We start from the raw sequence: 72,089 nt of genomic DNA on the forward strand, positions 1-72,089 counted from the left end.
CTTGATATAGCAGCAGCTACAACGCACATTAATCCTGATAAGATAGTATGAAATGTTAAATGTTCTTGTTGGTAGTTTTGAGAGTCTATCCGAGTTTTTCTCCATTTAGAAGCCTGGTTGATGAACAGGTTTAGGTGCTGTTGATATGAGGTGGACTGGAGCTCTTTCCCATGACAGTAATTGAAGTTGTTGAAAATGATTATTAAACAAAACACCCATATTAGGAAATTATGCCCCTTATTTGCCCCCTTCATTGCAACAAGCCAGAGGTCCGGTGGACGAAGCTCATCTTTCAATTGTGTTTTTAAATAGCCCATTGTGCAAGCTTGATGACAAATGGGAAGGAAAAGTAGATAACAACTCTGGTGCAAAATGTATGAATAAGGGCTTGTTTTTTGGCTTTTTTGCTACTTTTAGCCAAGTCGTTTGCTACTTGGCACTTAGTCGGATGACATAGCCATTTAAGAGGTAAAGTTGTAAAGAACACAGCAATAAGATTTGCTTAAACTATTCTCTGTTTCACCCGCTGAGTAGTCCGCTTAGAGATCGCCTAGGCAGGCAGGCAGCTCAATTGATTTTTTGACAGTTTAGGTGAGTTGATTGGAACGCCTAAACCGATATTTAGAGCACTGACTACAAGTTAGTCGTTGAAATATATCTTTTTATTTTTTATATTATATTTTTATTTTATTTTCCGTTAATACAAGAGTACTCTTGCACTCAATGACAACATTTGTCTACGAATTTTTAGCAAGTACTGTATATGCTTAAGTGGTAAATTTGCTTTTGGCAGGTGCCAACTACCAAAATTGGTAAAATTTTTGGGTGATGACACCAAAGGTGTGGAGTTTTAATCCCGCGGCATCAATGAGTTACTGATCTTGTTTAAAACAGACTTGCCAATCATTTTTTTTTTTTTTTTTTGCTTTTGCAAATATCATATTTACGTACCAGCCATTCAATTGATCTAGTTCAACACGTTTCTCCTAGAGGCCGGAGATAATCATCTTATAACTAAACATCCAAGTGAAATATGCAACTGCCGGTTATGTGATTGTTTAAAAACAGCACACACTAGCTCGTCAATTATCACATTTTTTACAGAGTTTGGGCCTTTGGGGACCTCTTTGATTGATCATCATTTTCGCTACTCGATTGCAAATGAAATATCTTTTCCATCTATAAATTCAAGATGTGAGTATAGTATATGTACAGTAAAAAAAATGTACACAAGTTGAAAACGCTTTAGAAGGAAACACTTAATGCCAAATAGTTATGTGATTACATTGATTGAGGTATTCACAGAACAGAAGCATATCTCACTGTTACAAACATCATCCTAATACACGTTAGTTCAAATCTTTGATACCCGGCCAAAAGAGAAGAACTCCCAATTAAGCTTAATTACCAGGCTTCTCTTATCAGGATTAAAGAATACTATACAGAGCAAAAAAGAACTCAGGGTTGAAGACACCGATTATGAGAAGTTGGTTTTACATGAAAAAAATAGAGGAATTGTGGTTTTACCTTTTCATTGGTTTTGGGGATGATCGATGTAGAGAAAAAGGTTTTTTTTTTTAAAAAAACTTTCAGGTGTAATGCGCGTCCCGCCCTCATTTTTGTCTTGAAAAGGGCGCGCCCCGCGCTCATGTCTTGGTTGACCTCCAGGCGATTAAGCGCGCCCCTCCATTTCTTTTGCCTGGTATCGAGTGCGCCCTGCGCCCCACAGTATTGCAACAAGGATTCAACTGTTTCGGAAGTTTTTTCTAAAACAGTATAAAAACAGATTTTTTTTGTAGAAACATAACTTAACCAAAACCAAGAAAGAGAGAGATTATAAGTGAGCAACTCTTTCTGAGTTGAGTGTTCATTCTTTATGAGTGAATTGAGAGACTTGTAATCTGTTACTCCGGACATCTAGTAAAGCTTGAAACTCGCAGTGTGGACGTAGGCAAATTGCCGAACTACGATATATCTCGTCTTGTGGTTTATTCTTTTTTTACATTAATTGTTTTACTTTATATGCTTGTTTATTTGATATTGAGAAGTGTTGGGATTACTTTGGAGGGTGTTGAAGTCTTGTCTAGTGAGAAGGATTGATTCTTGTGTAGGATTGATCTATTTGTTGTGGGTAATACTGTTTTCGCATTGTACTATTCACAACAATTGGTATCAGAGTGTAGGTATACGATCTAGGATTTTGAGTTTAGTGCTCGAAATTTGTGTAGACAAAGTGTTCGATTAAATTCTGAAGTTTTTTTTTTTTTTTGGATTATTGTGTGTAACTTGAAAGATGACTCCCAAGATGTCAAACGCAAGATTTGAAGTAGAGAAATTTAATGGGAAGAATAACTTTAGGATTTGGCAAGTCCAAGTAAAGGACATCCTCATCCAATAAGGTTTGCACAAGGCTTTAAAGGAGATTAAATCTAAGATGGCGAGTATGAGTAATGATGATTGGGAAGAGTTCGATCTTCAGGCTTGTTCATCAATCCGGTTATGTCTTGCTAATGAGGTCATGTATAGTGTGATGGGAGAAAATACCGCTGCCGGTATTTGACTCAAACTAGAGTCTATGTATATGACCAAGAGCATGACAAACAAGATGTACCTTAAGAAGCGTTTTTATCGGTACATGATGGTGGATGATTCAACGATGCAAGAGCATGTTAGTGAGTTCCGTCAACGCCTAGCGGATTATTTGAATGTGGGCATGAAGATGAATGATGAGGATCAAGCGGCATGTTTAATATTCTCTTTGCCAGAAAGCTATGAGCATCTAATGACTACATTTATGAACAGAGAAGATGTTGATCTTGACGAAGTTCAGAGTGCTCTTCTTTCTTATGAGTTGATGAAAGCAGACACATGTAGAGAATAACATTGATGTAGGTCAAGGGCTAGTGGCAAGAGGAAGGTCGTATGAAAAGGCTTCTACAAGTAATGAGAAGTCTAGGTCCAAGTCAAAGAAGCCTTTGACACATGTGAAGTGCTACAATTGCGATGAAAATGGACTTTACGCAAGTAATTGTCCTCACTCGAAGAAAGAGAACAAGAGAGATGGTAAGAAGAAAGGTAAGGAAAAAATTGAGGCAAGTTATGCTTCAGGCTCTGAAGGGGACGAGTTGAGCCTCTGTGTGTCCACACAAGACTATATGGCCGAAAGGTGGATTCTTGATTCTGGATGTTCCTACCATATGTGCCCAAATAGAAAGTGGTTTACTTCTTATGAGAGCATTGATGGTGGTTCCGTTTTGATGGATAATGACGTTGCTTGTAAGACGGTAGGAATTGGAACTATACGGGTCAAGATGCATGATGGTATAGTGAGGACTTTAACTGAAGTGAGGCATGTTCCTGAGCTAAAGAAAAATCTTATTTCTCTTGGTATCTTGGATTCCAAAGGCCACAAGTTTATGGGCGAAGGTGGAGTCCTAAAGATTGTCAGTGGCTCTTTAACTGTTATGAAAGGTCAAAGACATGAAACCTTGTATACTTTTATGGGTAGTACGGTGATAGGCGATGTAGCAGTGGGTGCATATAGTGATGATTCTGAATCCACTAAGATGTGGCATATGCGACTAGGACATATGAGTGAAAAGGGTTTGTCTGAGTTGTGCAAGCGAGGGTTCTTGAAGGACTTGAAGAAGCCAAGTATGGGTTTCTGTGAGCATTGCATCTATGGGAAGTAGTGCAGAGTCAAGTTCAAGTCAAGCAAGCACGACAACAGGCATCCTTGACTATGTGCATATGGATGTTTGGGGACCCTCCAGAGTGGCTTTTAAGGGAGGTAACCACTATTATGTCTCATTCATTGATGATCATACCCGCTATATGTGTGGGTGTATATGATGAAAACGAAAGATGAAGTATTTGAGACATTTAAGAAGTGGAAGGCAAGGGTTGAGAATCGCACATATAGGAAGGTAAAGAAACTACGGTCTGACAATGGTATTGAGTATAACTATGGGCCTTTCCAAGAGTTTTGTGCGCAATATGGAATTGTCAGACACTGGACAGTCAGGGGCACGCCTCAGCAGAATGGAATGGCAGAGAGGATGAATAGAACCTTGCTTGAAAGTGCGAGATGTTTGTTGTCTAATGTCAGTCTAGGCAAAGAGTATTGGGCAGATGCAGTGTCCATGGCGTGTTACCTATATAATAGGTCACCAGTTCTAGCTATAGATTGCAAGACACCTTATGAGGTGTGGTCGTAGTAACCGGTGATTATAGTATTTTTGCGAAGTGTTTGGATCGACCTTACCACTATGTGAGGGTAGAGTAAGCTAGATCCTAGAGCTAAGAAAGCCATATTCTTTAGGCCCATAAAATGGGGTAAAAGGGATATAGATTGTGGTGTCTAGAAGACCACAAGTTCCCCGGGTTAGCGAGAGATGCTACCTTTGATGAGACTTCCGTGTTATCTTTCAAGAAGAAAAAAGATTTCGGGCGTAACGGTGAGTCTATAGAAGTTCAAGCCATCGAGCTTGAGTTGTTCGATGCAGCCAGATGATTTGGTTGGTTCATGATGAAGTACCAAATCGAGGAAACCGCGACGTTAAAAGGGAAGAAGAGCAAGAGCATCCGCGAACTTGTATCGGGTGACCCAGGCCAAAGAGACAAGTTAAAGAAGTGCACAAGTATGGGCACGAAGCCGTGAAACACTATGGTCGGTGGATTTAGTGGCATATGCACTGAATATCGAAGATGATGAGCCAGATAGTTTCAAGAAAGCTATTAGAGATGCTCATTACAGAGATTGGTTGGTTGCTATGCAAGAAGAGATGAAGTCTCTTGATAAAAATCACAAATGGGACCTAGTTTTATTGCTAAAGGGCAAAAGGACTATCGGCAGTAAATGGGTGTTCAGAAAGAAATATGTCATTCCTGAGTCCGACAGTACTAGGTACAAGGCAAAAGTAGTAGCAAAAGGTTTTTCACAGAAAGAAGGAGTCGACTACAATGAGGTGTTTTTCCCGGTAGTCAAACATACTTCCATTCGTGTGTTATTGAGTTTAGTTGCTCACTTCGACTTGGAGTTAGAGCAACTTGATGTTAAAACTGCTTTCTTGCATAGGGACTTGGAGGAACAGATCTATATGAGGCAACCTGAAGGGTTTGTTGTTACTGAGAAAGAAGATCATGTATGTAAATTAAATCGGTCACTGTATGAGTTAAAGCAATCGCCCAGGCAATGGTACAAGCGCTTTGACACATTCATGATGCAACATGAGTACACCCGAAGTAAGTATGACTGTTGTGTTTACTTTCGTAGGTTTCGTGGTAATGACTTCATTTATCTCCTACTTTATGTGGATGACATGCTTATTGGTTCCAAAAGCATGGTGGAGATAGACAAGTTGAAATCTCAACTTAGCTTTGATTTTGAGATGAAAGACTTAGGTGGAGCCAAGAAGATACTGGGCATGGAGATTGACAGAGATAGGAAGAAGCGACGGATAGTTGTATCTCAGAAGAAATACCTTCAAAAAGTAATTTCTCGATTTGGTATGGAGAATACAAAGTCGGTTTCTACACCTTTAGCTGGGCATTTTAGGCTTTCAGCTAAGTTCTCTCTTAGTTCGGTGGAGGAACAAAAGCATATGGCTAATGTTCCTTATGCAAGTGTCGTGGACAGTTTGATGTATGCTATGGTGTGCACACACCCAGACATTTCACAAGTAGTTAGTGTTGTAAGCAGGTATATGGCAAATTCTGGGAAGCAGTATTGGGAGGCAGTGAAATGGGTACTAAGGTACTTGAAGGGTACCTTGGATGTGGGATTAGTTTATGGTGGAGACACTTGTTATGTCAGTGAGTATGTGGATTCATATTATGCAGGTGATCTAGATAGACGGCGATCGACTACTGGTTATGTGTTTATGATGCATGGTGTACCGGTTAGTTGGAGGTCTATGCTACAGGCTACATTTGCTCTATCTACTACTGAGGCAGAGTATATGGCAGTGGCAGAGGCAATGAAAGAAGCACTATGGCTTCGAGGTCTTCTGGATGATATGGGTATTGAGCAGAAAAGTGATGCTTTGTATTGTGATAGTCAGAGTGCTATTCATTTGGCGAAGAACCAGGTTCATCATGCTCGGATCAAGCATATTGATGTATGTTATCACTTTATACGGGATGTCGTTGAGGATGGTGATGTAGCACTTGAGAAAGTGGACACCCATGACAATCCTGCTGATATGTTGACAAAGGTTGTCACCAGAGTTAAGTTCCAACACTATTTGAACTTGCTCCAAATCCTACATGCTTGAAATAGCCTTTTGTGGGCATGGCCCTTCTTGCGATTATTTGATCTGATTTCGCGAAGTCTTTCTTTTGGATGTGTTCTTTCGGTTTTATGTGTTAAAACCTCACCGAGATGGAGAATGTAGAGAAAAAAGTATTTTTTTTCTCTTTCACGTGTAAGGCGTGCCCCGCCCTCACTTTTGCCTTGACAAGGGCGCGCCCCGTGCTCATGCCTTGGTCAACCTCCAGGCGATTGAGCCCCGCCCTCTTTGCCTCGGTATCGAAGCGCCCCCATCGTATTACAACAAGGATTCGATTTGTTTCGAAGTTTTTATGAAACAAAGATAAAACAAGTTTTTTTCAGAAACCTAACTTAACCAAAACCAAGAAAGAGAGAGATTATAAGTGAGCAATTCTTTGTGAGTCGAGTATTCATTCTTTGTGAGTGAATTGAGAGACTTGTAGTCTATTACTCCGGGCATCTAGTAAAGCTTGGAACTCGCAGTGTGGATGTAGGCAAATTACCGAACCACGATATATCTCATCTTGTGGTTTGTTATTCTTTTACATTGTTTTACTTTATATGCTTGTTTATTTGATATTGAGAAGTGTTGGGATTACTTTGGAGGGTGTTGAAGTCTTGTCTAGTGAGAAGGATTGATCATTGTGTAGAATTGATCTATTTATTGTGGGTAACGTTGTTTCCGCATTGCACTATTCACAACAATCGATTATGGAATGTGGGTTTAAACTTTAGAGAAGAAGAATAGTGAACGATTTTTTTCTTAACCTCAAGTCCTCAACAGACCTACACGAGTATTTAGTTGAAGTGTCAAAAATGTCAAAACTCAAAATGCCGAACTCAATCAATTTTCCATTTAATCTAATGCAAGCTCACGTGTAGATGTATTCAATCAATCAAGTGTTTTGCATTGATTCTAATAGAAGCTCACGTGTAGATGCATTCAATCAATCAAGTGTTTTGCATTGATTCTAATGTAAGATCACAAGTGCATGCACTCAATCAATCAAGTGTTTTGCATTCATTATAATGGAAGCTCACTTGTAAATGCGTTCAATCAATCAAATGTTTTGCAATCATTCTAATGCAAGTTCACGTGTAGATGCATGCATTCAATCAATCAAGTGTTTTGTATTGATTCTAATGCAAGCTCACATATAGATGCATTCAATCAATCAAAGTAAGAAGACAAAAACGAGTGTGAAAAAATGCGTTCCCCTATCCATATTTCAAGAGGAACCATTATCACTGGTACACGAGTATGCTAACCGTGCTACGCATCGGTGTTTTTTCAAATCTTTAAACCTGTCGCTCTAACATCTCTCTGATAGTATGATTTTTTGAATTCTAGTTATAATCTAAAAAATAATATAAAAATATTAGGAGGGGTTGAATATAATTTGAGTGGCGTGAATGAGGTTTTCTAAATTATTTTAAATAATATGAAGCTAATTCTAATTTCAATAAAGTGAGAGAGTTTTTGGTAAATTGTTTAAAAAGGATGGAGCTTATTAGAATAATTAAGGGAGGTGGTTCTAAAATCATAAAATAGAGAGATTACAAATACACAGTTCGGTTAAGAAATTTTCCTCCTAAAGATCCGGCTATCATATAGTGTAGAGATCTCCGCAAACCAGAAATGTCAACGGGTCTCTTTAGTTTGTTATTCTTTGCCTCGCTCTTCTACACTGCTACTATACTTCAATCTCAGCACTGCCCAAAACCGTGTTGCTGAGTTATGTTTAGGAGGAAATTACACAACTAACAGCACATATGAAGCTAATCTCAGCATCCTAATTTCTTCTATGTCCAATAATAGCACTAGTCCAAATAATACAAGACTTTTTACCAACACCGTAAGAAGTAATTCAGATGTAATTTATGGGCTTTTCCAATGCAAACTTATTTATTCCTCTAAAGTCTGCAAGAAGTGTGTGAAAACTGCAACTGAAGAGGGGTCACAATTCGGTGCCCGTTCAGGAAAGAATAAGTTATTTATTACTGTGAGTGTTGGCTGCACTTTTTTTTTTTTGCTAAAATGAGCAGATTGTATTGATATGTTGAAATATACATTACAACAAGAGCAACAGTGCTGAATTCTGTGACAAATAAATATCAAACATCATCCAACAAACTGGGGTCTTGTCAAAGGCCCAAATATGGTCAGAAGATGATAATGAGATTCTAAGTAAATGGAGAATACGTGCAAGACATATTAGACATTAGGCGGTAAGACAATACACTTGGGAATTGCCTGAATGCGACACCCATCAAAATTAATTGTGATGGAGCAGCAAAAAGTAACCCAGGAAATGCTGGGCTTGGAGTTGTTTATAGAAATAGTAGTGGTGACTTTATGTCGGTAATGTGGAAGAAGTCGGGAATCAACACCAACTACTTAGCTGAATGTCTGGCCATACTTGAAGGTATAGAATGTGCAGTACAAAGGGGGTGGTGCAGAATATGGGTTGAATCTGACTCGGAAGCCACCATAGCTGCATTTGGAACTGAGAACCTACCATGGTACTTGCGGAACATATGGAACGTTTGCAAGAGAAAACTTTTGAACCTGAAAATCACATCATATCTACATGGAGGGAAGTGAACTTCTCAGCTGATCAAGCGGCAAACCATACAATAACCATGACTGACAATAGGACCTTTGTACATGAAGGCAAATTCATGTGGTTGTCCAAGTGGGAGGTCCCTATATAGTCTGAATTACCTTAGATTTGCACACTAGAGTGGGAATTGATGTCTCAAGTCTCCCTAGTTTCCATTGTACTGCATCTTTTTCCCTTGTACAAAATCTTGCTCACTTAAAAAAAAAAAAAAAGAAAAAGAAAAAAAAAAGAAGCGATGGACAACTTCTGTGATGCTAACAAACTTGGCCAAGGTGGCTTTGGCTCTGTCTACAAAGTCTTGAATTGATTATTAGAATTGAATTGGATATAGAACTTTTTCTATTAGATCTACTTGTTTAAGGTCTGCCTCTTTACTATGAAATTTGTGATAGTAAAAAGTTTCCACAGGGTAGGCTTTTGTATGGGAGAGAGAGAGCTCTGAAGAGACTCTCAAGAAACTCTGGCCAAGGTGTAACAAAATTTAAGAATGAGGCTCTATTAGTTGTCAAACTCCAACATCGGAATCTTGTAAAGTTTTTGGGTTTTCGCTTGGAAAAGAATGAAAAACGTCTCGTATACGAATTTGTGCCAAATGCAAGCCTCCACCATTTTATTTTTGGTTTGGCTCGAAACTTCCTCATAAACCATTTCAACTTATTTTCTTTGCAAAACACGCTGATGATATAGTTCAAGAAGTAGTGCTTTACTCTACCTTAGGCCGAGTCCAATGGTTTTGGACTCTCTGCATCTCAATCCCTAAAAAAACATTGTTTTGCAGATACAGAGTAGAAAAATTGGTCACCACTCACCCGTTCATACATAACCATATTATGCCAGTTCATGTGGCCTAATTTGGATGTTTACAACTTGAGCCAATTCAAGTAGTGTACAATGTATTCTCTATTCCTCAAAATCACTTTGTATATATAGGATAGGGGGTAATATCCTGATATTTCCGCCGGTTTTCACTCCACTTTTGGACTCAGCCTTAGAGAAGAGTCATCAGGTTGCTTTTTTCCTATCTTAGCAGCTGACGCCCTAGCAATTCTCCTAGCATAAAGATATACTAGGGGTTTTTTGACTTAACCACCCAAAACTATATAGCATTTTGACTAAATCTCCAATTTTTAAAATAATTTGAGTCCCCCTGTCAATTCCAGCATAGAGATAAATTGAGTCATTGAAGATTAGTTTAGAGAAAACGAAAGCAGTTAGCTTTGTTTTAGAGAAAACTGGGCCTAGATTGGAAGTGAGTAGTCTGAGATTGCCGTCGTTGAAAGCTTCGGCTCGTCCAATTCGAGCTCAGAAAAAGGCATAGATTATTAGAAGTGAGTAGTCTGAGATTGCCGCGGTTTTGAAGGTTTTTAATGTTGTTCATGGCTTGAAAAGTCTTTATTGTCGGATTCGAGATCAGATCTGTCTGGTTATCTTTCTTGTGGACTTCTAAGTGCTGCACTGGAAAAATTGGAAAGTGAGTTTTGGCGGCTCCTTGTAGAACACAGTGTGCCTGTCCCCATGTCTTCCTCGTTTGGTGATGAAGCCTTAATTGCTCTATCATGGTAGTACCTGTTGAACATTTATTCCTCAAATTAAAGTGACCCCATCAAATTATTGAAGCTGTTGGAGATGAAGCCTTACTTGCTCCATCATCAGTGGTAGTACCTGTTGAACAGTTATTCCTTAAATTAAAAGGACCCCATCAAATTATTGAAGTTGTTAGACATTTTCGCTTCTTTGAAGTTTGAACGAGTTGAGGTTGGATTTTAACTGGCTCTTTGAGGGAAAGGCCTGCATAATTGAGATCCAAAACCTCACTAGGGATCTCATCAAAAAGGTTATTGATGGGGCTGCTTGTGAGATTTTCGATGAACTTTTGGTTCGAGTGGTTGCAGAAGCAGACTCCTCCTTCTGATCTGATGGTAGTGTTCCAAGACTCGTGAGCTTTGTCACTGAGACACTGACTATAGCAGTAGACTGCTTGGAGATGACTATCGGTCAATCCTTACTCAGGTCTTTGTCATTCACCGGTGGATCGATTCATGGCTAACAAATTGAGGCTGTGTTTGATAGCCCCATTTGTCATGGCAAATGCAAATAAATGGCACTATTCACTTGTTTGGCACTGTTTGATGTGTTTTTTGTGTCATGACAAATTTTTTTTGGATTTGCCACAAGTTGTCATTTGCCATGATTTTGGTGGCAAAATTTACTCTGGGGGGAGCTGAGTAAATTTTACCACGACAAATTTGTACACAAATTTGCCACCAAAAAAAAGAGCCCGACCCCAAAAAAAAAAAACTCTCACTGGAGCGCTCAACCAGGTTCGTCTTCTTCCCATTTTCTCTCAATCCCTCTTTCTACTCTCATTAGTTTCTCTCCTATTTGCCATTAACTTCTTCTTCTCTCACACTCTCATTAATTTCTCTCCTCATACAGTTGTGTATTGATTTGGAGACAAGCAACATATATAATCATCGACTTGCACAACTTGACGGAGGAGGTTTGTTCATCTCTTTCTCTCTCTCAATCTCTCTCATGTGTGTGCATGTTAATTTTCATTCTCTTATTCTTTTATGTTAGGGTTAGGGTTCAAGTATATAAAATGATTTCAATTTTTTTTTTGTTTATTTAGATTGTTAATTCAGTGCATGATTGTTGAGTATTTGGCTCTGTTTTTATTTATTCGAAAAGGAAATGAAAAATAGATCGTAAAATATCTTTGGATTTATTTTGTATACAATGTTCTTGTGAACTCTTGAACACTATGAATTGTGATTCTAACGAAATAAGATGAAGGGTTGCGAACTATGGGAATTAATAACTTTGATAATTAATTCATGTACAAAGTCAAATATTGAATGCCCAAATAATATTTTTCGCCTTTTTGTTCAATTTAATAAGTAATTGGATAATTCATCAGATTTGGATTCATTGTAGTTGCATTTGGTATAAATCTATTTTTTTGTCGCTTGTGTTAGTAATCTAGTTGACATGCTTTTGATTGAGTTATGAATTTGGTTTCTTTACTGGTAAATTAAATTGTTGTCATTCTTTGCTCATTCTATGTTTTTGCTTTGTCTTATTTCGTCTCATGCATGATTGTCCATTTAATTAGGTAGAATGCCAACTGAAGAAGAACGTAAATTAGCTGCAGTTACCATGATGCTAACAATCATGCAGGCTATGATGTGGTACCAATGGTATAGGAGAAATAAGCGAAGGGTTATAGTTCCTAGGGCCCTCATTAGAAATTGGGATGCTCAGAGAAACATTGTTTTCACGCGAATGTTCAGGTGTAGTGACCGTATATGCTACGAACAGTTGAGAATGAGGATATATTTACATTTGAACGTCTATGCACTCGACAAGGGGTTATGGGTTAGTTGATAGTCGGTCCGTTAAGGTTGAAGAACAAGTAGCCATTTTCTTACACACAAAGGGGCACGATTTAAGGAATCGGACTTTTGAGCTTCAATTTTTAGATCAACGAAACAATTAACCGGTACTTCCACCGAGTCTTAAATGCACTGCTTAGGCTACATAGAGACGAAGTACGACCTGCCACCATAGAAAACTCTCCAGCCGACTGTGGTGGAACACCTAAATCTTGGCACCATTTTTTCCAGGTTTGTTAGCTATATATCTAATGTACATAATGTTAATTAGTAATTCTTTTACTGATGATGCTATATTAATTAGGATGCTGTGGGTGCAATTGATGGCACCCACTTTGAAGCTTACGTACCACCTCAAGATCAAGTTAGGTATCGTAATCGAAAGGGCCAGGTTACTCAGAATGTCTTAGTGGCATGTACATTTGGTATGAGATTCACCTACGTACTTACTGGTTGGGAGGGTTCCTCCCATGATGGTCGTTTGCTGAGATGTGCAGTGAGTCGGCCAGGGCACAAACTAACTGTACCACATGGTACGTATCCTTAAAACATTTCAAATCCCAACTGTTTTGGAGTATTATTAAAATTCATCAATCATTCTAATTAATTTTTTCACATAGGTAAGTATTATCTCGCCGATGCTGGGTTCCCGCTAGTTCCACACTTCCTTACACCATATCGTGCTGTAAGATATCATCTTAGTGACCAACAACGTAACTCTAGATACAACGGTGCCCAGAATGCAAAAGAAATGTATAACTTCCGTCATTCATCTTTGCGGAATGTTGTTGAAAGGACAATTGGTGTGTTGAAGAAAAGATTTGCGTATCTTAGGCACGCTCCACACCATGATGTTGAGACACAAGCAAAGATAATTTGTGCATGTTGTGGGTTGCATAACTTTTGCTTTCGATAATAATGATGATATATGGGAAGAAGAAAGAGCGACTATTGAAGAGGAAGGAAATGGAGAAGTAGGCGATGATGTGGGGATAACCATGACTCCGAGTGATGGTTGGACAGCGTGGAGAGATGGGTTGATGGCGGACATGTGGGAGCGTCGAGATGAACGAAATGGAGAAGAATGACTAGTGTGTTGTTGGCAATAGTGGTTTAATTTTATGTTTTTGTTGTCATTTGTTTTGGCAATGTTGAATGATGTGTTTTGCCTCGGGATACTTGTATTATTATGGCTTATGACTTTTGTTAATCTATATGACAATATGGTTTCTTATAGCCTTCCTTATATTAGTAACTCTTTGTTTAGATTTGTGTATGAATATCTAAACCTTGTTTTGGTTTCAAGTCCTACCCTTCTACGAAGTTCACTATCACATTTTGGTTTCGTGGTCGTCGATATAGAACACCGATTATTATATTATTCTCTTTTGGTTTATTATATTCAGAACAATGTCACATAACAATGCTAGAAGCCAAGCACCACGTCCTCCACCCCCGCCTCCGCCAATTCCAGAAGTTGTTCAGGGGAAGCGTCAAATACGTTGGAACGATGGAATGGACAAGATCCTTGTCGGAACTTTGTTTGACATCATTACTGTTCTAGGGAAGGGTTCTCAGAATTCTAACGTTTCCAAGAAAGATACTCTAGTTCAAGTTGCAAGTGTGGTAACCAATTCTGGTTCTCAAAAAGTGGATTGGAATCATGTGCGCTCTAGGCTAAGGTCATTAAGGGGTGCCTACACAGTTGCTGCAGAGTTGCTAGGCCAGAGTGGCTTCTCCTTTAACCATCAAACTAAGTACATTCAAGCTGATGCCGATGTATGGGAGAGGTATATTCAGGTAAATGATCTTGATTTAGCCATTTTATATATATTTCATTTTAATATATTTGTCATTGAAGAGAAGCTAGCTTCCTAGAGGACTAACCGTGAGTCACATTATCGTTGTAGGCTCACCCACCGCAAACAAGTTATAAAACCAAGTGGCTTCCAAACTATGAGATGCTTGACTTCATATATGGAAATGATTCTGCAAATGGAAGTGGAAACTTTAATGCGCATGATCCTGATGCTATACCCATATTGGATGGTAATGCGTTTAATTTTTTTATTTGTGGTTTTTCTTTATGCGATAAGATATTACTAAGCTCATAACTATGTTGTGTGTTTATTTTAATAGATGAAACTGATGATAATGACCCCGTTAATGTAAATGAATATGTTGACAATACCGGAGATGCTACCCAAGGCTTAGGGGTGAATGTGGAAGCAGAATCACCGCAGCGTCAAAATTGAATGGGCAAAAAAAAAAAAACCTCGCATAGATGTGAGCGGCGAGAAGATAGCTAAGACATTGAACATCTTGCGAAAGCTGCTAAGGCAATGGCGGACAATTTGAAGCGACCTCCTAGCATGATGCAAAAGTTCATGATGCCTTGAAAGGTCTTGAGTTGTCTAAAGAAAATTTTAAGCTTGGAATGACCTTCCTTGGAAATAGCCCAAACATGGGTGAAATCTTTTTGAGTTTTGATGATGAAGATCTTAGGAAGGAGTGGCTTTTGGACAACCTTCCAGTGGCTTAAGGCACTTCTTTTGATTTTTGCTATTATGGTACATGTAATGCACTTGTGCGGTTTAAGGCGTTCTTTTGGATTTTTGCTACTATGGCTAATCGGTACTCAAGCTGTGATTTGCGGGGATCATGATGGACAAATTACAAGGGTGTGAAGAAGACTTTTCTTCTTTGAAGAAATTTCGTCTATATGGTCCATATTAATTCGAGGGAGATTCCTGAGGCAGGTGCAGATGAAGAAGATGCAGCTTGAGATATCGGATCGATTATGACATGGAAGAAGTGCAAGCCTCGCCAAACAACTTGAGAACAACCAATCAATCTATAATCATTTTGTTCGACAAAGCACTATTACCCTTTATTTGTTTCATTTTAGTTGAGATGTAGATCCTCGTGCTATTCAATGGATGGTGTGTGTTTTTTTAGATTTTGTGGGTTTTAAGTGTATTTTGATTAAAAAACAACGACTTGCGAACAATTGTGAAAAAGAAGAAGTTATCGAACACGCTTCACTTTAACCCAATACAAAAGTAAGGTGCACTTAAATGTTATCGAGAAGTACTCATTATTATAAAGTAGTTCAATTTCTCTACTAGTACTTGTTGGTATTGTTCCATGAAAATGAATTGTCTCCTCTTCATTACATTGATTAATTCCGGGCTTAACGGTCTTATGCTAAATCGTTTTATTCCACGAAGCCTATGCAAGATGAGCAATTTGTTTTCATCCGGAAGGAAGAACATAATAAGTCTTGTGGAGAATGGTGATCAAATACTTAGTTCACAATCGGTTGAGCATCAATCAGATGATGAAGAAGTAGGTGGTTGCGTGCTTTCATTATCACTCGTTGCTTCCCTCTACTCATAGGAGCAATGCCTCGTCGACTAAGCGAGATTAGTGAAGAAGCATTTTCGTCTTCCTCCATGATCAATTCAAAAGACTGCTCTCATTCTCCGGCCAAAGCGTGGTGTCAACTTAGATCTATCTATCTCTTTGCTTAGTACATAGTGTAGGAAAGTGTACATCTCTTTTTGTTTCTCATGAAATCCCTATCTTTTGCACATTATACATACCCATCTAGACATCTAGTTATCCGGTTATCCTTTAGGCTTTTATTTATTTTTAGTTTTTTGAGGTGCACTTATGTTTCAATTCCTAGACTCTATGGAGTATGGACTATAATCAGGTTGTTTCTCCGGTATTATTCTTCTTATTGACACAATGGTTGACATATATAACTAATTTTGGTTTCCAAGTATTCTCTTTCGATCATTTGTATTATTAATTTGCAAATTTCTTGAATTCGATGAGATTGGATTCAAGATTCCCTATTATCTTATTATCTTGCCAAATATTATAGATGGTGATGATATATGTATGACGTGCTTTGCCACGCACTAAAAGTTTAAAATTGCCCACACATCTCAATTACGACCAGTATTTTTACCGTAAATACACCAAAGCCCCTTTGTACTTGGAACACGGAATGCCTAAGGCAAAAGCGTTGAAAATGCAACTTACTTATGAGTTGAATGTTAATTAGCTGATATTTCTGCAAAGACTATGATTTATATATCAAACAGGCCAAAGGGGAGCTACCGAAAAATGAACAATCATGTTCATATATGTTTTGGGTATGAACATTTATTGTTCATATATGTTTTGAATGAACAATCAATGTTCATGTCTGTTTTGGGTATGAACATTTATTGTTCATATATGTTTTGGGTATGAACAATCAATGTTCATATTTGTTTTGGGTTCATGTTTTTGGTATGAAACGGATTGTTCATACCTAAAGAAGGTATGAACAATCAATGAGATTCACCAAATACCAGGCCCGTACTCCCGTAGTCATTTGTAATGACTTCCATGAATATGGAAATTAGATAACATGGTCACTGACTCATGGATTCTCATCTCTCTACCATTGATGCCTATACACGGGACATATATTTTAGGGTTCTATCATTGACATATATGCCAAAACATATATGAACAATAAATGTTCATACCCAAAACAGACATGAACATTGATTGTTCGTACCCAAAACATATATGAACAATAAATGTTCATACCCAAAACATATATGAACATGATTGCTCACTCTCAAAAAATTCAAATATAAGGTTCATATCATTAGAGCGGGAAGGTGTAAGAAGATAAGCCCGAAAAATCCGCCCATCGCCAGATATAATTCGGGTGAACTTCGCCAATTCATCTATTGATTCCTCAACATGAAAATAGTTGTTCTCGGCTTCTCCATTCTTTGAAAATTCAGGGGCTAAGATGTACTCACGCTTTCACTATGTCCGGACTTCCGAGAGTGACCAAACAATTGAATTGTTCATACTTTTTTTAAAAGGAACAAAATGAGCGTTAAATGAAAGCGAATTGATATTCATTCCCTTGAGGGTTTTGTGTCTTACGCCCTTACTTCCAAAATCCATAATTCCCTGGTTTCTCATACCAACTCCAAACATCACGTAATGAAATATTTGCCAACCGATGCTTGCAAAGGGAACTAAAAGGGCGGCGGGTTACCCAAGCAAGCCGCGACATTGTAGCAAAACGGATGGAGCGGCGGCAATGAATGAGGACTAGCGGATTGGAGTTTTTCTCAAACTTCGGCAAAGGGGCTGCCGGTTGCTTCTTGAATGCTCTCGAAAGTATTTGCAGTTGGTAGGAAGCATTTAAAGCTTTTCTTTGCCATCTCCGAACCAATGCTTAGTAAATGCTGGTCGTTACCTTTAGTAGAAGGCGATATGTAATCTCTAGGCGATCCTTTTCTGAAATTGTGTTCGGTGTTCTTACAAACCGAAGTTCATTTTGCAGCATTTCAATTTCCATAGTCGCTTCTTTCGACATATCATGCACGGACACCAAGCAAGTCTTTTCGGGACCCATGAAGGAGCAAAAACGGGAACTATATACTCTTCTAAGTCCACATCATCTTTTATTTTGCATGGTTTTAGCACATCTTTCGATTGTTACGGTGTAAACGATCTCAATGTTTTTCAGCACCGAGAATCCTTCTACTAAAAACAGGAATCCACTTTTGTGAACTCACTTGAGAATTAAAATCTTGCCTCGGTATTATCTTCATAAGATATTTTCATAGATGAACCAAAAGTGTTTCTTTGTATTTTATCTAAGGAAGCATTGAGGAGACTCAGCGGATACATGTTTATGGTCGGGGAATCTTCAATGCATGTGTACGGTAGGACCCTATCCAAAAATGGGTAATCCAATACACTTGACATTGTTGTGGAGTGGCAAATTTAGTGTGAGGCGATCGAGGTAGTATAAGAATGTGAACGATTGTGAGTCATCAAGAACGGTTTGGTGGTAAGTCGTTCTTTGAGCAAAATCTTGGTTACTACATTGACGCCTGCTGGAGCGTCAAATGCTTCTTTTTTGTGAAAGAGCACCCTATTTTGAAACCTTAACCCGGTTTGCCTTATAGTCCCCGAAACGTTTCTTGTTTGTACTCAAATTCTCATGCTTATGTAAGGAACTTCGCTTTTCTTTCAACTTTCCCAGTTCCTTATTCCACACAGCCCCATCATGCCTCAACTCGAATCAACCGAAAGTGTTCTTGTGACACACCTTTGCCGAAAGCAACCCACCGAGGAGATTCAACATGTATATTTCTATGAGATTTATGATAACGATCTATGCTTATTTTTCAACATATCATGAGAAAAAACATGATGCCCAGAAGATGAAACTATTGGAGTAGGAAGCAATCCATTACTATAAAATGAATTATACTTGACCTTAAAACTTCTCTCCACCAAGTTAGTGCCCTTCTCTACATATATGCGGTTTGATGTCTTCACGGATGGTTGAAGTGCAGCCCTGTTATGTTTCTTACTCTTCCGCGGTCGAAAGTGGCAATTTTCCTTCGGTTTGAGAATTATCACGGACACCTCGTCTCATAGTCTAGATCACTATGAGAAACTATAGTATCGTGTGCTATAGTTTGAGAAACATATATGAACACGGAATGCCTAAGGCAAAAACGTTGAAAATGCAACTTACTTATGAGTTGAATGTTAGCTGATATTTCTGCAAAGACTATGATTTATATATCAAACAGGCCAAAAGGGGAGCTATCCGAAAAATGAACAATCATGTTCATATATGTTTTGGGTATGAACATTTATTGTTCATATATGTTTTGAGTACGAACAATCAATGTTCATGTCTGTTTTGGGTATGAACATTTATTGTTCATATATGTTTTGGGTATGAACAATCAATGTTCATATTTGTTTTGGGTTCATGTTTTTTTTTGGATATGAACACGGATTGTTCATACCTAAAGAAGGTATGAACAATCAATGAGATTCACCAAATACCAGGCCCGTACTCCCGTAGTCATTTGTAATGACTTCCATGAATATGGAAATTAGATAACATGGTCACTGACTCATGGATTCTCATCTCTCTACCATTGATGCCTATACACGGGACATATATTTTAGGGTTCTATCATGGCTTCGCTTTTTCATTCTCTGTTACTCAGTTGTGTTTCTACCTCAATCCCGTTTTGTTAACAGATATTTCGCAGCGCCAGCTGATGAGACTTCAACAACTTTCAAGAATATGCTCTCCTCCTAAAGATTTTGGATGGGTCATACACATTCCATTTTTGGAATGGTATAACATCTGCACTTGTTCGAGCCGATGCTTGGTAGCAAAGCTTCTTAATCACCACTGCATTCATTGTCTCGATGTATTATGAACTTGGTACTGTGTTCTTATTTTTCTATTCACATGGAGGTCCAACTTTCTTATAACATCCGGTCCTTCACCGAAAAACACGCTCCTGTTCTGTCGTGCCTTATCGTCACACTTAACAATCGGCATGTTTGAGCCTTTGAGGAGGAGCTAAGAGTATACTGAATATGTTTGAGAATGAGCTAAGGTAAGGAGCTAGCTTACATGGTTGAGAATGAGCTAAGGTGAGGAGAAGCTGCCAAGAATTCACAGAAGGAACATGAAGAGATCTGAAAGAAACTTTTTCGATGCATACTGAGAAATGTTAATTACTTCATAGCAAAAGAAATTGGCTGTGAGTTGGATTATACCCAGAATAAGAAAGGGCCAACTCATTTCTTTGTTCTCAAATGTATCATCTCATGTATAACAATAGATAGTTCGAAATATCCAGAAGAAGACTTCACAACGTGCACCTTCTATTTTAAGGATTGATATTTGCAGTATGTTTTAGGGTACCGACTGTAGTTTCATACGTTCATGACAGATGGCCCAAATAATTGTATTTGTTTGCACAGGAAATGTTCGACTGTCCGCGGTGTCTCACAAAGATTCATTGCGCTCAACTTGCCCAAATACATCACTAGCGTCCACTTGTCTTTCTCTCTTTCGCTTAGAGGAATCTTGATTTTGTGCTTCTGTGACTTCATTACCATCTGTTGCTGGATGATTTGAATCAGGTGTGAGATTAGCACGACAAACTGGACAAGTAGTATGTGAAGCTAACCAAGCATCAATACATTCAGGATGAAAGACATTATCACATTTCGGTAACAATCTAAGTGTTTCATCATTTTCGAATTCATTTAAACAAACTGCACACACTCGAGAGCACCTTTGCGATTTTTAGACCTTTCACTCTTCGAAAATACTGAATGTTGGAAACTTTTCAATTACGGTTTAGAAAAATATTAGAAATTAGGGACGATTAATTTTGTAATGTTGGAGACATGCAAGATAATGCATTAAGTGTTGAAACTATCCCATTATATGAACCTTTCACTTTGGATTTGGAAGCTTAAAAACTATCCCATTATATGAACCTTTCACTTTGGATTTGGAAGCTTCAAAAGGAGATTCACGGGATTTTGACTTTAAACGTTTTATCAAATCCATCTACACAAGAACTTGTGTCTTGCATACTGGGCGGTAGTAGCTAAGAGATTAACATTGTGTATTTCAATGGAACTATATATAAATAAAATAAATTTACAAATAAGAGTAGCTATAATTTTTAAATCTTAAATATTTTAAAACATAAAAATGAAAAAAATGAAATATTTGTCGTGGCAAATTTGGACAATCAAACAATGGCAAATGGTTTGCAAATCGGGACAAATGATATTTACCATAGTATCATCAAACGATTGTCAAATTTAAATTTGCCACGAGTTATTTGCAATTGTCACATAGCAAATTTGCCAGTGGCAAATGGTGACAAAATTTGCATTTGCCACAGCTCCTATCAAACATAGCCTGAGTGTAGGTTCATTCTTTGGTAAACTTCTGTGGCAGGATTAAAATATTATTTGGATTGGCTAACAACTTGGGTGCAGTTATAGGAGTAATTTCATTTTTTGGGGGGTTTTCCCAAAGTATACGTGATTTTCAATAAGGGCAAATTAGTCAATATATAAAATATCAACGTCTATTACACACAAAATTGATAGAGAGGGGGGACTCAAATGATTTAAAAAATGAGGGGTTTAGTCAAAATGCTACATAGTTTTGGGGAGTTAAGTAAAAAAACTAACCCCAAGATACTATATTGTCTCATTTGACTATATAGAAAAATGAGGGGTCTCATGAACAGTAAATTCGTGTATGTCACAGGGGCAAAATTGTCTTTTCACTATTTATTGTGGGAAGTATTGTGGTCTTTTCACCATCAGGGAAAAAGATCATTTACGGACTCTTCTCCTCTTCCCTCGCACCATTTCACCCTTTCCGCATCTCCTCAATTGCCCTATTTTATTAGTTCCCTTATTTTCAGTCTCTTCTTCTCAACACTCAAATACTAGGGCTGGTCATCGAGCTACCTGAGTTGAGTTTTACTATACTCAAGCTCGACTCGCACATGCAGAAGCTCGACTCGAACTCGCCTTCGAGCTTAATATTAAAGCTCAAGCTTGACTAGTCTAGTTCTACTAATAGCTCGAGCTTGACTCGGCTCGACTTCGTTTTACACTTCGAGCTCGAGCTCAGGTTCGAGCTCGAGTTGAGTTATATATGCTCGTTTGAACTCGAACTCGAGCTCAAACTTGAAAAAAATGTATATAAAACATAAAAACTAATATAAATTATAAATTATAGTTGGGTATAAAGTATAAAATGACGTATAAATTATAAATTATATACTACGTATGGGCTTATAAAACGAGCTTGACTCGAGTAGCTCACGAGGAGCTACTCGAACTCAAACTACTCTCTATCTAGAATGAGCTTTAAATTGAGCTCAAGCTCGACTCATACTTTTGTGCGGACGAGTTTGAGTCGAGCCGAGCTTGAGTTACTCACGAACAACTCGACTCAATGACCAACCCTATCAAATACAAATACAAATACAAAGCGTCTCTCACTCTCTCATCTCTCACAAACTTCCGTAGAAAATTGCTCGAATTTTCGTTTGCTTGAATTATTTTTATACGCAAAGCCGCAATGGTATGTTTTTTTTCTTTCTTCAACATTTTATAATCCTGTAACAACTATCTACAACTTTGGTTTGATTTTTTTTTCTTACCTTCCATTTTCGCTTTTTTCTCAGTACTGTTCCAATCATTAAGTTAAAGTATTATTTGCAGCCAACAACTTTCCCTTTTAGATGCGAAGGTATCATCTTCTGCCCTTCTTCTTAGATTAAAGTTTTCTATTTCAGGTCAAATGGTTCATAAATTCAAGTCATTGTTAATGGTACTTTCCTTTAAATTTGGGTTATTTAGCTTTATATTAGGTCCTCCCAATAATAAGAGTATTTGCGTTGGATACAAAGTTTTTCGTTTATTAGCTTTAGGTCCCCTACCGTTAGTTGACCGTCATTGACCAGGTTTGACCGTCTGTTGTAGTGTGTTTGGTGTCGTGCATTTTCAAAATGCCTTAATTACCCCTCACATACTTTGCATGTGCCCACAAAAAAAACTCAACATCCAAATTTCAATTTACCCGACACGTGTTGTAATCGTGGCTCCTCAATCCAACGGCTGTTGTAAAATATATAGTTGTTAAACACTCCATCCCCAATGGTCATATGATACTTCTATAAGAATATACTCGATTTCTCTATTTATACACATAAGTTTTGTTAGATTTCTTCATTTTGAGCATCAACATGGGTGGAAGTCAAGCTCTTATCGTTGTTGCACCAAAGGTGTTCTTGTTTCTTAAGATTTCATAATATGTCCATTAATGGCCGTAGAAGGACCTAAAGCAAAACAAATGTGTATATGGAAGGACTATATGCAAATATTTTGTATTATATTTCTTTTTTTAGATTTGATTTGTTTTTGACCCTTTGTTTTTAACATCAGTCGTTGGATTAGGAGCCACAATTACGACACGTGCCGGATAAATTAAAATTTGGATTTTGAGTTTCATGGTGTGGGCGTGTGCAAAATGTGTGAGGGGTAGTTAAGGAATTTTGAAAGTGTACGATACCAGACACACCACAACAAACAGGCAAACTTGGTAAATGACGGTCAATGCGGTCAACTAACGGTAGGGGACCTAAAACTAATAAACAAAAAACTTTGGATCCAATGCAAATATCCATATTATTGGGAGGACCTTAAGCTAAATGACCCTTTAAATTTTCTCTTTATCTATTTAGTTAGAGCATCTCTAGGTGGTAGTATAACCTGTAAAATCCTTCATATTTGAAGAAAAAATTCAGAATTTCTCGGAATTCCATCTCTAGGTGGTGGCATTCATTCATGGTCGATAACCGTCTGCGATTCGCATTCTTGTTCGCGAACACGGAGGTTTGGATGCGGATGCGGAGCGACAATAGTAATGTCGTAGCGCCAAGATTACTAATGTAAGCCCCAAGTTTTTTTTGACTTTGACCAACACCCACGCCATGAGATCGGGCGCGCCACTACTAATGTCGCACAAGTTTTTTTTTTACTTTTTCAATTTGGTGCGGCGATTGGGAATGTCGCGTGAGTTTTTTGAACTTGGGGGCGGCGGTGGTAATGTCGCCAAAGACGTTGATATCTTGGGCGCCGATACTAATCAAGTAGTGGTCATCTCCAATGAATTTTGCGACCACCTAGAGTTGGTCGAAATTTGCTACCAGATTCTGTGGTCGCATTCTTCAAATTTGAAGAGTATGCTACCACCACCTAGAGATGCTCTTAGTTACTTTTTTCATTTACTTACAACTATATTCGGATCCTGGTTTAGCGTTTATTCAACAAAATTTATGTGTCTCACATTTTTGTATAATGACTACTCCCAGAAAACATTTTGTGTCACCCAGGTTGGATGCACATACATTTGTATTTAAATATATTATCGTTGATTCTATTCTTCATGTTATAGTTTGTATTGTTTGATTATATTACATGTTGTTTAATTGTTTATATATATGCAATTCCCTCCCAATAAATGACATCTTTCAACCATTTGCAAAAACTAATCACACATGTATTCAGATGCAGAGCCGGCTCTGAGTTTGTGGGGGCCCTAGTAAAGCTTTTAATTGGGCCCTTGTAAAACCCAAATAAACAAGAGAAAAATCATTTGAAAATTTGTTGATAATAATAATAAAACGTTTAAGGCTAAAGGCTCTAATAACATGAAAATGATGATGGTAGTCTAACGGTGATGACTTCCATTTTTCCAAGTATATCCTATGTTCAACTCTTTCGAGCAGCATTTTTTCCATTCATTACTGGCAAATTGGGCCTAGTAGAGTTACTTGTCACTGAGTGGGGGGCTTTTTTATTTGGCTATTATGTGGGGGCCCTAGGCGACTATGTTGCCTACCCCCGCCCTGTTCAGATGATACAACCAAGAATTGTATGTGTCAAGTTGGAATGCGAGTGTCAGTTTTCAAAATTGTGTAAATTTTAGTTCGCAAACATTTCAAAACATAAGTTGTTTTTGTTCCTTTCAACAATCTCAGACTACATTTTGAACAAAACGACCATTATGTTGGTATGATCAGTAATAAACTCAATAATTATGTATCTTCAATTGTGGGTACTATTGACATATATTGAGTGTCCCCGAGCCTCATCTAATATATTAATAGAATTGATTTTTCATATAAGTTTGACATTATGGAGAAATTAACAATTTAACATGGTATCGGAACTGTTGGTTTCTGAGAGATTTGAGTTCAACTCCTGCCAGGTGAAGATGTCTAATATTTCTACCTATGTATTTCCAGTTCAACTCCTACTAGGTGAAGATGTACAGTTTTTTTAACTGTGTATTTCTAGCATGTCTCGCTGAGGGGAGTGTTGATATATATATGAGTGTCCTCGAGTATACTCTAATATATTAATAGAATTTACTCTTTACATAAGTTCGAGCTTATCGAGAAATTAACAATTTAACAGATACTACATGTTTAAATGTCTTATTTATCATGTATATGTTTCATTTCTTAAACAGATGTTACTGGCATACCACTATCAGTGTCAGAAAGAGATGGAAGCATTTCTGAAAAAAGTTGTTAGTATACTACTCTCAGTGTCAGAAATAGATGAAGGAGATGGAAGTTTTTCTAAAAAGCCATATATTTTTATACAAGATGAAAGGTATAAAGTTGTCATATATATTATGAATTCATTTCAAATTTTCAACTAACAACACAAATCACCTCTATTCCAGCAACTTAAATTTGATTTTATGCACTTTTACATTATTTCACAGGGTAAATAATTAGAGAGTTACTTTGTCGAAGAAAACAGCTTTTGAAATTGAAAATGATGACATTTATTTGATAACATAGTCACCCTTAATTCATCTTATAAATCTATTTTTTAGATTATCTTTAGAAAAAATCAACACATTTGAAGACGTATAGACGTATTAAATTTTGTTTATAATGTTATAAAATTATCTAACGGTCCAAATTTTTCAAATTTCAAAACAACTTTTGACAAGGTTAAACATTTTCGTTTGGGCTGATTTTTTGTAAGGAAATTCTTCATTATGAGAAGACTATCTTCACCAAAAATCAACCCTCAATTCATCTTATAAATCTATTTTTAGTGGTAGAGTTCATTTGGAGTTTATATAAGGTGGAGTTCATATAACGGCGTCGAGATCACTTCCAGGTGGTGATGACCAGTCGGAACGGTTATTTGTCAATGATAGTGGATTCAAGGCATCACATGCAAAGTTATGGGCTTCTCAGGCAGGCCTATGGAATTGAGTGCTTCCTCCTATGGAATTGCGTGCTTCCTCCACGAAAAACAAAACTTATCATGTCAAGTAACTTATCATTTTGTATGTTAGCTTCTAAGCTCTGTCATAATTTTATTTTATTTTATTTTTTTGAATTTAATTTCATAATATATGTGATACTGGCTTCTTAGAATATTTAAATCAGTGCAAGGACTAATAACTTTATACACAGGAAGCTCTTATGTACACACGCCTCTATGCAATGAACATGAGCTGAAAGCTTTCTCAGAGGTGCATAGTTTCGACCACTTTGGCAGCAGTAATACAATTTTTTTGTCCACTTTCTTCAACGATCACTTTTCACCACGACACATATACAGAAAGCTCAGAGGACTACTGTGCAGGAAAGTTTGTCTAAATTCGTGTATGCGTTTGTAAAGGTGTATTTTGGTTCAACCTTACATACAGGATTAAGAGGAGAAGGGAATTGAATATTGGAAAGACCGAGTTCGTGATTTGAGTGAACTGTCTATGTATCTATCTCTCGATTCTGAGGAAATAGAAGAATAAGGTCTGACGTAGTTCATGTAGGGGGTATTTATAGTTGTTGAGCATGTAGATCTGTGCAACACGTGTACTGATGAGTACAGATGTGTGGCGGAGATCAAGGATGCGTGCATGACTAGAGTTGGTAGGAATTTCGTAATGATGGGGAGTGGTTACAGTAGTTCGTATTTTGCGGTAATGGCCTCTGTAAGTATGGCCCTGGTAATAATTGCATCTGGACAAGGAATGATGTCATGAGATGAAGCGTTCTACGTTTTGCGTGAATTCGTTCATTTGACCTGTGTCACCCTGGAGCGAGCTCGTAGGACGAATATCTTAGATTGGGCAATGGTGTCGTTGCTTGTAGTACGAGCCGAAGCAGATCATCTACCTGAGGCGAGTCGCTTATAAAGCGAGCTCGGATGACGAGGACATGAGGTCGGTAGGATATTTCTATTTATGCTGGACACGTGCCTGATATTTATTAGATGTGAATATTACTCCCTCACATGCGTCAAGATCTAAAGTGATGCTACTTTTATTAGAGACCAAACTAACAAAACTATTAAGGAGGACGATGCTTCATCAACAAGGAGACTAATATTATGCAATATGAAATTAGGTTTATGAAGATATAGGACGTCCCATGTGCCCCAACTCATGTTCTATTTTTACTGCACCCAGAGTGATATTTTTGTTGTCTTTTTTATTTTCATATTGTTACTAAATGTTGGTTGGCAATTGATTGATAAACCACATTTTTTTTTTGTGGGTGAGAACTCTCTCATTGTATTAATATTTTTTTTGATGCATAGTAAGTAGAAAAAATTCGGATATGCAATTCATAGAATTCAGAATTGAGTCCAGAAAGTTTTTTCTCTGTAATTTAGTTAGGCGCAACAAGTCTTATGTAAACAACAACATTGTTTTTATTGCGCAAGTTTAAACTTAACCATTAAATGATAGTATATGATTGTATTGTAAGCTGACATATCCAAATCACACTTTTTCATACTTCCTTTCATTTATGTTGTTTTTCCATATCTCTTTTATATATCTTTGCAACAAGAAGTTTATTGCAGGCATACATACATTTTGCAGTGGCGCATCGCATGCAATTATGCTAGTACCACTCTGTAAAGAAGAAAGGTGCCGTATTGGCACCCTTTTGACAAAATAGTAGAACAATAATGATTATTTTTTATATGTCATTTTATGCCCACATGCCCTATAGTTCCACGACATCACGTTGCCGCGAGATTGCACATTCTACGGCATCGAGTTGTTGCGAAATCGCACAATCCACGACATCGGATTGCCATAGGATCCCATATCCCACGACAGGGAGTTGCCACGAAAGATTTTTTATTTTTTATTCAAATTTTGAACACACACGACATACGGATATCTCATTTTATTCTTTAGAACTTCTTTATACACTCCAAGAACAACACCAAAACCATTTAAAAAAAATGTACAATCGAGATATAATTTTGTTATCTCACGGTAAATATTTTCATACGCTATAAAAAAAAACTTGTAATCAAATTAATCAATAAGAGTTTTGATAATTAACCCAATCAAATATTCTATTTTAGTAAATACAACCATCTCGTGCTAACTGATTTTTTTTATGGTGGTTATCAAAAAAAATTTAAAACAAAAAAGAACCCATGACAACAACCTTCCGTGGATTTGCAACTCCTTGTTGTGGACATTACCTTTTCGCGGCAACTTCTTGCCGGGTGATTTTTTTTATTTTTTTTCAAATTTGAATTGTTATGTGTGCTTGTCGTCAAAGTTTACAAGATTGAGCGATGAACGGGGCTTTAGATGCTACGAGTTGAGTGCCATCGTTTTCTTCTTTTGTATTTTTTTTGTTTGATTATTTTTATATGTAAACAAATAGATTTAATAGGAATTAGAAATGGGATGCTTGTTTGATAAAAAAAAACGAGGCGTGTACAATAATTTATATTATTAATGGAGGGGTGCCACTATTTTGGAATTGGTCAAGGGAAATCCCAGTTGGGGTATCCCCGCGCTAGATTAATACATTTCTAGTCTCGGCTCCGGGTCACTATTTCACTAAGTCTTTCTTGACCCTACCAAGAAAAGTATCGGTATCACTGAAGAAATTTTGAGGTCTTGACTTTGTTGCGACTTATAAACCCCTATTCCCACCAAGAAAGCAGGATCACTGGTACATCTTTGCAAACCAGAGAAATTTCGATGGGTCTCTTTGCTTTGTTATTCTTTGCATTTTCTTCTACACTGGTACTACACGGCACTGCCCAAACCTATGTTCATGTATTTTGTTTTTACACAACTAACAGCACATACGAAGCTAATCTCACCATCTTACTTTCTTCTATATCCAATAGTAGCACTAGTACAAATAATACAAAATTTTTTACCAACACCGTGAGAAGTAATTCAGATGGAATTTATGGGCTTATCCAATGCAGAGGTGATTTTACCTCTGAATCCTGCAAGAAGTGTGCGAAAACTGCAACTGAAGAGGTCACAAGTCGATGCCCGTTCAAAAAAGAAACAGTTCTTTTTTACGATGAATGTTGGCTGCGCTACTCCGACAAGCCTTTCTTATCTAATAGGCAGCTTGTTCCCACTGTTTTTTTGGTTAATTCAGCAGATATTAGCAACGCGGTTCAGTTCACTCCGAGACTGAACACGTTGATGGAAGGCATAGTGGCACGAGCTGTTTCTAATTCATCCAGTTTGTTTGCGGTTGGTGCAAGTTATTTTACAGGCTCTCAGAATATATTTGGAATTGCTCAGTGCACTCAAGATTTAAGTACGACTGATTGTGGTAGATGTCTTAATATATCTGTTTCTCAGCTTCCATGTTGTGATACGAAACAAGGTGGACGAGTTATTAAACCGAGTTGTATCGTAAGGTTCGAGATATTAAACTTCTTTGGACCGGAAGCAATCATTCCTGCTTTACCTCCAGCTCCTCCTCCTCCTCCTCCTCCCGCTCCAATAACAGCACCACCAAACACGATAACAGCGCCACCAAACACGAATACAACCAACGGTAAGCGATCAAACTTATATTAAGCGAATTTTCATGCAACGGAATTTAATTGGGCACTTGATTTTCTGAGATGGGGCTATGCTGCAAGCCTGCAATGCAGCTAGCTTTATTATTGATTGATGCAAGGTTGATATAAGATTATTCATTTAGTCATAGCAAAGGGGTTGCTCAGTCTTACAGATAAACTTGCTTATCATGTGAAGTGATCGCTCATTTGTTGCACTTGTCACCAAGAAGTAAACAAAGTTGTTTTCAAAGTGCACTCTATAAATGTAATATAACAGGAACATATTTACTCTATGTTCTAGCTAAGGTCTAATTCCTTTTGATTGAAATTGATGTTTATGTTATCTCTGAGCTGAAAATTTTAAAGTTTTACCAATAGGTGCAGTGTCTTGCTTTGTGTATGCACTTGATTTTGTGAGTTAGTAAAATGCTATGTCTTACCAAGTTGTGTAGGCCTTCATTCAATTCAGTTACTCCAGTAAATAAATTGATTAGAAGAAAATGCATGGAGAGGGATACCGAAAGAGATTAAGGGAATTATATATTACAGCGTAGGGTGGTAAAGCACACCAAAGCATAACGTAACTGGGATATGCAAAGTATAGTATATACCACTCGAACAGGCAACTAGCAGAATCGTTTTGTACAGCAGATGTCAATTTTTGTATATGTTCACGAACCTATCTGTTTTATCTTTTTCCAGGACAGGGGAAGAAGTCATCGAAAAATAATGTCATCATTATAGTAGTTTCTACAGTAATTGTGGTGGTACTGCTGCTTCTATCCATGATCACCATTTGCTTCTATTTGCCCAGAAAGAAGGGAATCCATATAGTCCAGGGTAAGTACAGCATTGATTCTTCTTTTTTCTCAATTAGTTTGCGGGGAAATCAATGATCAAGAAACTAGTCAGCAGGACTATTTTCTTTATTTATTTATATAACTTTTTTTCTCTTTGAAGTGTCTTCTTCTCGAACAATATATATATAATATCTTATCTTTATTATGATTGTTATTGATGTTTACTTTGGCAGATGTGGATGAGATACGTAGTGTTGAATCCCTGCAATTCGACTTTGGAACAATAAGAAATGCCACAAAAGACTTCTGCGATTCTAATAAGCTTGGGGAAGGTGGCTTTGGTCCTGTTTACAAGGTTATACAATATTTCCATACTCAAGCATAAACTTAACAGAACTAGTTAAATGTATGCTAAACTATTTAATTTTGTACCCCTTGCCCCACCCCACCCCCCTCTATCGACAGGGTAAGCTTTTCGATGGGAAGGAAATAGCTGTAAAGAGGCTCTCTAGAAACTCAGGTCAAGGGGTATACGAATTTAAGAATGAGGTTCTGTTACTTGCCAAACTTCAACACAGGAATCTTGTAAGGCTTTTAGGTTTCTGCTTGGAAGGAAATGAAAAGCTTCTCATTTACGAATGTGTACCAAATGCGAGCCTTGATCAGTTCCTCTTTGGTTTGCTCAATATCTCTACTTTGGTCTCTTTTACATGCGCACGCATACACGAACACACACACACACACCACTTCATTAGCATGGATGAAACCAGAACACTCATTAATTCTATGATAAGCCAAATGCATTTTAGTATCATTGGATGCAAGAGCAAGTTTCAAACTAATTTGTTATACCATTTGTATGTTCAGTTGTTGAACCGACCAAGTGCTCATATTTGGACTGGGAAAGACGCTATAAAATTATAGAAGGGATTGCTCGAGGCCTTCTATATCTTCATGAGGATTCTCGTCACAGAATTATTCATTGAGATTTGAATGCTAGCAATATTTTGTTAGATGCCCAAATGAATCCAAAAATTTCTGATTTTGGCACGGCAAGGCTTTTTGTGGTGGACCAAACTCAGGGCATTACAGGAAGAATTGTTGGAACATAGTAAGCATAACAAATATGAACCAATTTGTTATTTTATTTGAAGAGGCATATTACATTTTGGAATCAGAGTTACACTTTCGATTGACTGCTCTAAAATAGGATGCATTCTTGGTTCCCATCTAAAAGAAAACTAATTGTTGATGTAGCGGGTATATGGCTCCAGAGTATGCAATGCGTGGACAATTCTCGGTGAAATCAGATGTCTTCAGTTTTGGTGTCTTGGTGTTAGAGATAATAACTGGTCAGAAGAACAATTCTTTCTTTGATTCAGAACGCGCCGAATACCTTTTAAGCTATGTGAGTATGGCCATGGTTGTTATTTATTCTTTTTAAGCTATTGTCCTCACTGTAAGAACAACAAATAGAGTTAAGAATTTTCTTAGACACAGTCCAAGATACCAACGCTTTTACTGAAATAAACCTATGATGCATTGTTGCAGGCATGGAGACAGTGGGAGGATGGGATTGCTTTAGAGTTGATAGACCCGACACTGGGAGAACGCTATTCAAGAAATGAAGTAATGATATGCATACACATTGGCTTGTTATGCGTTCAAAAAGAAGTAGCGAGGAGACCTACAATGGCATCGGTTGTTCTAATGCTAAACAGCTACTCTGTCACCCTTCCATTACCTACTGCACCTGCCTGGACAACAGAGGAGCATGGAGGAAACATAAATAATTCAAGCCAATCAATTCTGCCACAGTCCATAAATGAAGCATTGATGACCGAGTTATACCCTCGTTAACGCTCATGGATGAATAAGAATGATTAACAAAAAAAAAAAAGAACACTCATGGATGAAGAGTAATTCAAATTAGATTTTTTATATTTTTTTGATAAGTTTAGTTTTATTGATGGGGTCAAGTGCAAAGCACATTTACAAAAGGTGAGTTCCTCACACTGTAGGAAGACATTGTAGGAAGAGAATTAAACATTTGTACCCCTACTGGAACTCAAAACAAATCTTTATATCTCAATTAGTAGAGTACACCATAATTAATATGAACATTTAAATTGGACCAGTTTTTTTTTCTACCACTAAATACCCTTAATAAAATATTCAAACAAATTATTCATTGTGACAATGTCTTTAAAGACTATTTAGTCATTTCAAAATTTATTACTATTTATATTCTTAAGATTACATAGTACCTTAAAATACGTATGTGTAAATTCAAATCGGAAATCAACAACACGCCACTATTCAATTGTTCGCGAATTAGACCTCACTTTAATTGCCAAATTATTACCATTTATACGAAATTAAATGTAAGAAAACCAGCCGTCTCTCTCATCTTCTTTTGTTCTTTCTTCTTATGCGCCCATTTCTCTTTCCCACATCTCCCCTAACTTGCTCCCTCTTAAAAAAAAACCTAAAATTGAAAGCCAAAAAAAAAAACATATATCCCTGATTGTCTCCTTCCTGACTTCGGATTGATCTTATTCCTCTCTTCTCGCCTAGCGTGCACTTGCTATTAAAGATATCGTTTTCTTCATACATGATTATTGGAGAAAGAGAGTTTAGAAAGAGGTATGTAATTTCTCATGAGTTTTTTTGTTGATCTTTGAGTTTATTATTTTCTTGCTCTTGAGGTAAATGTTGTTTATTTTTGGTTTATTTAGAATGGGGTTTTGAGTTTTGTTGTTTTCATTGTGGAAATGTTTGAAATTATCTCTGCATAGATCAGTTCAATTTGCTACTTCAAATTTGCAAATGTCTATTAGTATGATTATAACTTTGTGTGATTCATTGGTTCACGAAAAGTCATATTCATGTTTGAAAATAGTTACAAGAGTGAATATTGATTATGCTGTTTTAAATTATATTGAATGAAATAACAGCATTAGCCACTGAAAAATGATCGCACAAATTTTGCTCCCCAGCTTCGTCTCTCTATATCCCCTCTCCTAGAGGGCCCATATTCATGGCCTCATTAGGGGGTCATAACATTTACATGACATGGGTGACTGACCATACAAGAGAGAGGAGTAATAGAAACTGTCTGCAAACAGCAATAGCAATTGGCTTCACTGAAGAAGTAAAAATAATTCAGACTATATCAGGCTTGAGCTCTTCTGGTTTCCAGTGCTTTCTACATGGCATAGTGGCATCTGCAAATATCAACGTGCAAATAAAAATTATGTTAGTAGTTGAGATTAGTTCTCTCCAAGTTCCTCACCAGTTGGCATTTTACATAAGCAAAAATGATGAAACTGAAACTATAGGAATATAATGCTATTTCATCATTACCTCCAAGGGAGATGATCAAGGAACATACATGGCGAAACAATGATATTCTTGAAGTTCTCTCTATTTGCTATATAGGATCTATAATTATGCTCCCTCTCATTAATACTCCAGCTTTTCCATAAGGGAAGAAAGCTCGCCTTTTGTGCTACAATATGAATAACAAGGCCTGGAATATACATCTCTGGAGGATCTCCAGTTGATGCTTCGCTGGGTTGGGAGACGTTGCCTAGGACGCCAGGCGCTAGATTCTCACATGGACGGGCAACATCATCTGTACCAAAGAATGGAGCGAAACTACTTTGTGCGCAATTAAATCCACACAGCTCCCTGCAGAAGGCCTTTTCATAAGAACCTTTTGTTTATTTCTCAAGTTACTTGAGATTGCTGGTAGCAATTCTCAGCCCTTATTACACATCAAGGTTTATGATGAATACTTAATTATGCATATTCATAATGTAACAAATCACATTAGCAAATAGGAAAAATTAACCTGTGATAGCATGCTTGCTTCCTCCTGTGCATACGATATTTATCGTCTTCAGTTGCCACAATTCCAGGGTGAAAAGTTGGATCAGAAAGTGCTTCCTCCTTGGTCCTGTAACACTTACTTATATGAAAAACTCGTTGTGCAAGTTTGGCAATCATTGCGGAATCAGCAGAGGTATCCTGTGACAATGCCGAGATAGCCGTAGCACGAAGCCTCATGATTGAATTAACTGAAAGGTGTGCAAAAAACTCATCACGGTATACAATGCTGGCAAAAAGTCATGAGGTCAGTATATCAAGTGTTTTGAATAAAAAGATAAACAAGTGAGAATCATAACATGTTGGTAGAACGTCATGGGTGAAAGTGAACTGGCCAATCTTAAAATGAAGACAAGGATACACATATAACACGCTTTTCCTATTTATCATTAGATCTTATGGTTGCTTATCCTTTTTTCTATTTTTATAGGCCATGTCACATCCGCTGTGAATTGGCTTCAGCATGACAAGTACAATGGTATAAGGTTGAAGCATATTAAGGTGACACTATTCTTCTATCATCTCTATATAAAAATCATCTGTTGTTTGCATTAATATATACTAGCGTCAGGTTTAGGGTTTTGTTGACTCCAATTGGACCACTTTCATGGGCTCTCGAGGTGTGTCCTCAGTTGAATGGCATTATAGAGGAGACTACTTCAAGATGATAGTGCCGACCGATATCCTTTGCGATTTGATTCATTATACAAAGAGTGCCCCCTCCCGGGTTTTTTTTTATTTTTTTAGTCTTAACTTTGTTTAGTATTATGTACCCTATTTTCTAAAAGTTTGTTAACTTCTGTCATCCGCGATTTGTTCTTTAAGTGATTTTGATCCCACCAACAATTTCTGAGATGAATGACATTATAGAGGAGACTACTTCAGTGCAGTGATAGGTCATTAAGCAATGTATCACTTGAATAGATTCACATAACAATATTTGAAGCTATATATTGTTTCATCCCCTTCTTCATAGTTCATACATCCCATACTCTCCGGTATCACCAAAATACATGGTTTCCTGGATATTAAGCATTGCATAAGTATTCTTTTACCAGCATTCTCATCTGCCCAAATTCTTCTTCTAACCACTGATATGTAAGGTCCACATGCTGACTTATTCAAACATCATACCATTGACTTGGTTTTGTTTTTTAGTCATTCAAAACTGAAATTGTCTCTGAAAATGAATAGATTGAGAGGCAATTAGTTTGGTTTTGATTCTTAAGATTTGAATTGTTAAATGTGGATATTTGTTGGCTCCTCCTTTTGATATTCCATGGTTTGTATGAATATCAAATTTGGCTATTAATGAATTGATAGTTTTGCAAGTGACGTGGTTGCTATTTTTGTTTTTCAAAGTCTCTGAGGTCGGTGTTTGTATAACACGTTCAAAGAACAAAAGATATCATGTGTTTTTCATGTAACAGGTCGTGTGCAATCTTTGTCTACTTTTTTCTTTATCAGATTGGATATTAAATTTGATCTATTTGAAATAATTACTAAATGTGTTTGCTTTTGTGTAGATTTTCAGCGATGTTCCATGCTGGAACATTGCTTTCAATAGGATGGTTAGACTTTAAAATCAAGAATTTAGCACGACTGACACACAACAAAGCAAAACTATAGAAAACGTTGTCACTGATGCAAGTACTTCCTATCGCCCATTTCTTTTTATACATATTCTAGCTTTGTGATTTATTATATGTTTGTTTGTTATGAACCGGTGACATGAACACAAATCTCATTTAAAAAAAATTTAGTTATGAATCTTCAACATTGATACCCTGTCTCCAATATATTAATGTGTTTAGAATCTTCAACATTGATACCCTGTCTCCAAGTGTATATTAATATGAATCTTCAACATTGATACCCTGTCTCCAAGTGTATATTAGTTATGAATCTTCAAAATTTTAGTTATGAATCTTCAACATTGATACCCTATCTCATATACAGTTCCTGTTTAGAATCCTGCCAGAGTTGGATTAGCATGAGTTTTTCGTCTCCAGCCAGTGATTGTAGGAGAGCAAATGAGTTTTACTCATGGGTTTATAAGCACTGACTTGGTTTGAAACCGTTTTGATTCCAGAGCTCAGGTAATTGATGAAGACTTTGTTGTTTGTTATATTTATTTTAGTTTTACCAAAGTTATTATGACCTTGGGAACCATTCACAGTTTGTCATTTTCTTTTATATGTTGATGTCTACTTTCGTTGGATTTCTATGTCAGCAGGCTAGATTTCTTTTTTGTAATCACTAGTTTAACTTTTACTATTCACTTTAGGCAAAAATAAATTTCCACACACCAAATTGTTGCGTAGCCTTCTGTATATGGTTTTTTGGGAATTTAAGTTGGTAATCACGAACTGTTTGATTAAATGCTTATTTGATGTTTATGTTTGTTCTACTTAAATATTTTTTGTTCTATAATCGTTGTATTAGGTTTACATTTTGAGGATAGTACCATGGATTAAATGAAGGGCATACAATAGTACTGTGTGAATAATTGGTCTTTCTAAACCAATTATATTTTTATTCATGGTGATCCAATTGGCCCAGATCACAAGTTTAATTGACAAAGGTAAAGAGAAAACCAAGGCAAAGAGTGAGGCAAGTGATTTAGGTCCTGTCGTGACAGAAGTTGACATACAACATATTGTGTCTTCAGGGACTGGAACCCCAGTTGACAAAGTATCAAGTGATGAGTCTGATAAACTCCTCAAGATGGAAGACACACTCCACCAAAGAATCATTGGTCAGGATGAAGCTATCAAAGCTATTAGCCGTGCCATCCACCGAGCTCGTGTTGTATATGATATCAATGGCAATGCCTGTAACCTTTTATTGATAATATGCTCATTTCCATGGCTTTCAAGGAGGCATTTACTACATTTCAATAAGAATTCATTTCTTTCCCATTTTCAATTAATAACTTTTGGAATTTAGGACGAGAGGCAGAGGAAGTAGAACCAATACTGGATGCGCTACCAAAACTTGAACAGTCAGATCCTAAATCCTAATAGCCTTTTCACCTTTGTGATTGGACAGCATTTGATCTACTTAATCTCTAATTGTCAACCAAAGAAATCTCAAGTATATGCACTAATAACTGATTCCATACAATCTCAGGTACATATATTGTTCATCAACAGGTGTATATCTCAAATATGATCTGTTGGCTCATGTTGAGGTGAGTTATGATCATGCACTGCTTAGTTATGTTTAGCTATAATTTGGTATATGTACGAAACTTTACTCCGAAACAAGAATCATAAGATGGTGTTCTTGAGTATGAAGCAAAGACAGAACCGTTTCACTGGCCAATTAATTTAAGCTCATTAATGTTTCCCTCAAAATCTTAAATATGAGCTTGCGAGGTCTTCAAAGAATGTTGGGAGTCTATTTGGCAATTGAAAAAGGCTGAAGCCCCATATTTTCAGCTTTCAATAGATACACTGAAGAGCCTTTACGTTAGGGAAATATCCCTTAACAATCATAGTTGTCTGCTTTCCGGATGCAATCTGTGGTAGAAGACATGCTTTCGGGACATTATTTTACATCGTTCTAGAAACTCATAGTTGACAAAACCCTTGGCTTTTATCTCGTTGAAAGCACGTTGAACCGAAAGCAATTAGTTATGTTCTTCCTTAGATCTTCTTCTAACTTGTGTGGATGTATGATAGGTTGATGCAGTAGATCCAAAGAGTAGGCACAAAGGAAAGCTTGAGACAAAAACTTCCTACAAATCGAGAGATGTGAACGGACTTCAATAAGACCGGTCTACATTTATGGCCCTTTGAACTATAACCCGGTTGAGGCATGGTTCGTGGGAAGAAGTTGACATACAAAGATATTGTGTCTTCATGGACTGGAATCCCAGTTGACAAAGTATCAAGTGACGAAGTCCGATAAACTCCTCAAGATGGAAGACACGCTCCACCAAAGAATCATTGGTCGATGAAGTCATCAAAGCTATTAGTCGTGCCATCCGCCGAGCTTTGTGTTGGGCTGAAGAATCCAAATCGGTCTATCTCGAGTTTCATATTTTCAAGTCCAATCGGTGTTGGAAAGTCGGAGCTAGCGAAAACGTTGGCTACCTATTACTTTGGTTCTGAGGAAGCCATGATCCGGCTTGATATGAGTGAGTTTATGGAGAGGCATACTGTCTCCAAGCTTATTGGTTCACCACCTGGTTATGTCGGCTACACCGAGGGTGGTCACTTTTATGAAGTCGTCGCCGCCAGCCCCTATAATCGTGGTCCTCTTTGACGAGATAGAGAAGGCTCACCCCGATGTCTTCAATATGATGCTTCAGATTTTGGAAGATGGGAGGTTGACAAATAGCAAGGGACAGACTATTGATTTTAAAAATATGCTACTGATAATGACCTCCAATGTTAGTAGCAGTGTAATTGAAAAAGGAGGCCGTCGTATTGGATTCGATCTCGACTATGATGATGAGAGGGGGCAGCAGCCTACAACCGGATAAAGAGCCCGGTTATTGAGGAATTGAAGCGATTACTTTAGACTAGAGTTTCTGAACAGGTTAGACGAGATGATTGTCTTCCGGCCGGTTAACGAAGTTGGAAGTCAAGGATATTGCAGATATAATGTTGAAGGAGGTATTTGAGAGGCTAAAGGCCAAGGAAATAGAGCTTTCGGTTCTGAGAGATTTAGAGACAGAGTTGTTGATGAAGGATACAACCCGAGCTATGGAGTAAGACCTCTAAGGAGAGCAATAATAAGGCTTTTAGAGGACAACATGGCTGAGAAGATGCTCTCCGGAGATATCAAGGAGGGGATTCGTTATCGTGGACGCCGATCTTCGATGGAAATGTTACGATGCTTAACGGAAGTAGTAGGACTCTTGAATCGTTGCCCCCAAAGAAGCACTGTGTAAACAACGCTCTCCGCGATCCGATGTTCACAAGCATGTTATTTGTATTTTTAATTACATCTAGATAGATTTAGTTATCTGTTATATACATATAGTATTGTCACGCTTATCTTGAATGCATTTCAAGGCATAGGCGTGAGAATTTATCCCGTAGAGCAAATGTTCTGAAATAACATTGTAATATAGACATAAATTATTGTGTGATGAATTAGGTGAATAGTCTATCTCTTCCGTCCCCTGCTTTGTTCTCGGGGTGTTCGACATCTTAATAGTATGTCATATTTTCTTTTCTAGCCAAACCGAAGTTTATCGCGGCATGTGCTCAAACCGTTTGTCGGGATTACTCTTTGAAGGATTGGTGCATTTTCTGCACTTTGAGGTACTTGGAAGTATGCGTATTCAGAATTTCAGATGGAAAGAAAATTTTAGACCACGCTACCCTACTAATATTTTACAAGAAGAATCTGGTGAAGCACAGAATTCCTTCAGTCACATGCCCGTCACATTGCAAAACTTGTATCACTGTGGAGTGTTGCAAATGTTTTGTTCTCTCTGATTTCTTGGCATAATAATCAAGTTATCTCTGGGTCTCATTCCTGTATCTAAAGTTGCTCTATAAGATTTGGGTGTCATTCAAGGATGTACCTTGCATATTGCCATTTCATTGTGTATATTTAGAAGATGGGGAAAAAAATCTTTGTAATACTGTAAAATTGTGAACATTAGGAAAACATTAATGATTAGTATTCACGTCTTTTGTATTTTAATTATTATGGTCAAGACCCTTTAAGGTGTCTTTGTAGTTAAAGAAAGTCCACCCCTTCCATATTGCTAATTTAGTAGAAGCTTTTACTTATTATTATTATTTTTTGGGTGAACTAGTATTACCCCCCCACTAGATGAGCCAATTAGGATTTCCCCCCCACTAGATGGGAAATTAGGGTCTCCCCCCTAAATACACACAAATTTTTTTTGGTCAACCCACTTTGACTTTTTTTTTTTGTATTTGTGTATTCCCAGGGGAGACCCTTTTTTCCCATCATAGTGGGGGCAATTACTACTCAAATTTAGAGGAAACAATTATTCTTTGTGATTGTTTACCATGCCGTAGGGACTTCAATTCAACTTAGAACCTATGATGGACAATTGCATTTTTTTTTTATGAACACACAACATTACCTAATTGTGTTCCACACTTCTAAGTTCCACCTCTAAAACCACGTAACATTTTTTCTAAGAATATATATGTTGCCACTATGTGAATTTTTTTGTATGTACGGGCAGATATATGCTATACGATATTTAATGGCTTCTATATTCTTTTAGCATGCCAGTTTCAGAAGCTAATGAACTTAGTATGCTAACATAATTTCATAAAAATTAAATGTAGACACCGATATTATATTCAAATATAAATACCTGTCAACATGATCTATTTGCCATCCACGTGTAGATCACGTCATTCAAATGTGTCACAAAGACTTTGAGGACCATATACATTCATCTTTTTTTTTTCCTCCCATTTTTTTTTCATGTACTTAGATTGTTCTGCGATTGTGGCATTGGAAATTATTTGTAAACAGAAAATGATATTTAAGCAATAATATGTATTATGAATGTAATGTAGATAATTTTTAAATTGCAGTATTTGTTACACATACAGCTTTGCTAGATTTTTTGAATTTCACGTATAAATTAATAACAAATTAATTAGTAACAATCTGACATAGCTCTCCTCTTGATAACTATGTTCACATTCTCTTCAATAAATTTTGTGTGTCATTCATGTGCAGAGCACGTGCATTAATAGCAGTCCCTTTTCAAGCCCTCTAAAGATGTCCACGTCAACAGGGAGATTACGAAAAATTTGGAGAAAAAAAAGGAAGTTTAACTCGACTCCACAAAACCCGACTTTCTTCTTCACGTAGGAAACCAATAAATCAGGACGAAAAAAAAAAAATGGAAACAAAACCTACAAAAGAATTCACATACACTATCTAAAACCCATCGCACCTTTTTCCAAAACCCAAACAAAAGTTATTCTTCATCTTCCCTCATCTCTGGCAAATCCACCAACTCTTCAAACCCAGAAGAGAGAGGGTTTGAGAGAATTGTATTAAAGAAGCTGAAGAGGCTAAAGAAGACATTGCTGAAAAGTGTTATCAAGGATTGGAGCTTTGAAGACGAAAGTATGGAAGTTCATCCCGATTACTATGAGCCCATACTTCGAAAGCAGAGAAAAGTCGCAGAACAAGAGGCGATGAAGGAGTTGGAGAAAAAAGCTAAAAAGAAATGGTGGCAGTAATGCTAATATTTAAGGATTAAAATTTTGTTGAGCTTTACTTCAATAGTCTATAATTGGACCACTCATCGATGGCGATGATTGATGCTTCTTCCAGATAAGTCTTCATCCTATCCTGGATAAAACAACGTACCATTTGATCAACAAAGATAGGCTTGCCATCATGCAGAAGGTGTTGTTCTATATTTGTGAATGTCAATTATTCATAATTTAGGTGTGATATATGCAATTCCAAGTTAACCTAAAAACAAAGTGATTTCTTAATATAGGAGGCAATCCTTATAAACCGTAGTAGGGGGCCAGTGGTTGACGAAGTAGCATTTGTTGAACATTTGAAAGAGAACCCCATGTTTCGGGTTGGCCTTGATGTCTTCATCCTATCCTCACTTTTATCTATCAGTTTAGATCTGACTTACTCAGGTTGAATTTATTGTTTAACTAATTTGTGTCATTTTCCTTCAATAGGATGAGCCTTACATGAAACCAGGACTGGCTGACATGCAAAACGCTGTTGTTGTACCACATATTGCTTCCGCTTCAAAGGTAAAACGGATTTTACACTTGCAGATTAGAATGTAGATTTCCTCACCGCATAGAATCCGGTAGTGCATACAGTTGTTAGGCGTTAAATTTTGTCACCTAATATCAGATGTACTCGAGTAGTACCTTAATACAGTTGTTGATAATTTTCCTTCTTGCAGGTGGATGTGAGACCTCTGCGACCAAGCAACGACAACAATTTCGAGCTGACATTATTACTGAATCTGATGTATGTGTGTCGTGTGCATAATCTTTTCCACTACATATATATATATATACGGTTTGGCTAGGGTGACATCCTAACTGTGACATCCTAACTGTGACATCCTTATTGTACATCCTATCAAAAAGTGCATTTCAACAATGAATTAGTGTATGATTTTTTGTAGATATAATCTACTCTTCATGGATTATATCTCTACAAAAAATTAGCTCAATCCAATATTTCTAGCCTTGTCAAACTTAAAATTACTTCTAGACCGTTAGATAAAATTGCAAACTTAAACACTGGAAGATGACAAAGTTCCACATATTGGATTGAGCTAATTTTTTGTAGAGATATAATCCATGAAGAGTAGATTATATTTACAAAAAATCATAAACTAATTCATTGTTGAAATGCACTTTTTGATAGGATGTACAATAAAGATGTCACAGTTAGGATGTCACCCTAGCCAAACCGATATATCGCCTTGGCTAGAGTAACATCCTTATAATGACATCCTTATTGTACATCCTATCAAAAATTGCATTTCAACAATGAATTAGTGGCTGATATTTTGTAGATATATTCTACCAACTATGGATTATATCTCTAGAAAAAATTAGCTCAATTCGATATTTCTAGCCTTGTCAAACTTAAAATTATTTCTAGACCGTTAGATAAAATTGCAAACTTAAAACACTATTTTTGACAAAGTTCCACATATTTTTGTCAATAATTATCTTATAAAATTGCAAACTTAAAACACTATTTTTGACAAAGTTCCATATTTTTTTACAATATATATATATATATATATATATATATATATATATATATATATATATATATATATATATATATATATATATCTTTTAATAAATATATTTTATATAAAAATCATTTTACATTTTTAATAAAAGTCGAACATACGTAAGAAATTCGAATGAAGATTTTCTGTAATGCAATGCTATCATGTCTTGATGTTTCTTTATTAAATTTTTTTTATATATATATATATATATATATATATATATATATATATATATATATATATATATATATATATATATATATATTATATATATATATATATATTCTTTTTAATAAAGTATACATTTTATTGTTTAAAAACTCATTTTACATTTTCTAAGCTATAATTGAGTATGTATTGTTTCCCATTTGCAGTCGAACATAGGAATTCATGGGGGAATGGTGCGTAAGAAATTTCGGAATGAAGATGAGGTTCATGTGATTTATTTTTGTGGGGAATGTTTCTGTAATGCAATGCTATCATGTCTTGATGTTTCTTTATTAAAAATTTTTTTTTTTGGCAACAACAGCCATCCGTACATGCTGAATGAGGAATGTTGGATTTGCAAATCCGACCTCATGATGTTAATGAAACCCAGGTACATAGAGTATTTCACACAATTTTCAATACGAATACGTTTTATTTGGTTTTTACCGTTGACTATAAAAAAGAAAATAAAAGAAATATCTGATCTACAGGTTTTGAATGAAACTATGGCTACAATAAAAATTAAATTAAGCGTATTTTTAGCATTAAAATATTGAATGTTTGTTAGTGCAATACATTTTTGTTACAGCACATATATATGTCACCCCTGGTAGTTAGCTACTTATAATTAATTATGCCAAGTAATTATAAATAGTTCTCAGAGCATCGAGCGAACAACTCTCAAACAACTCAAGTCCTGCTTCAGTGCCAACTTTCTGCGAGTATTGCTCCTCTAGCATTATCACGGGAAATAAGAAGAGAAAAAATTACTCATGGGATATAAGGAGAGAAAAAAGAAACTGCCGAGAAAAAAAATCATAATTAATTTGATAGTATGTCGGTTTGCTTATCACATATCAATACTCTTTTCTTTTATAGTGTTCATAGGCATAATCTATGTTTAAGGAAGAAGATTTTGGTTGATTATATGTTTACTGAAACTTTGTTAATATGGCAGAACAAAGACGTAACAGAAGCTATTCAAAAGGTTGCAGCTGCTTATGATTGCAAAATTGTTGAAGGCCTTCTCAGTCATCAGCTTAAGCAATTCGTAATTGATGGGAACAAAGTCATTTTAAGTGCATCCAACCTTGAGACCAAAGTTGACGATGCAAAATAATTGGAGAATGAAGTCTATGCGATTGATATAGTAACGAGCACAGGGGACGACAAGGTAAGTGTCATCTGTTATTAGCTCACACAAGTTTATAGGACAACTCCTTTTGTTGTGTGTCCTTTTTATACTAAGATGCAAAATGTTTTAGCATAAGCTTTTAGATGAGAAACAAACTACTAAAGAGCAGTTGACAAGAACTATCACTTAAAGATGAAAGCTTCAAGATTTATCTTCAGCGAAATAAGTCAGAAATTCCCTATCATGCCATTTACTGCAAGGTTAGCAAACTTCTTATTAATTTTGTGGTAGAGTTATTCTTGCTGTGTTTTGAGTTTTGTATTCTTTGCCTTGACCAAGGTTTTGCAATTTCCAATCAGGGCCTTGGAAGAGAAGCGAGCTCGCTTGGGATTGGTGGAATGTGTGAACCATGACCTTTTGCAGCCATATCCTATTCTTTATGAGAAGCCTGGTAAGCATGAAAAGATAGATTGAAGTGATGGCATGAAATGTAATTGGTGTTGATGAGCATGGTTCTACACAACTATTATACATTTCAAACACACTTGAAGCTTTTTATGTCTTCTTTCAGGTGACTTTGCTGCACATATAAAATTCACAGTGTTGTTAATGTCAAATGGGTCAGACCGGATTACATCTCATGCTCTGCAGGAGTTCTGACCCACTAAGACAAAGTTGATGAGATGACCCATAAATCAATGCATGGCTATCTCTGGGGACGAAGACCAAGAAGAAAGGTGGTGGCAAGAAGAAGAAAGGTAAGATAAAACTCTAAACCTTTTAAAGAACTAGAATTTCTGGCATTCAAAAGAGCTAGTAGTGTTTCCTTGATCCACTCCACCAAATTTAAGATATAATTCTGGTGGAAATGGATAGAGGGATAATTGGGTAGCTTCTCATCGTGTTGAGCCAATGAATTCTCATAATTTTTTGCATCAATCAAGTCCCAATAACAATTTCAAAAAGTGTTTGTATGGCAAGTAAGAAGAGTGACAAGGCTGACGAGACTGCTGACACTATCCATGTTTTATAGGGTTAACATTGTAGGTTCATAGGACACTTTGTTAGACTTGAGTGGAGCACATTACTTCTACCAGTATTACATTCAAGGATCAATTGATTTCATTTTTGGTAATGCAAGATCACTCTATGAGGTAAGGTCTCAAACCTTCATACGACTAAAAAATTTAAATGCATATCCCATATCTCAGTGTTGTATTATCCCAAATCCTTTTCCAATGCTCATCGTCAATATATATATATAATAGCAGTCCCTTTTCAAGCTCTCTAAGGCTATCCACGTCACCAGAAGGATTACGGAAAAATAGGATACCCAAAATTGGAAATTTAACTTAAGAGTTCCACGAAACCCTTCGTTCTTCACGTAGAAAATATAGGTTTGAATTTTGAACTAATTTTTCTCACAGTCTCCTCTCTCTCTCTTATCTCCACGGTGTTACTTTTCTCTGATTACTTAACTAAAATGATGGCAAGTGCTTCCTTTTTTTCCCTTAACAGTCAACACAGCAATCCAATCATCAAAGTATAAAGGCTTTTTTACCTCTTAATCCGATATTTCAATCATATAATATGCTTGATTATAGGTTAAACCACATTACTTGGACGTTTTTTCTATAGTCAAGTGTTTATTTGTGAAGAAATTATAAGTAGCCATCGTGCACAATTGCACCTGCTTTTTTTTTCAGGGCTAACGGGGATAATGATATTACCTTGAAGATCACTATGGAATTTGTCATTTTGACCTTCACTCCATTAAGAATGAATGGGGCAATGCTGCATATCCTATTATCCCTGGGTAATCTGACATTTTCTAAGATTTCAATATACAATCACAAGTGATCGTGATATAAGCGGAGAAGCACTCACAAGTCACAATCACCACCAACACACCATAATAAAAAAATTACTTGGTGTAGGCATGAGATTGTTGGTATAGTGACTGAAGTTGGAAGCAACGTAACAAAATGTAAAATAGGTGATAAAGCCGGTGTAGGGTGCATGGTTGGATCTTGCCGCTCATGTGATAGTTGTGCCAAGGACTTAGAGAATTACTGCACCAAGATAATACTTACCTACAATTCTCTTGACCGTGATGGAACTAGAACTTATGGTGGATATTCCGATATGGTAGTAGTTGATGAACACTTTGTGATTAACTTTCCAAACAACATTCCCTTGGATGGAGCAGCTCCATTATTGTTGTGTGCTGGGATTACTGTTTATAGTCCAATGAAGTACTTTGGACTCAACAAGCCTGGCTTGCATTTGGGTGTGGTGGGGCTTGGTAGGTTGGGTCATGTTGCTGTTAAATTTGGCAAGGCTTTTGGACTAAAGGTTACAGTGATCAGCACTTCACTTAGCAAGAAACAAGAAGCAATTGAACATCTTGGTGCTGATGACTTTTTGGTCAGTTGCATGTAAACAAATACTTATGATTCTAAGTTCTAATGAGAGGGGTGCACCAAAAAAATGGCTACCAAAATTAAAAGTCTTAGTTGATCTCACTGCCACAAGCTAAAAACTGCCAGCAAGAGACCTAATTTGCTCTGTCATTAAAAATGATAAATTAATTATTTTTTTTGTTCATTACTTCATTATATTGCTGATCTTACATATAATGCTCTAATGATCGATATTGTTGGTATATTATTAGGCTACCATGGGTACCTTGGATGGTATCATAGACACCGTTTCTGCTGTTCACCCTCTAATGCCCTTGATCAGTCTACTGAAGAATCATGAGAAGTTGGTTATGGTTGGGGCTCCTGAAAAACCTTTGGAACTACCAGTTTTCCCATTGCTTATGGGTAAGTGCAAGCTAAATGTGTTAGCCAAATTGTTATGGACACTGTTTGAGCTCAAAGAACAAATTAAAAATTAGATATGATGTTTAATCAAGTTATAGGATAATGTTCGTTGTTTTGTAGGGAGGAATCTTATAGCTGTTCTGTAACTTCAGTCATTTTCATTATGATGTAATTGCAATTCACTATATTGAAGGAGGCATTTTCAGGGAATGTTTAGTACCTTTTGATGAATCTGAATGTGAAGCCATTGATCTCTTTGTTAATGAGACTCTTTGCATTGGAAAAGGTACTATTTATGCCCAAGTTCTTTTATTGGGCATAAATAGTACCTTTTCCCATATATGCCTCTCAAGAAAAATGCCTCCTTCAATATAAATAGTTTCAAAAAAAAAAAAAAATTGAAAAGGACTAATCCCATATATGTTCCACTCAAGAAGTGTCTATCCTTTCATCCAGATGTCCTCAAAGATTACCTAGAAAGGCTAGAATACGCTTCTGGAGTTTGCTAATAATCAAAATACTAATAATTCATTATTTTGAGTACTTTTCAAGGGTGTCCACATTCATGTGTACAAAGAGCACCTCATGCCTTCTCATTCTCATCAACTGGTACTGCACATGCAATTTCTCAAGGTGAGCTTATTATTTATTTTATGTTTCTATGTATTTTATTGATAAGATAGTCTTAAATCTTTCATGAGCAACAAGTGCTACCAGTCTACCGCATTCTCTGTTTCTTTGAGGATGCCTTCTTAAAGCTGGTAGAGTTTGTGTCAATGGCATGATTTAACAAAGGAGAGTCAATTTATTCTTCCTGCCAGCCTTATTCTCCTAGAAATTTTATGTAAATCACCATGTCCTTATAAAAAAAACACGTTATCTTGGCGATAATTTAGGAAAAAGCAATTTCGGGAAAAGAAGGAGAAATAGTGAAACAACTTTACCAAACCGATACACATACTTTTTTTAACCCATGTCAAAATCCCAAAAATGCTTCTCCGACCGAAACCACTTTCTTCTCCACTTCATCAGTTTTTCAAGAGTAGAACGAAGATCAAAAGGTAAGATTGTTGAATCACTTTTTGTTCCCCTCAACTCTCATCAACAAACTTGCTGATTATGTCAAACTGGAGCACGAGAAATCAGAAATCACTATTGAAAGTAAGTTTTTTATTCTCCTTTTTGGTGTGTGCACAAAGCGTTGTTATAGAATTGTTAGAATGATTGCTAGGGCAGAAACACTTATCTCACTACTTAGTAAAGACTCCTACCCCTCTTTGATAAATAAAAAAAAAACTTCCCTTAATTAAAATTTTAAAGGTTGAACTATGCCGCTCTTTCAAGCTCTTATCCATGCGGTTTTTTATATGCACACCTTCAACATTCATTGGATTGTTTAGAAAAGATTAAAGATGTTGAATTATATAAAAACTCTACTAGATATAAGTCTACATTTAACCTTAATCACCATATATATTCTCACTAACTTCTCAGTTTACAAATATATTTTTTCCTATGCAGTAGAAGGTGTTAAAACCCAATTCTCTATTTTAATTCTTAAATTGGTTTCCAGCAAAACAAAACGATAGATTGTCGCCTTTCCATCATAGTACTGGCTACTGAGTATCGACATTGATCTCCCAAGCTTGAAATTAGCTACGTTTCATCTTCAATCAACTACTGTTCAAGTACACAATGTTTAACAACTGTATTTTGGTTTTTAATTATCAATGTTAGATCATCAGTTGGTTTTTATATTTGTTTATATTTTTACTTACCAAGTATCGACATTGATCTCTATTCAGACTATGCATGTATGTGATCAATGGCTACCTAAGCTATCTTTGCTTTGGTGTTGCTCTAGCTCAATGGTTTTATCCATAAAAAAATATGGATAAATAAACAGTAAGATGGTTAGAAATTGAGTGATAGGCGATAGACATAAAGAGAAAGCACACCCCAATGGGATTGTGCAGATCAATATCTCAATTATGCTAGAGTTTACTATTGATTGTGTATGTATGTCCATTTTTATTTATATATATATATTTATATATATATATATATATATATATATATATATATATATATATATATAATAGCAGTCCCTTTTCCTGCTCTCTGAGGGTGTCAACGTCAACAAATTTTAAGTACCCACTTTACTCACAGGAAATCAGGATGGCATACTTCTCTCTGAAACCCAGGAGAAAAAAGGAAAATCAGGAGACTAAATAGGAAATCAAACTTTCGACACAAAACACTAAATTCCTCTATTCTAAAACCCATCCAAAGCCTACGTAAAGGAAGAAATAACTAATACTCACAAACAAGAAACAACGAAGAAAAAAAAAACTAAACCTAAAAAGTACAAAAAGTGCACTGATAGCCTCTTTCTCCATTAATCGCTCTCGGAAAAACAATTTAGTGGCCTAAACTCGGTATAAGTCAAGTCAGGCAAGTTTTATTAATTTTCCTAATCAATTATTCACAATTTTTCGTATTATTGAATTGGTTTTTCCCCAAAATGAAGATGCGCTAACCCTGGATTTCAGTTCACACCCTACTTTTTCTTCACTTCCTCCCTATCAACGACATGGCAAGTTTTTTGTTTGTTGAACTTTTTTCTATTTATTTGAGGCCTGAATTTCCATTCAATTTTGATATATTTTTTTCCTCCCAATGATTGTTTTATGTGAATTGATTAGGTCTTGGGAGTATAAAGTGGGATATGATCCTTTTCAAATATCTCGACATTGTTTTGATGTCAATTTACCCCTTGCCTTGAAAAGGTTAGTGATATCTACCTTTTTGTTTTGTGAATCTGGCATTGGGTAAAATTTAGACTTTCAATTTAATCGTCCAATTTCCAATTCATTGTCGTATAAAGTTCACCTGATATTCTCATGGTCAAATTCTACAAGCATTATTTGTGGACAAAAAATATCATGTAATTTCAGTATGGGGAAACTATACTTAAAGAATACAAGTGGTAAAAGTAATGACTTCGACTCCCCTATCCACAACTGACATGGATTGATTTCCTTTCTCTGTGAGCAACACAACATCTGACAAATTAAGTAAACTCCCCGGCATTTGTTTCTATTCTTCCCATCTATTTTTCTTCTCCTTTTTCCTACTCACGAAGAACAAAACTATTTGTCTTATTTCCTATTCATTCTAGGTACTCTTTTAAATTTTCCCCATAAATCGGCTAGACATTGATCAAATAGAAAGAACTCTATGCATAATCTTTCTCCTCTCTCTTTGTTTCTCATGCTTTTTCCTACTCAAAAACAAGAAAAAAAAATGAACAAAATTTCTAAATAGTAGAATTGATCAAACAGTTCTCAACAAGCTCAAACAATGAAGGTATCATATTTTCTTTTGCTTTAGTGATTCCCAACTTTATTATTTAATCAATTTTATTCTTATTTTTTGTATTGTTAGGTTTTACAATATGGGGTTGTATATTTTTTCGTACTTAATTAGTCTAACTTGAGTTCTTATATATTAACCACATGATTAGATGGGTTAGATCAGCTTAAAAACCTCCATTTCTAAGTTTCTCAAGTGACGATAAACAATCCTGACTAACCTAAAATACTAAAAGTTAGTGTCTGATACTAAGTTTCTCAAGTGACGATAAAAAATCCTGACTAACCTAAAATACTAAAAAGCAGTGTCTGATACTATTTTTAGAAGATAATATCCTCTTATCGGTGTTACCAATATGTGGTAGGTGAATATGGGGTAATATATCTATTTTGGAAACAAATAATAAGTAGTAATGCCTTTTGACTCTTGGATATAGTTTCCTTGCACTGAGGCTCTCAAACATCTTTGAATTATTTGATTGAGGATATAGTTCCTTGGATGAAGACATATAGTAAAGTAAACATTCACAAACACATAATATGTGTAGTCTTTTTTTAGTATGGTTATATTAAATCAGTGCAAAGAATAGGAGAGGAGGGTTGTGTTTGGATACCTTTTAGTTACAGGCTTATAAGAATTTTCAGGTATTATTTCAAACATTTTGTCTACAACTATTTGAAAAAAAGTAGTAGCTATGGAGAAACGAAAAACATAGTTGTTTTGTAAACGTTGAATTTTATTTTATCTCCTTCAACTTTATCCTGGTCCTATGTGATTTGCTATGAGAAAGGGAGCAGAGAAAGGGGGGGTTAATTGCCTTTTTACTTATTGATGGGATTTTAAGCATTTTTCATCTATCAGTTTCAATTTTCTTACTTGCTGGATTAGTTTCCACAAGCCTGAAAGAAGTTTATCAGCATATCCGGGTTATTATATATTTCTAACAATTCATATTTTCCTTAAAGATATATCCAAGTTTATTGACAATCCAAAAATGAGTTTGAGCGATTGTTCTGGGTCAATGTTGCTATTTCTTTCATATTTGAGGGTCAGTTGCAGCTTATTGTGCCAGTAACTCCTTTCTTTGGTACTTTGGAGGCTTTTATGATTTTGTAGCATATTAGTGTATATGTTGACTCTTTATCGTCCCCCTCCCTCCGATTATGCTATATGCCTACCTCTCTTCTAACTCAACTGTGTTTTGCAGAGTTTTGAAGCTTTAAATAAAAAAGTAGTACCATGATGCTTGGCCAAGAACCAAGGGAGACAACATCCAATCTTGGGCATCTCAGCAAGCCGTCCATACAAGTAAGTAGATTCTGAACATAGTATGTCACTAATTGCTCAAAGTTTATTGTTGAATGCACCTTAACCAATTTGTTTTCTTTGGTGACATCCATCTTCCATGCATTGATCCATGGGTTGAACAAGCATTATTACTCGATAGCAATCAATTACAGGAAGAATGAACTTGAGGAGAAAATGTTGCTGAATCTACATAAGAAGAAGTGGACTGATGGTCTAATGCTTCAGTGATTTGATACCCATTCCAAAACCAATGAGCAGACTGTCAAAGTTTAAAAATATTCATTCTCTTTATTTAGTTTTCGTGCTGTCATCCTATTTGCTTGCCAACTAATTTTGATTACAGAATTGACCAGGAGATGGAAGTGTCATAGTCGATTATGTCTATACAACAGTACCACCCAATCTCAAAAGTTCATCCAATTACGTAGAGATCGATAGTTATGAATTTAATACCAACAATATGCAAAAGAAAGTGTTGTCTTATTTGCTAAAGCTATCACAATGATGATTAGCTTATAATGATTTTTCCCACTATGCCTAATGTACGGGCTGTCAGATGTCATATGTATTCTTTGCAATTAGAGTACTATGATGCGACTTTGCTTTTGTCAAGGTTCGTCAAGGGTTGAGAACGCATCATTTTTGTTCCCTAAACTAACACTTTATTTTAATCTATATCTTTAATCATCATTCTGCCAGAATTTAGCTGCAAAATATATTTTTCACAACCACCTTAGGAGTTTGGATGTTAAGGTACTCATATTTGATTAATCACCAAAATATTTTGGAAGCCAAGTGGTGACATGTCTTTACAATGACGTTGATATCTCCTTTTCGAATTTGAATTTTGGGAAAATTTTATTTGACTTTTTCTTGAATGTTCTTAGTTTATAGATTTAATTGAATGACGTGGCAATAGAGACTTTAGGCAATGCTTTGATAGAAGTAGTCTAACGTAAGAATGGTTGTTTAGAAGCTTAATTGGATTGCATGAACTCTTACTTAAAATGTCTCAGTTTTTCTATGAACAAAAGAACAATATTCCTTTGTTATTTTTTTCTTGGTAAAGTGACTAAGTATGAAGAGATAAAACTCCATAATGGTCTTTTTGTTGCTAGCATGGTCTCCCTGATGTGGTCATAGTAGCTAACAGTTGACCTTTGATTCATCTCCTTATGGACCAAACGAGGAGCGTGAGAAATGAAAGTGGTTTTGACATCAACAGTTGTTGTTTGCCTATTAGATTAGTGAACTTGGGTTTTTCAAGAGATGCTCAAAATAAAAATTGATCAATTTCTATATACTTATTCCACCTTAAAGGAATCAATACAAATATAAAAGAGCAAATTGTGGGTATAAAAAAAAAAAAAAATCACGTAGCAAACTTGGCCGTATGCAAAATATAGTGAAATTGTTGGAAAATCACTATCAAATAATGAGCTTTACAACGAAAAAAATCTTGATAGGCCCAAATCATTTTAAAGCCCAATACACATGAATAAGAGACTTAAGCATGTCAAAATTAATGGGCTTTTTCATCTATCAATGTAGCAGGTCCGGCCATGGGCCGGGCTTTAAGGGTATACCATATAAAGTATTGAAATGTTATTCCAATTTTGTTGATGTTGACATGGTTTGAGGATGTTTAGGTTAGCAGGTCACATGTGGCTAAATTAAAGTTTGAGTTGCATTTCTCATGAAGTTTATGCGATGTTAGCCAGTAATAGCAATAAGATCTGCAAGGCGCTTGAATTGAACGTCAGTTCTGAAAAATGTTGAGCAGCTCTGACCCTTGCAAATGTGTAACATAGCTGATCATGAATTGATATGGATGACAATCAAGTTTGAGATTAAACCGTGGTTGAAGCAATTTTTCATTCCGATATTATAGTTCAAAGAAATGTGGGATGGAGTTTTATTTGTTATCTAATCTGATTATATATATGTGTATAGATTGAGATGATTCAGGAATCTAAAGTCTCAAAATTTAAAGTTCAAGTTCAAAGCTCCTTGAGTTCCATGTACTAATTTGAAAACCTGATTTATGCCTTTACTTACACTCTCCAGCTTGCAAAAGAAAATTTCCTTAGCTTGACAGCAATATATGGGAACTTCTATTAAAGCCCTCCTATAATGTTATTTCAAAACTTTGAGTCTTTCAATCTTTAATATATGTTTTGAAGTTTGAACTGTGTATACTTTTCTTAAAAATTCCCTCTGTCATGAACTATACGATCCATTACTTTTGTACTATGTTCTTACAATATTGGCTATTATAACAGTTATATTAACATCTATTGTAAGTAGACGTTGATTCTTTTATACATATGAAAAATGATTGTATAGGATCTTAATGTGAGCTAGGTAATCTAATTAAAGATTTCTTGGTCAATATGAGTGCCATCAATAAATTCAAGGATTCACCTGCTGTGGGTGCTATTTACTAAAATTGCATAGAGCAATTCGAAGTCATAGAATAAGATGAATGTCTGTGTCGGAGTCTTCTAGATATTAAAACGATTAATGCATATGTGACCTATTTTCTTCTTCATGAATTGTAGGCTATCTATAATGTGTTTCTTATTATGGTAAGGTATGTCTGTAGACTGCCATAGTTACTCGACACAACTCAAGAAATAGACCAATGATTAAGAGAAGTACGAAAATCCTACTTCAATTTTCATTTGCGTAATTTCACTTTTCACTGTTGTAGTTTGAGATTTTCTTAAAAGGTGAACTATGTTTTTCAAATGGTCAGAGAATGTTAGAATTTTGGCCACCATCTTTTTATAGTGTTGAATGCACAACTTGGATTGTTATTTTGTTTGTTTCACCTTTAATGAATTGAGCTTGGGTAGAACTGTAGAAGCCTTCGTCAACTTTATGTATTACAGTCAGTTTTGAGTAAGTTTTGCAAACAAGCCTACATAAATAATATAGTGTATTCAAAACATTTGCTATAGTGCTAAAACACTTTCTGATTGGTATGTGTTCTGCCGGTCTCATGCATATTAGATAATTGCCTTTATAGTAAGAGTAAAGTGTATATTTGCAGGTTTTTATGAAGGCATGTCCTTCAAAGAGATCATTCATTCATCTCAAAGTTGAGTTTACAACCTTTCATAGCGGCTCCCATCCAAACCTAAGCACATCACTATTAGTTCACACTTGATGTAAATTTCACAATTATAGTTGGAAACAGAATAAACAAAAGATTGATAGTCATGCGAAGGATTTGCACAAACCAACAAACAAACTTTAGCATTACAATTTTTCCCACACTCAGACCTCATAATTTATAGATACTCCCAATTGCAAATCATTTAATACCCACAAATTGTATTGGAAAATGCATTTAAAGAATAAGCACTTGAAGTTAAATTCATAATTAACTAAACCTTTAGCCCATGTCAGGAGGTGCATGCAAGCCTACCCAATACATTAGAGCATCCATTTTTTGTTTGGTAAGTCATAAAAGCAATCAAACAACCTAGGCATTGGAATCTCATGTTATTCAAGACATTTCAATGCCTGATAGAATATCTTAAATTAGAAACCTCTGTATCTGATCCCTATATGATCATAGGAATTGTTGGGACTTTGTTATAACTGGGGTCAATGTTGTAGAGTTCCTATGAGTACGAGAATGTCATAATGAAGATAATATTAAGCTATAAGTTACTCGAGTTGTCCCTCCATTGCCGATACTTGCTTCAGTCAAACGTCAAAGAGATCACACAATGTCTACGTAAACTATTGGGTTGTAAAAGGGTGACCGAGTGAGAAAGGAGTTAAATTTGACGCCTGCTAGAGAGTTATAATCATTTGATCACTATAAGGCAAAACATGAATCCAATGTCTGATCATGGAGACTTGATGGCATATTAAAGTAAAAGTGTGGCGAGAAAAAGAGATCACACGGCTGTCATTCGAATGTAGAAAATTAATATCTCAAATTAATATGAATAGTGCATGGGAACGAAGAGAACTGCATCTATACATATGTTATGGCGATCAAATGACCACATAAATTACAAACTTGGGTTGAACTAACTCGAAAGAAAATAATTAACGGGAAATCAGAAACTGTATGTAAATGCAATGAACTTAACTCATCAAAGAATAATTAACGGGAAATTGGAAACTGGATGCAATTGTACTGAGCTAATTACCTCAAAGAAGAATAATAATTAATGGTAAATTAGAAACTGGATGCAAATGCATTGAACTAGCCTCAATAAATAATTAATGGGAAATCGAAAACTTGATGCAAATGAATTGAACTAACCTCAAAGAAGAATAATTAAAAGCGAAATCAGAAACTGGATGCAAATGCATTGAACCAACCTCAAAGAATAATTAACGGGAAATCGAAAACTAGATGGAAATGCATTTAAACTAGCATCAAAGAATAATTAACATAAAATAAAAAATTGAATGCAAATGTAGTGAACTAACCTCAAAAAATAATTAATGGGAGATACGAAACTGGATGCAAATGCATTGAACCATGCATCCTCAAAGCTTAGTTATATTATTTATAGTGGGACTGGAATGTCTCCACAAGTATAGTTTTGCATTTAAAATGATGTTTATCATATTTCTAATTTTTGTATGATGGAGAATGTCTTGCTATTCAAGTAGCTTCAATATGATCTTTGTCTTATTGGGCATTCTCACAAAACTTCGATCAAACTTATATTATTAAACAAAAAAAAAAAAAAAAATCAAAGGGTTTAATCAAGGGTAATGGGGTTTTCACTTTGCAAGAAATTAGATAAGTAATCAATATTACATTCATATTTCATAGCTATGCATAGTTGCAAATATTTTTAAAAATAATTTAATATAACGACACCCGTTCGTAAGACGGGTTCGAAAACTAGTTAACTCCCTAGTAGAACTCCAGGCCAGGCCAACAACATGTCCTTGAAAACATAATTCCTTCTCTGCCCAGAAGTAGACATTCAATACCACAAGGTGCCTTTCACTTCCAAGATAGATCCCTGCATAGAAAGTTTCCGGTTCTTGAAGACATGGTTATTTCTCGTTTTCCAGATTACCCAGATCACCGCATAAGAGAGTAACTGCCACACTTTGTTACCAAAGTTACTCCTACTCCTACTTCTTCGAATTAGACACGTTAGTTATTTGTTAAGGTTGCCTTTCCAGACATATTAATGGAAGTAAATGTAATTGTACACGTTCATGACCTTACGAGCCATCTCTAAGTGAATCTCTTTCATGACACTTTGAGCCATCAATAAGTGAATCTTTTTTTTATAGCTACAATAAGTTCTAAGTTAACTATGCGACGCAGAAATGTAATACTTGGTCAGACTCTGGCCAAACTTTTAGTCGACAATTGTGTAGTAGCATACTTATAGTTGAGTATAAGACCCTTACCTAAGGACTAGAGCTTAACTAATACCAAGTACAAAGACCCTAGGAGGTTGTTTCAAAAGGTCTTAAGGTAGTATACAATTATACATGGATGGGTGAAGGGTGGGCAGGGTTATGGCCTTCTGGATGGTAGGAATTTTACAAAAAGCTCATAAAAACAAGGAAGATAATTGTTTGCCAATACGAAATTTCAACACTGCACACCAAAATCTTCGTTAATTTTCTAATAAAATTCACTGTTTTTCGTATGGATAGTTGGATACTATCGTTATCCATATATTATCCACAACATTTTGAGCACTTAATAGAGCACTGCTGCCAGCCTCTGAGCTCTTTCACTCTGTTTGAAATGGCATCCAATCTCCTAAAATTGCCAATACAAACTATCAAATCTCCAATCCCTTCATGTTCATCGTCACTATCAATAAAAACTCACTTCCCCTCACTTCGAAATCCCCTTCAAAACCAACTGAAAAAATCCCACATTTCTTTCTTTCCTCCAAAACCTCTCCACAAGTCCAAATTCCTCTGTTCCTCAACACTCTCTACATACTCACCACCTACTTCCAAAGAAGAAGCCATTTCTCAAGCCAAAACATGCCTATCAACTACACTAGAAAAGCCACTAAACAATCCAAGACTAGCTGGAAAACTCAAGAAACAAAAACAACCCAAGTTCCGTATCGAAATCCCAGTTATTGACGACACACCTGAATCACTCACTCAACTAGCTCTTGACTTCTTTCAAGACCTTCCCATTAAAAGAAAAGGCACTCAACTCAACATACTACTCGTATGGCCTAACTCAAACTTAGCAGAACTAGCCAAGAAAGCCTTCACAAATTCTGTATCTTCAAACTCAATTCAACACATGGACATGTCTTCTTTTCTTACTAATGATTCTAGCAGAACTTTAAATTCTACTGATGTGGCAGTGTTTTTGGCGCCAGAGGATTCAGAGTTGACTGTTATGAAGACAGTTAATGATAGCTTGTATCCAAAGCCAGTTGTAATTTTCAATCCAAAATGGGGATTTGAGGATGAGACTAGTTTTGGTGAGTTAAGTGGATTTATAGGGTCATTTGAAGTGGTATATTCTTTCATGGGGTTGGAAGTTAGAGGAGTTTTGAGTAAGAGAAAAGGGGTGGTTTTCAAGTGTGCTAGAGATGGAGTTTTGAGTAGTGAGAGATGGGAAATATTTGTAGAAGAAGAAAATGGAGAGTTGAAGGTGATCTCAAAGTTTAAGAAAAGACCTTCTATTGGTGAAGTTGAGAATGTCTTGTATAACTTGATGGCTGTTAATTCTCCAATAACTAAGTCTGCTAAATTTTTTAGAGATTTGGTGTCAAATGTAACAGGAAAGAAGTAGACTTGTTAAAAAAATGTTGTTTCGTTTTTGAGGGTGACAATGTTGCATGGTATGCATTTTTGAGTTGTTTCTTGGAAATATTAGCACACAATTAAAATAGATTCTTTGAGAAAGAGTTGCTTATCGTGTGCTCATGTGTTTGTGGTATTGGAAATCATTTCTTATTTACAAATACAGAATCAGTTGCAGCCCTACACGTGCTGAAGTTTAAGATGTAATGGGAGTGCACATCTTAGGAATCTAATAAAGCATCTAGTGGACAACAGGCAATTACACTAGTAACAGCACACTTCACTCTAATCTGGAATTGCTACTGTCATCTTTAAATTCTGATGTATTGTCCTATCCAATCAAATTCGAAAGCATGGCTGCCGGAAGAAATATACAAAGAGTGTATGGCCTTTTCCAATGCCGAGCCGAGCTGCTGAGGTGATGTTACTACCAAAGTCTGCCAGAATTGTGTCGAAACAGCAACCAAAGAAGTCACACAACGATGGTGTCCATATAACTTGAACACTGAGAATGTCAAAGATGTTTTACTGAATATTTCTGATAATCTTATTGATATAAAACAGTAGGTATATATACAAGAATACAGAAGATCTCCTAGATTCACATATCTAGGAGAAGATAATACTCTTACTAAGATTATAAGATACTTGCTAATCCTAACTAAGTTAACAAATATTCCAACACCCTCTCTCAAGTTGGTGCTTGGATATCACACATGCCCAACTTGACAAGAGAGTCAATAAACGCCTTGCTAGGCACTACTTTAGTAAGGATATCTGCTAGTTGGTCTTCAGACTTTACAAATGGAAAAGTAATAATTCCAGCTTCAAGTTTCCTTTTGATAAAATGTCTATCAATCTCCACATGCTTCGTCCGATCATGTTGAACAGGATTATAAGCTATCTCTATAGCTGACGTATTGTCACAATACAGATTCATTTCCACTTTTGGTTTAATACCAAGTCCATCAACAAGTTTATCAACCACAACAACTCATATACCTCATATGCCGCCATACCTCTATATTCAGCTTCAACACTTGATCTTGATACTATTGGTTGTTTTTTACTCCTCCAAGTCACAAAGTTTCCACCTACAAAAGTGAAGTATCCTGAGGTAGACCTTACGTTGTTAAATTTGAACACCTTAATCTGCATCGGTCGACGACCTTCTAATTTTAGGTGATCATGTTTCGAGAACAATAAGCCTTTACCCGGAGCAGATTTCAAATATCTCAATATGCGCCCTACAACATCCATATGAGGTTTACGTGGGTCATGCATGAATTGACTCACGACACTAACTGCATACGCAATATCTCGCCTAGTATGCGATAAATAGATCAGTTTTCCTACAAGCTTCTGATATCTCCCCTTATCGGTTGGAGTTGCATTCAAACACAGAAATAGTTTGTGGTTCTGCTCAATAGGAGTATCAACTGGCTTACATCCTAGCATTCCCGTCTCAGATAATAAATCAAGAATGTATTTCCACTGGGATAAGAAAATATCATTCTTTGATCGGGCTACCTCAATCCCAAGGAAATATTTAAGGTCTCTGAGCTGTTTCATTTCAAATTCAGAAGCCAGATATTGTTGTAAGCTAGAAATCACCTCATGATCATCACCTGTCACCACCATATCATCAACATAGATAATCAAAGCAGTGATTTTACATCTTCTGTGTTTTAAAAACAAAGTGTGATCCGAGTTGCTTTGTTTGTAACCGAACTTCTTCATAGACTTGGTGAACCTACCAAACCAAGCTCTTGGGGACTGTTTTAACCCATACAATGCCTTCTTTAGTTTACAGACCATTGTTGTATCTGAGTATTATGGTATACTTGGGGGAGGATCCATATATACTTCTTCAGTAAGATCTCCATGCAAGAAAGCATTTTTAACATCAAACTGAAGAAGAGGCCAATCTTTATTAGCTGTTAATGACAAAAGTACTCTCACAGTATTGAGTTTAGCAACCGGTGCAAAAGTTTTTTGATAATCAACACCATAAGATTGTGTACACCCTTTCGCAACCAGCCGAGCTTTGTATCTCTTAATAGCCGCATCTGCTTTGAGCTTGACTGTAAATACCCATCTGCACCCCACTGTCTTCTTTCCCTTTGGTAAGATTACAAGTTCCCAAATGACATTCTTTTTCAATGCTGCCATTTCTTCCGCCATAGCTTTGGTCCATCTAGAATCTGCTAAAGCTTCCTGCATTTTACTAGGAATAGAGACAGATGATAACTGGAATACATAAGATGCATATGACTTGGACAACTTGTGAGATGACACATGGTTGCTTATGGGATATTTCACTTTAGCTTTAGAATCAGGTTCATATTGAATTGGTGGTTGGCCACGGTTAGATCGAGGTGGAAGATGATATTGAACTAGTTCAGAATTAAGACTAGGTAGATTAGCATCATGAATATTAGAATCACCAACATTATGAGTATTGGAATCAACAATAATAAAGTCGAGCGATACCTCTAATGGGTCTTCTGGAGAAGATTGGATTAGTGGATCCGTTGTAGGAGGTAATGTACTATCATGGACTTGATCTTCACATCCTTCACTTGAGCACTCAGTGGAGGTTCCATCGACTTCTTCTATTGAGTTTTTATCACTAGGTGATTATGGTCTCGATAAATCAAAGACCGTTATATCATCATGATTCTGTATTTCATTTCAATTCTCCCCCTGAAGTGAAGAATCAGTGATCTTCGTATAAAAAAGGTCGTGTTCATGGAAAATGACATCCATTGAGACAAAAAAAAATTTAGAAGATGGATGATAACACTTATAACCCTTCTGAGTTGAGCCATACCCAACAAAGACACACTTCAACGCACGTGGATCAAGTTTGGTGTGTTGTTGCGTATGTAACTAAACATACACCACACACCCGAAGATATAAGGTGCTAAATGAACAATGGGCGAAAGCGTACAGTGATCAGAAAGGACAACACTAGAAGGTGTACGATTCATCAAGTAAACAGCAGAGGTCAAAGCTTCACCCCATAAGTGAGATGGGACATGACCACCAAAAGATGTATGTTTTTTCGTTCTGCAACCCCATTTTGCTGAGGGGAATAAGAGCAAGAGGTTTGATGTAGAATACCAGCCGAATGCATAAAGCCAGTCAATTCCTTTTTGAAATACTCACCCCCATTATCAGAGCGAACAACCTTTACAGAGATTCCAAACTGTGTGAGCACCATCTGATGGAAAAGGGGAAAAAATGTACAGACATCACTTTTATGTTTCAAAAAATATACTCAGGTCATCTGAGTGCAGTCATCGACAAAAGTAATAAACCATTTCATCATGTTATGTGTAGGACGTGGGGCAAGACCCCAAACATATGAATGAACTAAAGAAAAAGGAGCATCAGGTCTATTATCACTCGAAAAGAAAATAGTACGATGGCTTTTCGCCATTACACAGGTTTCACAAGCAAAATCAGAAAGACTACAACCATTAAATAAATATGGAAATAATCTCCTAAGATAACCAAATGAGGGATGTCCTAGTTGTCTATGCCAAAACCAAATCCCACCTTTATTTTTATTAATCTTATCGTCACTCATAACATGAACTTGGACTCCTTGATTGGACCATTGAAAACCATCCTCCAGATAGTACAATCTTCCACTTTGTTTACCACTGCCAATCCTCTCCTTAGTAAGGGTGTTCTGAAAAATACAGTGAGTATGAAAGAACAAGACAACACAATTATGAGATTTGGTTAATTGGCTAACAGAGAGAAGGTTACAGTTTATTGATGGAACAAATAAAACATCATGGATAGATAAAGAAGGCACTACACTAGAAAAGGCGTTTACTAACGGTTATATCCGTTACTTATATTTTTACTAACGGTTATATCCGTTAGCTCTGGGGAGTCACTGTCACTTAGGCTAAATTTAGTAACGGATATAACCGTTACTGATCATAATTTTAGTAACGATTATATCCGTTACTAAAATTCTTTGTAACAGATAGCCTATGGTCTGATTAAATTTGTCATTTCTAACGGATATGATGTGCTATTTACTAACTATTGTTTGTAACGGAAATATCCGTTAGTAAATTGTAGCCACTAAAAAAAAAAATCCGGGTCAAATTGCCCACCATGCCCATCTAGTTCTAGCAAATATGATATAAAAATCACATTCCACAAACTAAATCAACAAATGAATAACAAAAAACAGAGCCACCAATCAATTAAATATTATTATAAAAATAGGGTCCTGTTAAATACACGCTCCGGTTCCTAAGAGGGGGCACTCTCTAACCTGGAAACCGGTTTTAGTTAAGAATAACCCAGCCGGTTCACTAAAAAATTAGAGGGGCACGCTCCTGAAACTGGGTGACTTTGTATTCCGGTTTATTAGTACTATTTTCATAGGTTACTAATAGTAACAGTGTAAACCTTGGAGACTTTATCTTCTCTCCTCCTCCCAGCCACCCCCGCCGCCTCCTCTCATAGATGGAATAACTAGAGCACCTATTGTTAGATTTGGAACTGCTAAAAGAGCTGCTGAGCTTAAATTCTTTGTGGAGAATTCGGCTAATTTCGATACCTTATCTGTTATTTTTAACAGGTTTGATTCTTACCCATCTCCAAAATGTTAGGAATTTTGTATATTTTGTTTAGTGTTTGAGATTTGGTTCCAATGGGAGGAATTGTTGAAGTTTAATTTGTCTGTATTGATGACGAAATGGGGTTATTTTGATCTTCCGTTGCTGATGTTTTTTGAAGTTGATTGGTCACTTTATGTTAAAATTTTGAAGTTGATTGCAATAGCATAGGTTTAGTAGAAAATTAATAGGATCTCTGAATCATTTTATAGTATTTTGACAAACCAAAAATGGAATCCTTTTTTTTTTTTTTTGGTAGGCAAGCGGGGTTTTTAACGAGGTCCCCTACCCCTTCATTAAAGAAATAAATAGTAACTGAGCTGTTTACAATCTCACATACTCTATGCCAATGGCATCCTCATATACAATCTTCCTAATATCCTCTGAAAATGAGCTAGGGATTATATCAACATTCCTCACATTGGGTACATTATCAGCTAATGCATCAGCCAATTTATTCGCTTCCCTATACACATGAATTATATTAAACTGCTCCAAGTGTCTCACCAGCTCTTCAATGTCTCGGATTAGCTTCCTTTGCGCCCCATGGTACTTGCCGCCCTTTTTGTGTTCATGAATGAGGCGACATTCATTGAGTCTGTCCTTGCTTCAATTCGCTGTATACCTTGCTTCCTTGTCATTTCCAGCCCCTTTTCCAATCCTTGTAGTTCGATCATGGCAATGCTGCGATGTTCTGACTTTCCTTTACTTGCCGCGATAACTTCTCCCTTGTCTGTTCGAATAACTGCTGCCCATCCTCCCAAGTCTCCTTGTAAGGTCCCATTAGTGTTTAACACATGTAGAGCAGCTTCAGTTTTCTCCCATCTGCATATCTTTTTCACGGTTTCCCTTTCTTCAATCCTCACACTCCAGGTGCTGCTAAGAAATTCCAGCTCCCTTCTTGGCTCCATAGCTACTCTTAGCGACTGCAGTTTAATTCTTGCATCATTAAAGATCAAGTTCGCAACCTGTTCTGCTATGTTCTTCTTGTTCTCGAAAATTCTCCCATTTCGCTCCCTCCAAATCCAATATATCATCCCATTCCACACCAGCTTCATTGCGTCTTGCTTAAACCCCTTCCCTTTTGTGATTTGTATAACCCATTCCATCTCATCCATCCATGTTGTTGCCCTTCCTCTGCTGTATCCAGTTTTTTGTAGCAGATTTGCCCATATGAATTGGCTATAGTAGCATTCGAAAAACAGATGTTGTTCATTCTCCACTTCTCGCCAACATAGTATACACACATCTGATTGTACCTTCCCCCATTCTCGCATCTTACTGAGTGTTTTGAGAGCTCCTTGCACTGCCATCCAACTGATGAATGAGTGTCTCGGTATTCGATTAGCATACCACACCAGCTGGTGCCAATCAGTATTTGCTTTCGTATTTCTAACATGATGGTAGGTGTCTCTCATGTTGTAATTCCCTCGATCTGACACAGACCATATGAGTTTGTCTTCTCCCCCTGTTATATCCACCACTTCTTCCATTTTCATGACAATGTCAGGCATGTGTCTTCTAATACGCTGCGACACTTTCCACTCTCCATTCTCTATGAACTTTGAAACTTTTGCATTCAAATTACCTGTGGAGTTGTATAAAAGAGTCTGTGGAAACAACCTTTTGAGAATCCCAGCTGGGTGCCAAGGGTCTAACCATAACCTTGTATTTTGACCGTCTCCTATTTGGTGCATCACAATACCCTTTCCTTCCGTTCTGTTTTTTAGTATTCCCCTCCAGCTGCAAGAGCAGTTCATTGGAATAGCCATATGCCAGAAGTCTTTCTTTTTTATGAGGTTCTTCTTAACCCATTGTACGCATAGTGTCTTCTTATTGCTGACCACATTCTAGAGGTGCCTTAAGTTAGCTGCTACATTCACTGCTGCAATGTCTCGCACTCCCAAACCCCTTTCTTCAAAAGGGTGGCAGACCCTTTCCCATGATATCAATGCATGAGAGGTAGCGCAATCAGGCCCAGTCCACAAAAAGTTCCTACACAATCTATTAATATCCTCAATGATACTTTGCGGTAACATAAAACATGAAGCCCAGTACATACTTATGTTGTTCAAAACTGCCTTGACTAGCTGTAGCCTTCCCGCATAAGATAAAGATTTACCTTTCCATGATTGTATTCTGGTGGCCACTTTAGAAATTAATGGTGCACAATCAATGGAAGTTAATCTTGTTGTAATAAGCGGCAGCCCGAGATATTTCACAGGAAGTGTTCCTTTCTGAAACTGAATAACACTTTGAATATCATCACATCTATTGTCCTCCAGGCCTGCAAAAAAGAGTGAACTCTTTTCTATGTTTAATTCTAATCCCGTGCATTTGTTAAAGATCTCCAAAGTATTTCTCAGAGAAGCAGTTGTTCCCAGATCCCCATGCATGAAAGCTATTAGATCATCGGCGAATGATAAATGAGTGATAATGGGATCATGACATCTGTAATGCAGCTTAAAAGATCCATCTCGTACAGTTTGCATCATTAATTCAATTACAATTAAGTACTTATATAGGTCTTTACCTCTTTTGTTAACAAACTTTCGATGTTAAAGTCGAGTTTAGGATTAACAGTAACAAGCTTCATTGACAGGAACTAATAAACCCAATTTAGGAAATGCTCAACTACTTCACAAGAAGAAATGCAATTATACTTGAATATGACATAACAAGTTAGTTAGAGGATCTTCTACCTCTACTTGTCTTTGAAGAGATTGAACATAATTGATGATTTCATCTAACATTCCGGCCTTGCCAGTAATCTTGTTGCACCCTGGAACTAAGTCTTGAAGATATTTCATCCTCTCACTTATCTTTTCCCTTCTCACTCTTTCAAAGAAGACTATGGCTGTCGGTGGCTGCCTCCCTACGCTCGAACATGAATGTAATCGACTTGTCTCCGAAGCCTTTGATTTCTCCCTCACTGAATTTGTAGAAGTTTCTTTGTTGTTGGTTTTATTATTATTGTTACTAATCTTTGCTTTTTCTTTGTTGTTTTGTTCTGTTATTTTTACTCCTCTTCTGAATCCCCTTTCATCCTTTTGTTTCTAATCTCCTTTGCTACAACCTATAAACATCACATTAAAACAAAAAATTTAAAGATAGATTTGATTGTGTTGGAATCTTAGTATTGAAAACAGAAAAAATATGAGAACCATATTAAAGATATGATAGAACATCACATCAGAAGATACTCACTATTTTGGATACCCTTCAGTATCATTGTTAAATATGTCAGTGAAGAAAAAGATTCAAGTTAGAATTTTTAATGTAATATGGATTATATTTATTATGGTCATGTGTGTAAGTTGTTAGGGATTGTAATTGAATTAGATCTCCTGATTAAATAGGTTGTGGTCATGCTCTGGGTGTTTCTTGTTCTTATGAATGAAATTGTATGTGGGGGCTCATATGTGGATTGATGTAATTCTCTAGTTATTACTTGTACGCGAGCGGTGGTAGCATTATCGATGTAAAGATTATTTGTGGTGGTAGTGCTTATCCTAGACATTGGGATTATGCTAACTCTATATCCCATTAGCCAAAGGAACTTTTTGCATTTTCACTTGTGTTTAAGACTGACAATGACGCAGCAAATTACTCGGTGCTGTTTTTTTGTATGGCAACTTAGTTGTACCTATGTTTGTTTTTTTTTTCAAGTAATCACCAGAGAATCTCTTATAGCAGCTCAGGTGAAGCTTTTACCACTGTATCCATTTCTGTTATGTTTTTAATAGTTTTAATGGTTAAAACTCAAATATGAGAATATATGTGTGCAGAGAGAAGATTTTCAGAAGTTGTTAGCAGATCTTGTGGAGAAGGAAAAAGATAGACTTTTTGCTGAAGCAGGTGTGACTGTGCTCGAGTCTAGAAGTCATTTTACATCCCAGTCTCGGTCAGAAGAAACATGCGATACCGTACATGCCCATTTTCAAAACGTCATCTTTACTTTTAATGGATATGAACTTAATGGTCTTGGTGTGATGAGGGTTTTAAAACCGGATAATAAAACCAATAAAAATTTTTTTCATCTTCATTACCAAAAACGCAAATAAAGTTTGGACTATCTATTGATGTTTTGGAGTAAGCTATGTCCCATGGTTTATGCTTATTTGGTCTTACATGAGTTTGTAAGTTACTACATCTTGATCTTGTGATGTATGGTTCTGGTTGAAAATGTAGATTTCAGCATTTCCATAATTTAACGCCAGTTTTCTTTCTTATAACTTTAACACTTATTTTATGCACTCTAGCCATAAAATACAAGCATTAAGTGGTGTGCGCTCATTTCTTGGATTGTTTGTCATAGGGAAAGACAAAGGCACCACCGCACCATATGGGATTCTAAATTGAAGACATTGCATTTACTGTTCAAAGTATAGTAAAGTGGTATCTAGTTGCTGGCAATTGCTCAAAATGTTGGTGTTTGGTTGCCGAAAAATGTTGGTATCTAGTTGCTGAAAATTGTAATAGTAAAGCGGTAACCAGTTATCGAAATTAAAACTCAATTTCGGTATCCAGTTGCTAATTTAATACATTTAAGTTGCTAAACATTGCTCAAAATTTTGGTGTTAAGTTGTTGAAAATTGTATTTGTAAAGCGGTAACCGGTTACTAGAACTCAATTTGGTATCCCTAATTTGAGAAAATTGCTCAAAAGTTTGGTATTCAGTTGTTGAAAATTGTAATAGTAAAGTGGTAACCAGTTACCGAAATTAAAACTCAATTTCGCCCCGGGGTCAAAGTCAAATCAATAAAGTTGCTAATTTGATAAATGGTATCTAGTTGCTGAAAATTTTGGTGTTCAACGCCCATGGTTGCTGAAAATTGTATTTGTAAAGTGGTAAACCAGTTACTATAACTTAATTTCGTATCCCTAATTTGAGTCAAAAAATTGCTCAAAAGTTTGGTGTTCTTAAACATTTCCGCCCAAGTTGAAAATTGTAATAGTTCAAACAAAAAGCGGTAACCGGCCACCATCACCAACCGAAATTAAAACTCAATTTCGGTATCCAGTTGCTAATTTGATAAATGGTATCTAGTTGCTCAAAATTGCTCAAAATTTCGGTGTTTAGTGGCTGAAAATTGTATTTGTAAAACTCAATTTCGGTATCCTAATTTCATAAATAGTATCTAGTTGTTGAAACTTGCTCACAATGATGGTGTTCAATTGCTGAAAATTGTATCTATAGAGCAGTAACCAACTACCGATACTAAAACTCAATTTCGATATCCAGTTACTAATTTAATAAATGGTATCTAATTGCTGAAAATTGCTCAAACTTTAACCCACCCAAAACAAAACAACAAATTTGAAAATTGTATTTGTAAAGTAGTAACTAGTTACCAAAATTAACATAAGATTGAGAAGATTACAACATTCTACATTCTACGATTCCTCTTTTTTCTCCTTCCCTTTCACAATAACTTTTGTCCCAAACCCATAGCATATGTTGTCAACTTCCACTTCCAATTCTAATGTAAGCTTTCAATGTGTTGAAATTAGACTTAAATTCAACAAAAATAAAATAGTTAAACATATACCCAACTTAAACAAAACAATTGAAGTGGAGAAGATAAGTCAAACAAATTACCTTGCAAGTGTGTGGATTGGGTGAGTTTTCATGCTCACCACCTCCCATAGTTTTGAGTTTTTGTTAGTTTATATATTAGGAATAGAGAATAAGTGTTTAAAGAGAAGTAGGTTTGAGGGTGGGAAAAGAAAGAGAGTATAAAAAGGGCAAAAATTTGGGTTTGAATTTCAGTTTGAATTTGAGGGGGAAGCAAAAAAGTTGAAAATGAGTTTTGAGTTTGATTTTGAGAGGGAAATTCAAATCAACCTAAAAAGAGAATAAATTGATTTCGAAATTTCATAAAAACAATTGGGCAAAATACTGAAATAGTATTGAATTTTTGAATAATTAGCCGAAATATCAAAATTGTTTTGAAATATTGAAATAATTGGTTGAAATGAAAACTCAATTTCGGATGTCAAGATATCAAAATAATTGAAATATTGAAATATCGAGATGTCTAACCCTAAACCCTAAACCCTAAATTGGGAATATCGAGGAATCTCAAAATTTTGATACCATTACAAAATAAAAAAAATAATATATATATATATATATATATATATATATATATATATATATATATATATATATATATAGGGTAGGTTCCGCTAAATTGGGAATATTTATAACACTTTTATAACAACGTTTTATACAATACCCTTTGAAAATATGAATTAAGCCTTGATTCCTTGTAGATATGATCTTCACACCATGGAGATCATCTCCACAAAAATTTAACTCATTTGAAAACTCCTAACCATGAGAAAAATTGCTCTAAACCTATGAATTTTTATCAATAGTCCAGAACTACCGATTTTGTAACCCTTTTTTGGCAAACGTAGAAATGTTCAAAGGACCCGATTTTTTGTGGAGGTCATATCCATAGGGAGAACATCTTATCCACAAAAAATTAGCCTTTAAAACATCTTGAAGGGTCCGGTGGGGGTATTGTATAAAACGTTGTATAAAAAGTGTTGTAAACGGAACCTATCCCTATATATATAATAGGTGTTAGATTAGATAATGAATATTAACTTCCAAATGTATAAGATGTTATATACTAGATTCAAAATATCCGAATCCAATGGATATTAAAAAATTTATCCGAATCCGATTTTGGATATCCGAATCGGATATCGGATAATATCTGATATGAAAATTAATATTAATTAAAATTTTATTTGCTTTGAATAATTCATTTTACCACTATAAAAACTATTATAAATATATATATTTGTCATTTATTATTATTATTTTGTTATTATAGTTTTATATTATTAGTTTATGATTTTATATAATAATAAATAAATAAATAAATTATATATAATAACTATTAATTTTTTTAAATTGGATCGGATATTTTTGGATGCGGATATGGCAGTATTCGAAACCAATTCGGACATAAAAAATTATCCGAATCCGAATCCGATATCCGAAATTTTCGGATAATATCCAATTTTTGGAATACGAATTCGAATCGGATTCGAATATTTGGATATCCACTTGCACTCCTAATTGAAAGTGTAGTTAGAACTGGGGGTGCAAACGGATAGGTTCGGATTCCGAATCCGAATCAGAAAATTTATACCGATATTTGAATCCAAATCCGACGGATATTAAAAAATTATCCGTATCCGATTTTGGATATCTAAATCGGATATCGGATAATCTCCGATTCGAAAATTAATATTAATTAAAATTTTATTTGCTTTGAATAATTCATTTTACCACTATAAAAACTATTATAAAATATATATATATCTGTCATTTATTATTATTATTTTGTTATTATAGTTTTATATTATTAGTTTATGATTTTACATAATATTTTATACAATAATAAATAAATAAATAAATTATATATAATAACTATTAATTTTTTAAATCGGATCGGATATTTTCGGATGCAGATATGGCAGTATTCGAATCCGTATGGACATAAAAAATTATTCGAATCTGATATCCGAAATTTTCGGATAATATCCGATTTTTCGAATACGAATTCGAATCGGATTCGAATATTTGGATATCCACTTGCACTCCTAATTCAAAGTGTAGTTAGAACTGGGGGTGCAAACGGATAGGTCCGGATTCGGATATGTCTGTATCCGAATCTGAATCCGAATCCGAATCAGAAATTTTTTACCGATATCCGAATTCGAATCCGACGGATATTAAAAATTTTATCCGTATCCGATTTTGGATATCCGAATTGGATATCGGATAATCTCCGATCCGAAAATTAATATTAATTAAAATTTTATTTGCGTTGAATAATTTATTTTACCACTATAAAAACTATTATAAATATATATATTTGTTATTTATTATTATTATTTTGTTATTATAGTTTTATATTATTAGTTTATAATTTTATATAATATTTTATACAATAATAAATAAATAAATAAATTATATATAATAACTATTAATTTTTTAAATCGGATCGGATATTTTCGGATGCGGATATGGTAGTATCTGAATCCGTATCCGTATCCGAAACTAGTTCGGACATAAAAAATTATTCGAATCCGGATCCGATATCCAAAATTTTCAGATAATATCCGATTTTTCAAATACGAATTCGAATCGGATTTGAATATTTGGATATCCACTTACACCCCCAATTCAAAGTGTAGTTAGAACTAGGGGTGCAAACGGATAGGTCCGGATTCAGATATGTTTGTAGCCGAATCCGAATCCGAAAATTTATACCAATATCCGAATTCGACGGATATTAAAAAAATTATCCGAATCCGATTTTGGATATCCGAATCGAATATCGCATAATATCCGATCCGAAAATTAATATTAATTACAATTTTATTTGCTTTGAATAATTCATTTTACCACTAAAAAAACTATTATAGATATATATATATATGTCATTAATTATTATTATTTTGTTATTATAGTTTTATATTATTAGTTTATGATTTTATATAATATTTTATACAATAATAAGTAAATAAATAAATTATATATAATAACTATTAATTTTTTAAATCGGATAAGATATTTTCGGATGCGGATATTAGGGGTGGGCAATGGGCCGGGTCAGGCTAGCCTGGCCCTAAACATTTAAAAGCCCTTCAGATATTAAGGTCGGGTCGGCCCGGCCCTAAAGTCAGCATAGAATCGGGTCGGGCCGGGTCACAAGTCTAAATCTCAAGCCCTGACCTTACCCTAATCCCTTT

General features: G+C 36.0%; 2 protein-coding genes and 4 pseudogenes across 4 annotated transcripts in view; 5 read left to right on the forward strand and 1 right to left on the reverse strand.

Moving 5' to 3' along the window:
- LOC147477499 (sulfite exporter TauE/SafE family protein 5-like) overlaps nucleotides 1–323 on the reverse strand; it is a 6,956-nt gene extending 6,633 nt beyond the window's left edge. For both annotated transcript variants that reach the window (XM_086581669.1, XM_086581670.1), the window contains exon 1: nucleotides 1–323. This exon is cut by the window's left edge and continues 559 nt beyond it. In XM_086581669.1, coding sequence (XP_086437795.1) covers nucleotides 1–317 — 317 coding nt within the window. In that variant the 5' untranslated portion in view covers nucleotides 318–323.
- A 28,376-nt stretch (nucleotides 324–28,699) lies between these two features.
- Nucleotides 28,700–32,459, forward strand: LOC147477500 (cysteine-rich receptor-like protein kinase 10; annotated as a pseudogene). The gene is made up of 7 exons (XR_015207413.1): nucleotides 28,700–29,566; nucleotides 30,276–30,413; nucleotides 30,607–30,728; nucleotides 30,839–31,049; nucleotides 31,241–31,484; nucleotides 31,631–31,781; nucleotides 31,925–32,459. The product of XR_015207413.1 is annotated as a cysteine-rich receptor-like protein kinase 10 (transcript).
- Nucleotides 32,460–34,579: 2,120 nt separating this feature from the next.
- On the forward strand, nucleotides 34,580–43,572 carry LOC147477501 (chaperone protein ClpC, chloroplastic-like; annotated as a pseudogene).
- Nucleotides 43,573–43,575: 3 nt separating this feature from the next.
- Nucleotides 43,576–45,379, forward strand: LOC147477502 (ERBB-3 BINDING PROTEIN 1-like; annotated as a pseudogene).
- Nucleotides 45,380–46,147: 768 nt separating this feature from the next.
- Nucleotides 46,148–46,806, forward strand: LOC147477503 (8-hydroxygeraniol dehydrogenase pseudogene; annotated as a pseudogene).
- Nucleotides 46,807–57,455: 10,649 nt separating this feature from the next.
- Nucleotides 57,456–58,760, forward strand: LOC147477504 (plant/protein (DUF1995)). The gene has a single exon (XM_086582248.1). The coding sequence runs from the start codon at nucleotides 57,526–57,528 to the stop codon at nucleotides 58,645–58,647; it is 1,122 nt and encodes a 373-aa protein (XP_086438374.1). The 5' UTR covers nucleotides 57,456–57,525; the 3' UTR covers nucleotides 58,648–58,760.
- The last annotated feature ends 13,329 nt before the right edge of the window (nucleotides 58,761–72,089 follow it).

The sequence above is a fragment of the Coptis chinensis genome, chromosome 9, assembly GCF_015680905.1.
Source record: "Coptis chinensis isolate HL-2020 chromosome 9, ASM1568090v1, whole genome shotgun sequence".
In the NCBI taxonomy this organism is placed as follows: Eukaryota; Viridiplantae; Streptophyta; class Magnoliopsida; order Ranunculales; family Ranunculaceae; genus Coptis; species Coptis chinensis.

Excerpts from the sequence above, each read along its gene's own strand:
- LOC147477504 (XM_086582248.1), top strand. The coding sequence starts at position 57,526 with ATGGATAGTTGGATACTATCGTTATCCATATATTATCCACAACATTTT.